At 40.5% G+C, this 72,089-nt stretch overlaps 1 protein-coding gene across 1 annotated transcript; it reads right to left on the reverse strand.

Moving 5' to 3' along the window:
* Positions 1–29,028: 29,028 nt before the first annotated feature.
* On the reverse strand, positions 29,029–54,494 carry TMEM154 (transmembrane protein 154). The gene is made up of 6 exons (XM_032771277.2): positions 53,613–54,494; positions 43,765–44,091; positions 37,545–37,572; positions 35,872–35,957; positions 34,216–34,276; positions 29,029–29,243 (listed from the first exon to the last, which is right to left on the reverse strand). Exons 1-6 carry the CDS (start codon positions 53,761–53,763, stop codon positions 29,228–29,230), a joined length of 669 nt encoding a protein of 222 aa, XP_032627168.1. The 5' UTR covers positions 53,764–54,494; the 3' UTR covers positions 29,029–29,227.
* Positions 54,495–72,089: the final 17,595 nt, after the last annotated feature.

A 72,089-nucleotide genomic window follows, 5' to 3' on the forward strand; every position in this document is an offset into this window, starting at 1 on the left:
ATTTAAGTGTAAACAAAACATTTTTTCATTGAGCCCAACAACCCAACAGAGAAAAAACTGAACACTTCCCCCCGCCCCTCCCTTTTTGGTTTAAATCAGATGTAGATGTAATTATTTCAAAGCCAGGAACCAATAGCTATTACTTGAATCCACTGCACAATCTCCATTGTACGTAGAAGGAGCCAAATGGACTTCTGTAACCTGACTGTTCTTATCAACCTCTTAGCAATGTACTTCAACGCCAGACAGATAAAGTAGCATTAGCTAGTAGATAGAGAACAGTTTAAACTCCAAAAGGCCGATTACTTTGTCTTTACAGCGGAGGCCAATCACTGCAGCACTTGTCAATACAGTAAGGTTTCTGAAAATATTAAACCATGTTACTAGAAACTGATGATAATTTTAATCACAAAATTAAGCTATGCGGAAAAGTAAGAAGTCCTGAGCAAAATAAACCCATTTGTGGTGTCAGAATCCATGTTTTCTATATCTTCCTTCAATTCTGTGGTATGCACATCTGCAAAATGACTGACGGCCTCTGGGACTGCAAAGATACAAGACCATACTGCATAGCCGAGGAAGCCTGAGCCTAACAGAGAAACAACAATTTAAAGTCTCAGCATCAATGATGATGCTACCAATATCTTAGTGCCTAAAGTCCCATCCTTGCAAGAGGAGTTAGAACTCTCTCTTGACCATGACAGCCTCACTCCTCAAGGACTGTAGAATTGAAACATCCAAGAAGTGAAGGAATTGGTCCCACAGCTGTGAAACACCCTTCCACAAGATTTTAAAAGACTAGAGATCTGATCACCTTCAGATTAAAATGTCTGACCCACTGTGACGTACCGGGGTGCAATCCCAACCTGTGTTGGACTGTGTCACTCTTGCCCTTCAATCTGGGATGCCTTGCAATGCCTTACTGTTGTAACTCCCAACCTGGACCACTGACAAATAGCCTGCCAGTACACAGGTCACTCGCAGATGTGTTTGTGCAACTGCAGTTTGCCAGTCACACTCTGCCTCTCACCAGCCTTGGTTCCACTGCAGGGTTACCCCAACACACTCCAAGTCCCAAGTTTTCCCCCAGAAATGTATATATTGTACTGCACAGCCCTCTCCTGGATAGTCCAAATGCATTAAATCCATTATTCTTTTAAGGGAATAATATACACGCACAACTCTCCACCCTAAATAGAGATACCCATACACTTTAACTTAAACATATTCGATTAGATAAAACAAGGTTATTAATTACAAAGAGACAGATTTTTATGTGAGTACGAGTAATGAGGCATGAGAGTCAGAAATGGTTACAAGAAAAATAAGGATAAAACACTTTCTAGTACCTAACTTAACAGACTATATTTGGTTTAAAGCAAAGATTTTCACCACATGCTTCCAACATCATTACTGACTAAAGTCTTCAGGTCAGGAACCTTGTCCCAGAATCCAGTGACTGTTTCTTTTGTCTTCTTGGGTGCAGAGAATGAGATGGGCAGGGAGCTTGAGAGAGAAGGTAATGGGGTGTTTGCCCCTCCTTTTTATCGTTTCAGTCCCTCAATGAAAAGCATTTCCAGCTGTGAACCACAGGATCTGGTGCAGAAAGGAGACCTTATGCTGTTTCTTTACTAAGATGCAGATTTCTTTATCCTTGCCCCCATTTCTTGCCGAAGAATGGCCACTTGATAGGTGATGGCCCATCAACTTTGTTGACACCTGGCAGTGAGTCCCACATTTGTATAATTTTGGTGGTGCCCAGAATAGGCCTGAGCAGAGTCGTCCTGTCCATAGGACAGACTGGGGCAACCACCCAATGCTTTGGGGGTCCCACGATTCAGAGGTGTGTTGGGTCCAGGGCAGCCTGGGGCTGTTAGCGGAGGGCCTGGCAGCAGCAGCAAGCAACCTGGCCCCATCCCGCCCCTGCTATGCCCCCTTTCTTTGCCCATTCCACCCCTTTCTCCATGCCCCTGCCCCGCCTATTTCCGGCTTCCCTCCCCCTCCCCCCGAGCGACGCCAGAGTCAGCGGGGTGGAGTGGAGTGGGGCGGGCTGGAGCCAGGCTCCCTGCTAACCCCCCAGTCCACTTTGGACCTGCATTCCCCTTAAGTACAGGGCCCTCCAAAGCGTGGTAAGCCCAAACATTGGTGGAGCCAGGCCCACATTCCCAAATATTGGTTGAGATGGACACTATGGACCCATATAACTCACCGCCTATGCATCTGGCTGGGGCATCAGCTTGCCCTTTGTCTCTGAGGACCAGTTTAGCTTTTCCCCAGACTTATCTTGGAAAGACTCCTAATTTCAGCTTATATTCATAACTTTACACATAATGTTGTTACATGTATCCCATCATGATATTACTGATAACAAGTTATGAGTTTTCAAATGATACCTCATAAGACATACCTTGTACAAAGATTACCACAATAGTGTGTGGGGTCTGAATACAGGGATGTGTTCCATCACACCCATCTTTTCTCAGTGCTTTATCCCTAGAATTTCCTGAGGGTGGCTTATGATACAATTAAACAAACAAACCTTTGCTCCATTTCTCAGCACATCAGATAAATGTAGAGACTATAATTTTTGGACTAGCTGTTAGTTTTTATAATCCTGGATGCATTTTAAATTCCTGCATAGGTCAAGCTTTTCTTACACTGCATTAAGATCCAATAAGTTATACAGAAAAGGGAGAGGCTGCATGTTTTGGGGAGTAGCTGAGTATGTTCTTAAGGCTAATGTAGGCACAAGCACATTTTCTGAAGGTTTCCTGGTAGACTAAATTTTTATATTCTATAGATGCTTTCTTTGTCATGCTGATGAAGATGCTTAGTTGGAAGACTCTGCTTTACATTGGTGGTTTTGTGGTGCTGCCAGGGCTGTAACATAGTGTTCTGGCATGTGTAATTTACAGGCATATTACTCCTGCTTGATAATGACAGCAAACCGCAAGGATTTCCTGAGGAGATATTTCCTCAGTCAGTGTATGCAGTATCTCATTGTTCTTTTTGCAGGGAGTGGCACTTCCTAACTCTGACAGTGACATCAACCCAAATACATTATCCATTAAAAGCATGTGTAGGGGAGAAGTATGGGGGTTAAAATAGCATAGAGTAGTTATGACCACCCTCTTTCTAACTACAGGAGTAATCCATTATTTTAGTGCCTGTGTTAGGATACTGAGTTATATGTGTCCAATGAGAGAACGGTAAGAACATCCCTAATTATATTAAATAGGATTGAAAAAAGTGATATAAAGTTTCATCTTACTGAGCATAAGCCAAAGCCAACCACTAGCTGATGAAGTTAAAGCAGAAGTTTTCACTAAGGATAGGTGGTTATTCCATAATTGTCCACTACAGGGTTCCCTGTGTGTATATATAGAGAGAGAAACAATCAAAACTCTGTATGTGGTACTATCGTACGTATATAGCTCATTAACCTGTACATGATAAATTATTTAAATTAATTAGCAGCTTGACCCTTAATTACCCATTTACTGAAGTTATGTTAAGAAAGATACTTACCTGAAGACCCAGGGAATTTTTACAAAAAATTCATACAGTTTTAGCACTGCTTCAGCTGCATGAGTATTAGCAATATTGAAAACCCTAATATAAATGGCTCTCAAACTTCAACAACTATTTTCAGCACTATGCCAATTAAATCTTCTGAGTGCCTGTCTAATTCACACAGTATTGAAAACAGCTGCTGGAGATGGAAAATTGTTTACACCAGTTCCCAACATTGCTAATACTAATGCAGTTGAACCAGTGTTACAACTGTAAGAATTTTTGTACAAATTCCCTGGGTCTTTAGGGATTCCTGCTGAATTAGGTTACTTTTGATTGCATGCTAGTTTTCCAAGCAATGCAGTGGGTACTAATTTAGAAATCTCTGTAATGCAACTAAACCAGAAGTTGGTAAAAATTCTCTCAGATAGACAACACTATAGAGAAAGTGACCTGTGGCTGACCCCAACTCAAAAAATCATCTAGCTGCTCCCAAACATCATACAGCTAAGCACCTTGTTCCTGTGAGAGTTTGAATTATAGGATATGCAAGGCCTCTATCTTTGCAAGTTACTGTGTTAATGATGCAATGTAAGAAAAGCTTGTCCTACCCAACAACTATTGCTAGATAGAGTGTAGCTAAGAAGCTGCTGGTAATTAAAAAGCCATTTATCTTTTTTTTTACTGTTGATGTAGCTTATCAAGACAATTAAAGCTGACCTACAAAGATAAGAACTTGTTCAGTTTTTTTTAATTAGGAAGTACAGTATAAAGAAGTGCTGAAAGATGTAAAATCTGCTTGGTTTCTCTTTATAAATAGGAAGACTGTCTGCTCTTCCCTGGTTTTATTAGCAGACTTGTGGGAAGTCTTAGAAATGTAGGTTTGAACATTTCACACCTTAACTGAAGAGACAGTGGTGCTGAATCTTAGAGCCATCCTTTCTTCCAAGTGCTTCTCAGTCATTTATGTTAAATAGGTTTTTACAACACAAACCAAAAATAGAGTTTTGAACAGTGGCTGATAGCCTGGCCCCACTGGAGTCAATGCCCAATAAGGCCAGGATTTACCTGCTGTGAATACAAATAATTTTCTCTCTCATTTAATCAGATTTCTCTTTCTTTGTGTTTGTGATGTCACAATTCTATTTGTCGTCCAACTGCCATAGAGTTTTCCAGGAAAGACAAAACACCACACACGTAAGGTTTTCTTTAGACATTATGAAGAAGGAGGGCGGGCACACATTCCAATTTATTTTCCTTTACAGGTCACCTTTAAGACAATTAAATCAGCATTACTAACCTACATACATCTGCTTGACATTCATGTGGCTCTTCAGGAGAGTGGTATCTAAACTGATAAATTCAGATCCATCTCTGAGCTATCTCAGAGTTTGGATCTGGGGGTTTGGTTTGCATGCTACTTTGCTTTTAAAGTTTTTATTTCATATACAGTTTTAGCTTCTTTTGGGGAAGGTCATTTAAATGAAAGAAGTGTTGAATTCTTGATTTTAGTAATTATTGTGGGATGACTTCTGACTTTTCTTTGTGTTATTTTAGGTTTAAAAAATGTTACAACAATAACAGGCAAAGGAATCAGTTTCTTCAGTCATAGCTTTTCCTTATAGGGCAGAATTAGGTATTCAATATACAAAACATCTATTGCATTACATAAGAATGCAATGAACTGGCTGCAGTATTGGTCCTATCAACTAGCTCTGGTGTAATGTCCTCATTTAGGCTGGAGGAGGGAGGATATGAATAGATTGTTATTCTAAGTTATGATTATAGTAGAAATTAATTAGTCCCTTCTTTAATAGCTTAATGCATAGTAAAAGAAGAAAGGGTTGTTTTATAAAATGAATAGCTTGGCATAAACAAATGAAAAGAAATACTACTTTGTATTCCATCAAATCAATCTGTGGAGTTCACAGCAAAAAGAGTTTGTAGAATCAAATGCTGTGGCTGGAATTTTAAAGTTACTGGATAACATCTGTATTTATGTAATTAAATCTCATGGATTACAGTATCAGCTGGAATCAGGAAGGAATTTTTTTCACTCCGTACTGCAAGGCACTATGAAATCTAGAAACATTGCAGGCAGGGCTCGATTACCCTATAGGCAGACTAAGCATGTGCAAAGCAAGGGGCACCAAAAAATATGAGATTTTTTGTTTAAATTTGATATTTGATATTTCAAAAAAAGCATCCAAGTAGTCATCATGGGAAAAATCAGAACTTTGTTAGACTTCCTTACACTCCACTACACACTCTTCCCCAGTTTTTCTGTTCTCTTTTTATTAGTTATCCCCACCTAAATCAGGGGGTCATCCCACTAACATAGATTGAAATAATGCAAGGAAATCAGAAACTGTAACTGATCATCCTACTCCTGGTGGTAAAACAGACATTGTTCTAGAAGGTGTGAATGTGTCAGAGACTGAATCTGCTCATGCTGTAAATAATAGGAGAAAAGATCCTGGTATGTGGGTTGATTTCAGTACCGATGATGAAGCTTACTGGATAGATCGTGGACCAAATGACTGTCAACACCACACAGGGCCATTTGAGAAATCACATCAGACTTTTACCAATGGCAAACAAACAAGATATTATCCACAAAAATATTTTTTGGCATGAAAGTGAATGGTGAGAAATACACTCGAGAAAGGCTACTGTATTCACCATCAACAGGGTCTGTGTACTGTTTTGTTTGCAAACTTTTTGCATATAAACCTTCAACATCCTGGTTTGCTGCAGATGGATTTAGTGACTGGCGGAATACTGTTTTAATTGAACAACATGAAAATAGCACTACTCACAGAGATTCAATGTTGACATATTTAAATCAAAGACAGGGTTTTGGATTGACACAGAAATTGGAAGAACAAATTAAAGGGGAATGTGAATACTGGCAACATATCTTGCAGCGTGTTATAGCTGTTATTCAAACATTAGCTGAACATGGTCTGCCTTTCCAGGGATCAAATGACACATTTGGATCATTGCAGAATGGAAATTTATTGGGATTGTTGGAGCTTGTGGCTCAGTTTGACCCATTTTTAGCAGGCCATATCTCAAAATATGGGAATGCTGGCAAATGTAACCCATCATACTTATCCAAGACAATGTGTGATGAACTCATTGGTCTAAAGAGTGACAAGGTTTGTTCAGCTATTGTGGATGAAATAAGTACTGCTGGGTACTTCAATTAATCTGTCGACTCTACACTCAATCTTTCACATATTGATCAATTGAGTATTGTACTAAGATATATGTCTCCCACAGATGGAAAACCAGTTGAATGATTTATAACATTCCTCAATTTGAGAAGCCACACTGGTGAAGAATGGCAAATCAGGTACTGCATTATCTGTGCCAAGTTTGCAAAATCAGTTTCTCAAAGGGCAGAGGTCAGTCTTATGACAACGCTGCCAACATGTCAGGGCATTATCAAGGAATGCAGAAGAAGCTTTTAGAACAGAACAAATATGCCATATTCATACCATGTGCTGCACACTCTCTCAATCTTGTTGGATGCAGTGCTGTTGATTGTTGTCCAGCGGCAGTAAGTTTTTTTCTCAACAGTCCAGTTACTTTATACCAGGGATAGGCAACCTATGGCATGCGTGCTGAAGGCTGCATGTGAGCTGATTTTCACTCACACTGCCTGGGTCCTGGCCACTGGTTGGGGGGGGGGGGGCTCTACATTTTAATTTAATTTTAAATGAAGCTTCTCAAATGTTTTAAAAACCTTTTTTACTTTACATACAACAATAGTTTAGTTATATATTACAGACTTATAGAAAGAAACCTTCTAAAAATGTTAAAATTTATTACTTGCACACGAAACCTTAAATTAGAGTGAATAAATTAAGACTCGGCACACCACGTCTGAAGGGTTGCCAACCCCTGCTTTATACAGTTTTCTCTGCCTCAACACACCGATGGGCATTTCTTAAAACATATTTGGGCAATGATCATGTGTTGAAATCTCTTTCTAATACTTGCTGGGAGGCACATGCAGTGGCAGCAAGTGCAATTCTGGAGTCCTACTCAAAGATTGTGGATGCATTAGAAAGTATAGCTGAAGACCAATCAGAAAAGGGAGAAACTATAAAAGAGGCAGAAAACATTGCAAACAAGATGCAGGAACTAGAGTTTGTATTCATGTTGACCATGTGGAATTACATTTTACAACATTTTTACCACACAAGTCAAGCTCTCCAAGAAAAAGAATTGAATCTGAAAACATATGCAGACCTCTGTCAATCATTAGCAGACCACTTATACACTTTGGGGAATGATTTCAAAAGATTTGAAGACATATCAAAAGATATCTTGCCTGATACTAACTACAAAGAAGCCCAGTCCCGCAAGTGAATCAGGAAAAAACAAGCAAATGATAGCAGTGCAACAGAAACAGCATTGAATCCTAGAGACAAATTTTGTGTATCTACTTACTACACTATAATTGATACAGTGGAAACTCATATGGAGAGGAGAGGTGAAGTGTACAAAGAAGTATCAATTTTCTTTTCTAAACGATATGAACTTATCTGACGAACAATATTCAAACGGTTCCCAAAAGCTAGTTGACTCATACCCTCTTGACTTGAACATGAATCTCTGTGGAGAAGTAGGGCAGTTCCACTGTTATATGCCCGCAAAATTTATTGAAACAGGAAAAATGAAATTCAGTCACATTGATCTTCATGACACAGTATTGAAAGATGGAATACAATGTATCAGAGCCCTGTTAGTCTGGATCTGTAAAAAGCAACAAAAAGTCCTGTGGCACTTTATAGACTAACAGATGTATTGGTGCATAACCCAATACATCTGTTAGTCTATAACGTGCCACAGGACTCTTTGTTGTGGAATACAATGTATATTTCCAAATGTAGAGATCACACTATGTATTTTTCTAACATTGATGATTACTAACTGCTCCGCAGAACGCTCTTTTTCTCAGCTGAAAAGAATAGAAACCCCTCAGAGAACAACGTGTCAGGACAGACTTGATTCACTTCCTCTGTTGTGTATGGAAGTGGACATGCTTCATCGAGTCAGCTTCGATGAACTTACCCAGAATTTTGCAATCAGAAAATCTAGAAAGAAGCTATTTTAATTTCAGCATACATGTAAATTTTGTGTCATTTCAAAAAATAAAAATTTATTTTACAGTATAGTATTGTTTTATTTTGAATTACATGGGGGGGGCACCATAATCTTTTCAGTGCTTAAGGCCTCTAAAGGTCATAATCCGGCCCTGATTGCAGGAGCATTTTGTCTTTGAAGCATCCAAGTATTTGTCACTGATATTGTCATTGTACTCGGCTAAGTAGACAAATTGCTTAGTATGACATGTTTTCATAATTCACTAATAAAAAAATTCTCATGACGCTCGCATTGCCCTAAAATAAATTACATCATTGTCTATCATCTTTTTTTAAAGGTAACTGCAATATGTTTAATTTAAAAATGTCTGGTAAATTGAATATTGGGGGGTATAGTGCATTAGTTTTTTACTGGTGAAGACCCAGACTGGCGCACTTGTGACAAGATGACATGAATTTCATTATTTAAATCTAGTCTGTAATAGACATAATTAATAATCTCTGTTCAAGGAAAGTCCAGCACTGCAGAATCAAGGGTTGTTGGCTTTCAAGATGTCTTTTGAAAGAAAGGAGGCTTTCCATCAGATGGGGTGGGAAAAGAAACATGAACAGCATCTGTGAGTACTGTATTTATCAAACCTCTCATTCTCAAAACACTAAGACTCATCCAAGTATGAAAACAACATGGAAACAGGGGCATTCGGACGTTGTTAAAATTAAAATTGTTGGGTTGTTTGTTTTTGTTTTTAATTGGAAGTCTGGCATACACAAAGGAAACAACCGTGGGACACAGATAACAAGAGGAAAACAAGAATGTCGGGCAACAAATGTTCTGCCTGCTATCTTTTCAGTGCTTTGGAGCAAAGGGTAGGCTTAGAATTTGAAGTAGTGTGAGGAATGGTATAATATTCAATGTTGCTATTTTCAAATGTGTTGAATTACTTTTCAAACACTTTTTGTTGCTCTTAAAAAATTGTCAGAAAGCCAGTCAATATCAGGGAATGTTAGATCAAAGCTTTTGAAAAGTGACCACTTGTTTTTGGGTGCCCAATTTCAGACATTTTTGTATTTGATTTTTAAGGGTATCAGGTACTCCTATGGATTTCACTTGGAGATGCAGCTGCCCTACCCTCCTGAAATACATAATATGTCAGACGTGTCAAGGTGTCTCAGGTTGGAGAACCCTAATCAGTGATCACTCTCAAATTTTGGTGCCTTTGTTAATTCCATGCAAATTAATAGACAGTTGTAGTAAAATATTTGCTGCAACACTAAACAACGTGAGTAAAGGTCTTTAATAAATGAGTTCCTTAAAAATAGTTACAAATGCATTAAAGAGATGACTTAAAGTCTGACTTCAACACAGCTACATTGATTTGCACCAGCCGAGTATCTGGTGTCTGCTCTTTAGCATCATCTTCTTGTCAACTTGTTCATCTTCTCATGTGACTTTACTGTTCTTAGACTCCAGTCTCATGCACATTAGTGAGTGTCATGGTAACAGAGAAATAGCTGCATGTAACAGGTTAGGAAAAAATTCCAGAACTCCTGAATGTTAGGCAATAGCCAGAAGGAATATTTCACTAAAGCAAAAAATAAAGGAGATGTTTTTAAGTGATTTGTGTGTAAGAAAAAATAAACAGTAAACAGACAGCCACCTTCAAAGCTGGAATGTATGACTCAGCATTACAGTTATAAACCCTTGTTGCGGAACAGTAACACACTCTACAAATTAGCTTGGGACCAAATTCAGGCAGTGAGGCAGATTCTTGTGTGTATGTAGAGGAGTCCTGAGGCTGTTTCTAACTTACCTCAGCTTCAGTCACCTGCAGTGCCAGCCATGGATCTGGCAGAGCACCATATGCCTCATTTCCCCACCCGCAATATGCTGTGTACACAAAATGTATGTGTGTGGTGGGGCAGAGGTGGGAGAGAAATGGGTGGTATAGAGCCAACTACATTGGCTTTGCACCATCCAAGTACTCCTGTGCCAGGAGGATCCTTCTGCTGCCCCTTAAGGGTGGTACAAAGCAGTCAGAACAGGGGCCAAGGATTGAGGCCCGTATTTGTATGGTTATTGGATTCTTTATAGAAATGCAGTTTACAGATCATGTGTGTGGGGGGGTTAAAATTAGAATTATGAGTTTTTAGCAGATTAGAGGCTTGTTGCTGGAGGGATGAGTGAGGAAAGCAGGGTTTTGAAGAGAGATATAGAAGAGGAAAGGGATAGTGGATGCTGTACAGGATCAGGGGGGAAACTTGATGACTGTGTGTGCAGAGCAGGAGCACCATTGGCGAAGGCACAGGGGCATATGTGACATGTGAGAGAGGGAACAAACCAGGAAGTAAATTGATAGAGCATGAGGTGAAACAGAAGTATTGTAGGATGGGTAACTAGAGATGCAGGCGTGAGCAGAAATGGGCAGAACCTTGAAAGTGAGGATAAGGTGTATGAAATTTATGCGGCGTGCATCCAGGTAGAGACTTGGAGAAAGTGGGTAATATGATGAAAATGAGGTTGGCAACAGTGTTTTGAATAGATTGGAGGGAAGCAAAGATGAAAAGCCAGAGAGACAGTGGTTACAGTAGTCAAGTCACAAATTACAGTGGTCCAGTTTATTAATGGAAAGTAGGGAAAACACTTTTTTTTTTTTTTTAAAGAAGACCATACATCTCCAACCAATATCTGATCTTTGTGGGCAAAGTCCTGGCCCCCTGGATGCAGATGGCTCTAAAATTGTGGAACAGACTTGGTTTCACTATGCTGGTGGATGCATCAGGCTGTGGAGAGGCTGCACAGGAAGACTGCTTGCCCTGCTGAGTGTTTCTCTCTGCAGTAATAGGGAGGGAGGTTTAGGGACAGAATGATTAGAGGTGTGAATCCACCACTGCAGGGAGCCACTGATTAAAACCTGTTGAGGAAGAGTGCAGGCACCCTTCTGCAGCTCTGAAACTATAGGAGTAGGCACGGAATGGCTCTATTAAATATTAACTTAAGTCTTGAGTGACTGATCTCACTATTCATGAAGTACAAAATTAATCTTTGTAAAGCAGAACTGTTCAGAAAGAGACTTAATTTCTTCTACAAATGGACCTGAGCTACAAGTTTTGGATAAATATCTGAACTTTCCCAACATTCAGGGTATATTCAGATAGAGTATTTTGGTTCATCCTAATATTTGCCTTTGCATTTGGCAATTTGGCTTTACATCAGAAAACACAGGAATCAATCATTTTTAGACTGGTATCTTTCACAACCTGCCAATTTTTTCTAGCTACTGCTGTAGTATGTTTTGGAATCTCCCTGTAAAACTATTAATGTTACTATAGAAATTGGGAAGAAATAGCCATGGCTATATGAAGTGTAACACTGTGTTTAATGTACATCTGATTTACTATAGTTTGTAAGTCTTTCATTTGTGTTTGAGTGTCTTCTAAAATAAAAATTTCTTATGAACAATATTTAAATATATTTATCTTTAATGCAACAGTATAAAACCTCAGCTTTATGACCATATTCTTTTAATTTTATTCCCAGCCAATTATTTTCCCTTAGCTACTCCCTTTATTGTGTTAATTATTTGTACACTATGACAGTCATAGTTCCACAGAGACAGCAGTGCCTGCTGCACATTTCCTTATAGTATTGTCACTCAAACACTGCTTGTTACTTCCGCAAAAGGATTTGCAGTTTAACGTCTCTCTCAATTTTCTTTTCCTTATATGCAGTGTGAGGAGAATATATTTAGCTCTTAGGACAATCCCTGCTATATTTGTTTATACTAGAAGTCTGATTCTGTTATAAAGCACCTATGCTTCTCAAATTAATCCACTCACAAATATGTCTCCCAATTTTTCTGTATGTGTTGGTGAAGTGCATAAAAACCACACTTCCTTACAAATGTTAACTATATTTTTTCTAATCAAAACAGCCATAGCTGTTATTAAGAAAATCTCATAGCAGTTCTGTAGATTTGGTTTTCTCATTCTTAAATAGTTTAGACTTTCCCAAAAAAATCCTTTAAAGATTTATTTTACTCATATTATGTTAATTTTGTGAAACAATTCCATATACTAATCATTGCTTTGATCATTCAGGGCCAAATCCTGCAGTCCTTATTCTGCCAACACTCCCATTTACTTCAGTGAGTGTTTTACTGGTCTATAGGTTCATGAGGTTTTCTTTGTGTGTGTTTGTTTTTTCTTCAGTGCATAGTAAAACAAAAATCTGCAGGGATTGTATGTAAGAATCTATGAAAGGTCTAGTTTGGACTGAAAACATACAAGGAAATGCACTCGAAGTGGTGGCTGGAACTCATAAAAATCACGCAAACCTCTGGTTTGGTGAGAGTCAGAGCATCTCGTTTTGCTGTGTGAAAAAAATATTAAGTCAAAAAGGGCCCTTCCCTCTTTTTCTTGAACATTTTCCTCAAGCTATGACACTTCACAACAGTTTCATCCTTGTCTACTGTTCCCTTATGATTAGTGCTGCCATTAGAGACAGGGTCTCCAGAGCATGATGAGTCATCTCAGATTTTGGCAACTGTAACAATTCCAGATGGTGAGAGTGTCACTGACCCTAATTATCCTTCTAACCAGCATTCTGAACACATTGTCCTCTGATCCATTAGGAATAGACCAGCTTGTAGTCATCCAGATCTGGTTACATTTTGTCCTAAGGTTTGTTTCCTATGGACAGAAAAGAGTGTGAAGTAATATAAATTGTAAAAAAAAACCAACCACCTCCCCCCAAAAAACAAATCACAGAGCTGGTAGTTATTATCAGCAATAGTGAGAGAACAAATGTAACCATATAGTAGGATTGTATAATACTGTTAAAAACATTTGCAGAAATACACAATGGAAAACTCAGTTTATGAAGGGAAAACATCTGTGTGACCTCTAATTTTTTGTTGTTGTTTTTGTTTTGGGTTTTTATGAATGGGAGACTTATACAGAATAAGGTGTTTCAATAAAAGGCTTAAAGCTACTTAAAACTGAATAGCTTCGCCAAGTAAAAATGGATAACACTTTTGAAAGTGGCATTCCTCATAACATTTCTAAACAGCTCTGAATATATTTCACTGATTTGAAAGCATGCATCATAAAAATAGTGTTGGGAGAAGTACTATCATCATAATGGCCATCTAGAATGCTCATTTCACAATATGCCTGTTTAAATCAACTGAGCACTCACTAAAAAGATGATACAGTGTCTTAATTCTGTGTTATGACTGAATTTAGCTGTTAAATAAATATATGTTTGGGAAAGCCAGGTAAGAGGTCTTTTTGGTAATATTCATTTTTATGTATGGCTCATTTTTTTTTGTAGGTTTCTCCTTAGGACCGTCTCATTTTTTCTGCAGTATTACACAGAGCATGCTGTATTCTGAAATAGAAGCTTAAACAAAACAAAAGTGAAGAAGATACCTAACTGTTTTAACTTGAACAGTGTGTATGCATCTTCCTTACAGAAAGAGAGTGAAAAGAGGATAAACATTAAAAAATTCAGTGTCATAATGTTTATTAACATTATCCGAAGAGCTATGCGTAAACAGAAGTTGGTCCAGTAAAAGATATTCTCTCACCCACCTCATCTTTCAATAATCTGAGGCACATAAATTATTTTCAGCAGCACATGTGCTGCCTAGCATACATTTGTTACACAAACATCACTCAACAGTGCTCAGGGGGACCAGAAAAGCCTCACAATAGTTCCATAAACTATCCAGATACATATTTACAATCAAGGAGATGTAATGCATTTTATTTAAAAAAATTTATATAGCAAAATAACACAGTGAAAACTAATGTACAAAATCAAAATGATTCTCAGTAGAATTCTTCCTGCATAGAGAATAAACTAAATGGCTCTTGTGATAAGGAACTGGAGTTAGTTTTAATGCCATGCTTTTTGGATCCTGATGACAGCAGCAAAAATATTCTTTTTGCTCCTCACATCAGATGGCATGGAACAAAAATGACTTCTTTTTATAAGTGAGGCCCAGTGTATTCCACATTCGTGGAAGCTTCCATCTATCACAGGATTGTAAGGCAGATCCTAAGCTGTCTGTCTGTCTCTCTATATATACTCACACACCCTTATGTGCAATATAAACCATATGCATGAGTCTGCAAGACAGCTTGAAATGACAGTCCTGAGATATGTGCAATGTTCTACTCTTCTTAATTGCATATTAACTCTGAAAGTGAATGATGACAGTTTAAATGCCACCTCTGCCTATTTCTGTGCTGATATCTTTAGCAGAAATAAGCAGCTAATATGCTTAACTATAAAGCTGGGCAGGAACCAGATTTTCTGTTTCACAGGAAATATCATGATTTTCAAATGTTTTCCATTCTGAAATAGAATTTCATACAAAATGAGTTTTAGAAAAAAGTTGATTTGGGGTCAATTGAAATTTTTTTTCTTGATTAAAATAAAAATATTTTCCTCTGATTTTGACCTTTTTTTCAAATTATATAAAAATGAATTTCATTTTGATATGAAAAATCAAAATTTTCAATCTGAAAATGTCAAAACAAGATGTTTAAACATTATGAAAACACTGTTTTGTGTTTTTCTAAATTACATTTTGTTAAAATCTAGCTTTTAAAAAACAGTTCAATTGACAGAAATGGCCTTTTTTTTTCATTGAAAAACCAGTTTGTCAAAGAATTTCCAACCAGCTGTACTTATCCATATTTATTGTATGCTGGGGTAATTGGTTGTTGCCAAGGGCTGGTGTAACAGGGTACAAGAGCACCCCCTTGCCCACACCCAAATGTAGGAGCCAATTAACTCTGACCTATTAGAGGGAGTAGGGAGTCGAGGCAATATAGAGGGCTACCGGGAGGGGGACAGCTGGATGTGAACTGGGGCCTGGTATCCAGGTCTGAATGTTGAGACTGTTGGTTGTAGTTGCAGTCTTTGTTTTGCTATTGCTGGTTTTGTTTTGTTTTGTTTGGACTCCTTATGAGTTCTCATAAAAGTGGCTCTGGGAAGAAGGGACCACACTGACTGAAGCTCACCTGACTTTTATTCTGTAGGCTGTGAAATCAGTACACTAACCCACAGGTGGCTAGGATAAAGAACTAGAAATTTAAGTCACCTCCCCCAACCCTCTTCCCAAATGTCATGTTACTTCCAATCCTATCAACAGGGGGAGGGAAAGAGGTATTTCATTTCCATTGCCAAAATGCTATTGGGGGCTGAGGCCTCAAGCTGCCATCTGGGTGCCCAAAGCCCCAACTGCCCCATGCCCACCTGCCAAAATCTCCCCCTTCCCTCCTGACAGTATCCAAAATACAGTTATGCATTGTCAGTACAAAAAACATGCACAGCATTGAAGAATTGGGAGCAGTGTAGAATAAGTGATATAATATCAAAATAAATGTCACAGGAGAGTATAGTGTTGTATATTATTCATGTTCTTATGTACTAAAATCCTCAGTTTCTGAACTTACCTAAATCTGCCATAACAATTCTAATTCATCCACCCTAGTGTATTCAAGAAACTAGGAGGCTTTGATGCAGAGGTTGAATGCAGTTTGCCACACAGGATAAGGCCATGTTGATGTGGCCTCAGATCCTTTAATCTCCTAAGCATTACATTTCAGATTAACTCTTAGCCTTCATTGCCAGCGGAAGATGACTTCCTAAGGAGAGGATTACATATGTAATATTAATATAATATAGGTTTTCATGTTAATAGAGTTAAAGTTTCTGGGTGGTATGTTGTCCCCTTGCAACATGTTGGGTTGAGCAAAATTCAGACTTCTGAAAACCAGGAAATGTGGACTTAAGGTTACCCAGGTTATATTTAGAACCAACAGTGAGGGAGATAGAAACACTGCTACCAGCTTCCCTTATGTCTATCTGTTGTGGTGATTTTATTGTTCTGGCAACAAACAGAAACAAACAAAAGTGAGTCTCTGCTCAAGGTTGGTACAGAGCACCCAGACATTTAAAGGGACAGAACATCACATTTCTCCACCCAGCTTTAAAATACTTTCCAAATACATTATCATTTACAGGGCTAACATAAAGCCAACCTAACAGTTGTGGGTGGACTAGCACAGACTCTCAAATTGCAAGAGATTATTCTGCTCTGGAATAAAAACTCATTAGCTAAACAAATTATAAATTCATGTACACAACTGGATTTGACATTCTTTTTGGATAATGTGGTGGTGTGACATTGTCCTGTACAACAGAAACAGTTGGTACTAGAGTTCCTACCAACAAGTTATCAAAAGTAACTGAAATAAATAGGATGAAATTCAATAAGGACAAATGCAAATTACTCCACTTAGGTAGGAACAATCAGTTGCACACATACAAAATGGGAAATGAGTGCCCAGGAAAGAGTACTGCGGAAAGGAATCTGGGGGTCATAGTGGACAACATGCTAACAATAAGTCAACAGTGTAACACTTGCAAAAAAAGCAAGCATCATCTGGGATGTATTAACAGGAGTATTGTAAGCAAGACACAAGAAGTAATTCTTCTGCTCTACTCCGCACTGATTAGGCCGCAACTGGAGTATTGTGTACAGTTCTGGGCGCCGTATTTCAGAAAAGATGTGGACAAATTGGAGAAAGTCCAGAGAAAAGGAACAAAAATTATTAAAGGTCTAGAAAACATGACCTATGATGGAAGATTGAAAAACTTGAGTTTGTTTAGTCTGGAGAAGAGAAGACTGAGAGGGGACATGATAACAGTTTTCAAGTACATAAAAGCTTGTTACAAGGAGGAGGGAGAAAAACTGTTCTTCTTCCCTCTGAGGATAGGACAAGAAGCAATGGTCTTAAATTGCAGCAAGGGCAGTTTAGGTTGGACATTAGGAAAAACTTCCTAATGGTCAGAGTGGTTAAGCACTGGAATAAATTGCCTAGGAGGGTTGTGGAATCTCCGTCATTGGGGATTTTTAAGAGCAGGTTGGACAAACACCTGTCAGAGATGGTACAGAAAATACTTAGTCTTTCCTTGAGTGCCCGGGACTGGACTAGATGACCTCTTGAGATCCCTTCCAATTCTATGATTCTATAAAATTAGGAGTTGTAACAGGAGGCAGCTTGATTGGAGAAACAGAAAATCCTACCGGAATAGCCCTAGACTCTGGTACTTGTTGAGGAGGCAACCTTTCCATATGTCATTTCAATAAACTACCATCAGAGAGTTTCACCACAAACAAAACTGGTCCTGTGCATTTTACAACTCCAGGTACCCATTTTATTCCACATCTGTAGCTGTGAGTCCATGTTAAGTCTCCTGCTCGGAAAGAACAGTGACAAGTTTCACTTTGCATAGCTTGGGATTTGGTGACACATTGGGCAACAACATGATGTAGCAGGTCCAAACAGATATGCAAAGACTGCTTCAAACAAAGACTTGCATGTGACTCCTGAGCATGTGATGTGTTCCTGTAGACAAGCAAGAAGTTGTCCAATTTCTGCTGTTGACTCAAAATAGAATAGTTTGTTCTTAAGGCATGCTTACATGTCTGTACGAAATGTTCCGCTAGTCCATTTGTGGCAGGATGCTATGGAGCAGAACGAACGTGCTGAATTGTATTTCTAACTAGGAACCTCTGAAACTCTTCTGAACAGAATTGAAGTTTATTGTCACTCACCAACTCTAATGGTAGACCAGACTAGCTAAACAAGGTATGAAGATGTCCAATGGTCTTGGCAGCTGTAGTAGAAGTCATTCTGCAAACTTCTGGCCATTTTAAATGGTGTCAACTATGACCAAAAACATGTAACCTTCTAATGGTTCAGCAAAGTCCACAGGTATACATATGTGATCCAGGGAGACCATCAATGCCAACTGAAAAAGCACACACCATAACATAACTCTCATCAGTCCTGACACACTGATTGGCCCAATTTACTGTTGTCATAATCTGTTTTTAAAAGGTATTGTGTAGGTGTCATATGCAAAATGGTATCACTTTGGTCATCAATATTATTGTATCATGTATGTACGAGCTGTGTATAAGGAATTATAGAAGTGTGATGGAAATGTGTTTGTTTGGCAGACAGTGCCTAAGCCTGCCTGTCCTAGATAAAGGAATATTGTTTCTCTGGCTTGACTGTCTCTCTAATGTAAATTAAGCAAGGTAAGACCAAAGACAATTAAAAGGACATGGGCATGAAAGGGAAACAAAGCCATTAGACAAGCAAATTGGAGAAGATGACCACTTAACAATTTCAACGGGGGGATGGAGACTGCACTCCCAGGAAGCCTTTCTGCCCCTTGAAACAGGGTCAGTAAACTTTGGAAAGATAAAGCACAAGCAAAAAGCCATTTTGGTATCTATCACTGAGGGAATGATAGAGTACAGCACCCTTCAAACCTACGGAAGTTGGGTCTCCTGGCCTGGAGGACTAGGGATGCTGATAACTTGATATAAGTAAGGAAAAGGCAAAGATTTTAACTTGCTAGAATTATGTTTTAGGCACTAGAAAGTGTGTTTTATTTGTTACTGTTCCTATCTTTCTTGCTTACTTGTAACTATTTAAAGCTATGTTCTTTGTTAAAAAGTTTATTCTTGTTTTATTACAAAACCATCTCAGTGCTATGTATTAAACTCAAGTGTGGGTTTTCAGCCAAACTAATAGGCCAGTGAGTATTCTGTCTCTTTGGAGGCAGCGAACTTGACAACTTCTGTGAGGGTCCAGTGAGAGGGACTGGACACTGCAGGTAGCATAGTTTTGGAGAGACTCAGGACGGGGATGGGCTTTTGGTGTTACCCTGCAAGGAATAAACAGGCTAATAGAGGCCAGCCTGAGGCCATTGTGCAGTGAGCAGGCTGCTGGTGTCAGGGTTCTGAGTCAAAGCATCACAGCACAAAAGCACACAAGGTTACAGAGCAGGCAGTGGCACAACCCTTTACTGATCTGGGTGAAACCTCAGGGCATCACAGTGTGCAAGGAATCTGTGGTCATGACCAAGAGTATAGGAGAGCTGGGCCAGGATCATGCTGAATTTGTTGACACTTAGTACACCACTTCGTCTTCCTCTCTATGTCTTCATTCATTCCTGGCCAACAGACATGACTCAGGGCTATAGCCTTCATTTGTACAATACTAAAATGATGTTCATGAAAAGCTACCAGACTCTGAGAATTGAGTGATTTTCTTGGAGTGATCACTCGAATTCTCCATAAGATACACTCCTGATTCACAGATAATTCAGGTTCACTAAACAGTCCAAATCAGCTTCCACTAGGGGCTTCAGAGCATAAGGCATAACTCCGGGCCTACAATATTTTGGCTGACTGTCAGACTTAACAGTGAGCTTCACTGACACGCTTCTCATCTGTCCAAGTTATTTTTTCAAAAACGCTGGTGTCTGTCCAGTATTTCTTGAGGGTTTCAAGGTGTTTTCAAGATCACTCTTGATCCACTGTACCATGAGCATTTCAAGTCAAGTGCTGCCAAATAACGATGGATAATTTCCTTCAGTGACATGAACAGATAAAACAACCATCCTTCTAGTTGAACTTTCACCTGTAGTATCCCTTTTGGGATTAACTTTTCTCTGGTGTGTCTTCAAAATCATGGAAGTTTCTTCCAGAGGAACTTGTGACAAAGTCTGATGAAAGCTAGATGCAGTAATCAGTGAGATGGCAGCTCCAGTACCAAGCTCCTTCAATCAAGAGTGTGACCCAGCTGCCATCTTTTACTCTTGCTTTGATAATACGTGCTATGCTTGATCTTGATCAGTGCCCTTGTCTTTTTTTACATTTTGCATTCCCAATTTCCATCTTTTCTTAGGTTCAGTCTCCATAGATGTCTTCTAGGATGAATGGTTACTGTGTGTTGCTGGTTGTTGAACTGTGCAACAGGTTACAACAATGTGTCCTTTCTCCTGGCACTTCCAGCAAATGACCTGGCATGCCCAACAGGCCTCCTCAGCATGCATAGTGTGCGCACAATGGCCAAATGGAAATTCCTCACATTCCCATGACCCTCTGGTTTTGCTGATTCAGGTGGTGTATTCCTCAGTTCAGACTAAATTCCAGAGCCTTCTCTGCAGTTTCCATGGGAATAGCTACCTCAACAGTTTTATTGAATGTAAGTGCTGATTCAGTAACTTTTTCCAGATCTGGTCTTGCGTAATCCAGAGACAAATTGTTCATGCAGAGCATCACTTAATGTTTTTTGGAACTAACAATTCTCTGACAAGTGACCTTAGAGCAACAACAAACTGTGCTACCAACGCACCTATTCCCTGATGTTGCTGATAGAACCAATATTGTTCTGCTATCATTAATGGCGTAGGAGAGAAATGAGAGAGTATCCTGTGAGTAATGCCACATCTACATTTCAGCTGTGCTTCCCAGCTCGTGTAGATGTATCCATGCTCCTCTTGAACTACCATGCTCAAAATAGCAGCACAGGCAGGGTAGCAAAGGGGTGGCTTGGATGAGCTGCCCTAATACAAACCTACCTGGCCACCCCATGGGTAGGTACTCTGGGAACTAGTCCAAACCGCCATCACCCATAATACTCTGGCTACACGGATATTTTTAGTGTGCTAGCTTGAACAGAGCTAGCGCAGGTACATCTGTGTGAGCCAGGAGTTACATCTCCCAGTTCAGATGTAGACAATCTTAGGGCAGTGGTTTTCAAACTTGCGTGCACAAGCTCTCGTCAGGGGGTACAAGAGAAAAATCCTGTACTGGCGGACAACGCATTTTATTTAGTAAGACTTGGCCATCTAACCATAGGTATATTATGACCCTGTATCAGATAGGAGTATGAGGTAGGCTACATTATCTGGAAAGGGGTACACAGCCTAAAAAGTTTGAAAAACACTGCCTTAGGGTTAGGAAATTGAGAAAGGCCATAAAGTGGTTCTTAAATTGTAGGTGTGATATTCTTTCTGGGGAGTTGGCTCAAGTGTGGGACTATAAGCCCAGATCTGGAAACTTCTGACTTTTTTAGTGCATACTTCACCAGCTCTTTGCACTATGTGCATACAGATGGATTGCTCCAAGAAGATGGAGGGAAGGTAGCGTAGGCACTTTTTTTTTTTTTTTTGTCCTTTAATAGTGTTAACTGGAATCCTGTGGGTAAGAGTAAATGGGTTGTAAAAGGAGGTGAAGAGCTTGTACACTTCAGCAACTGTGGGGCTGACAGAGTAAGGATGTGTGTGTTAACAGACCTTACTGGGGCATTACTGAAAGAGGGCAGAGTTAAGGTTACATGGACAAAGTTAACTTTGCATTTCCTGGTTTTCAGAAATTTGCATTTTGCTCAACTCAGTATTCCGTAAGGGGATACCATACCACCAAGCAACCTTAAATCGGCATTATTTGGGATGGCAGTGAGGGTGGGCCGGTTGTAGTTGTAGTTGATTTTTTAACAGGAAAAGAGATGTTCTTGATAGGAGTTAGTAGTCATTTAGGTAGTTGTACCTGTAATTAGCAAATCAAAGCAACTGCACTCTCCCTTCACCCCACTCACACATCAGCTGTGCCCCACCAGCCCTGTTTCAGCACATTTCTCCAGTAATGGCCCTAGCCCATTCACTGCATTCCCGCCCCCCAGCATGTCCCATCCCCAGTAATATATTCAGGCCTTCACGCATTAATCAGAGAACTCATCTCCCTGAAGTCTTTACTCCCTGATATACAAAATTTTCTATTGCCGTTACTTACCCCCTCCTATAACCCAATACATATTCAGTGCCTCCAGTGTTCTCAACCTATTTACCATTGTAGGCTGCAGTGTGTTATGTGGGCCGCATCCAATACTACCTGTATGGCCCTGAGGGTGTCACATGGGCTGTGTGCTGATTGGGGCACAAGCAGCCTACGGGATGCAGCTTGAGATGCATTGTCTGGAGCAAAGGACAACTGTGGAATGGTGTTCCAGGTTAGGGTTCAGAATGGTTGGTGGGTGAAATTTGCAGCAGGGCTGGTGAGAGAAATCAAAGACAGGGTTTCTTTTCCAAAATACCGACAGTTTTATGTGTGAGGGAAAGATCCTGTAGACCCTGTCCATTAGATGTATCTCATCTCTGAGAAACACCAAGCCTTGGTCTACGCTGGGGGGAGGAGAGAGGAATCTATCTAAGTTACGCAACTTCAGCTATGTGAATAACGTAGCTGAAGTCAACATACTTAGACTGACTTACCGTGGTGTCTTCACTGCAGTGAGTCGACTGCTGCCGCTTCCCTGTCGACTCTGCCTGCTCCTCTCGCAGCGCTGGAGTACAGGAGTCGACGGGAGAGGGCTCGGGGGTCAATTTATCGCATTTAGACTAGACGCGATAAATCGATCCCTGCTGGATGGATTGCTGCCCACTGATCTGGTGGGTAGTGTAGACATACCCTGAGATATCAGACCTTGTAATGTTTCTGTACCCTACAGCACACATTTTCGGATCAGCCAGAAAACCTCTAATGTCCCAGTTAATGTTCTGCCAAGACTTAATTTTCATGCACTGTTGGGGTGCCCTGGCAGAGCTGTGGGGTTCAAGAAGGGTGGGGTGCATTAGCAAATCTATGGGATAGCAGTCGGGCTACAGTGATGGGGCTGCAGGGTGGATCGGGTGCACTGGCAGGACTGGGGCTGCAGAAAGGTGGGCTGGCAGAGCTGTGGACAGTATGTGGGGTTGGGGTGTACTGGCAAAGATCAGGGGTAAAATGCCTCTCTCACCTGAGCCCCCAACTTCTCTCACTTTCCCTACCATCCATCCCCATATATTCCCCTTCTCATAATTTCCTTCAGCCCCAAACCCTTCTCTCCATATTCCCCCACTCCTCTGCCTTCTAATATCCCATTCTCTCCCCTTCCAGGAAGCAGTCACGTGTCTTATTTTTCTTCTCAAATACTTTGATTACAGTGCCCTCAAAATAAAATTGCCATCCAATACTGACAAATTGCAGCAACCTCCAGCCACTCCATTAAAAACTCCTTTTGTCTCAAATGTGGGCTTGTGATTAACTTATCCTTAGATAGGTTAATTGAAGAATGAGTTTTCAGCCACCAAGAAGTCTGATTCATCCAGTCATTAGTATTTCTCAGTTTAACAGTACAAGGCAACAGAAGGAAATCAGGGTTTTTTGGGTTTTGTAATTTGGGTACCCATTGGTCCCAAATTTGAATTACTAATATCACTCCACATCCCCAGGAGACATACCAGTTTTCAGAGCAATCCGATTAACTGTACAGATTTTAGAGCACTTACAGGAGTCATATTTCAAACATATAAAATGGCAGGAATTGAAATTTTCTAGCCATTTTTCTGTATTGGAGCACGCAGAGTATAAAAAAAAACTTAAATTTTCTTAAATACCTTTTTCAATTTGGGTCCCCCAAAGATTTACTGGGTGCCATGCACTACCTTGGATATCTGAAAACTCCACAGATTAGGACCATTTTGATGCACAGCTTGTCAAAAATTAGCTTTCTAGCTCTCCATAAAATCTCCCACCTAGAAGAATTTTTTTTAATGGCTAATATTTGGTTGGTCTTATATCTCCAGAACCCCACATTTAAATGACTCAGAATACAGATCACTACCCTGGCCCTGCTCCTTCATGAGGCACACCAAATCTCAAAGAAATCTGACAAAGCATTTTGATTTTAGAGGACTTAGTCTGACGTTTAAACATACATTATGACACAGCCTTAACTATAGCTGCGCTACTGCACCAGTAGGTGTGTGATACATTTCTGTTTACATGATTACTGAGGCAGGCTGGCATAAGACAGCCTCACACAGATGCTATAAGGAGAATGCTGCTTGCATATCTCTCCATCCCCTATGAGACCCGAGAAGAGAGTGCTTCCCATCCACCGTTTCCATCTCACCCTCCTCTTTCACTGATACACACACTGGAAACATGACCCAAATCCTCCACAGGATGACACAGGAAATGACCAGGCCAGCATGAGTGTGCACTCTCAAAGTGGGTAGCTAGATATTCATACACTTCTATCCATACTCCTCAGACTTGAAAGAAAAGAGCAAGCAAATGAACTAAAGGAAAACAACCTAAAAATGGATTTCAGGGGTCTCCACTCGATTCAAGGAACAGTAAGGAGCAAAGGAAATTCTTCTTCTACACAGATTTTTAGGCAGGTAAGAAGAAGAATTATTGTTCATCCATGTCCTCAGAGCTCTCATCTTGATGTCTTGAATATTAAACTTAAAAAAACTAAATGGAGAGGGAGTCAAACCTTTGGAGGATCCCAAGACCACTTCCTTCCCCTCTAGTGAACCTGTTCCTATAACAGTAATGGACAAAAGTACTGTTCTGTTTTGTTAATGTCTCTGAATCTCTAACTGGAAACTTTGCTTCTCCTTAAAAGACCTCAGCAGCTTGGTTGACCTCTGCAGTTTATCAGGTTAAAGACTCCCATTTTGGTGAGTAATAAGAATAGCTTCAGAAGTGTTTGATCATTAAAGAGATGAGCTCTCTGTTCAGATACAACAGAAAGGTAAAAAGTCAGCCAAGGAGGAATATTGTGGGTGAAATCCTGATCTCACTGAAGTCGGTGAGTATTTTGCAACTGACTTCAAGGGGATGAGAATTTCAAGTTGAGTGCGCATTATCTGGAATATCCAAATAGGACTGTAACTGGATCGACAATGAAAGAGGAGGCAGCATAAAGCAGAGTTTCACATTACAATGTAACAATTTTTGGTAAAGTCGAAGTGATGTTGAAGCATGTCAACAAGGATGAAAGGTTAGTGTATTAACCCATCATTATACTTGCTCTTCTAAATTTTGAATCCTTTATGAGATTATGCTATATATGTGCCATGAGTGACTCTGCTCCCTTCTTTTTTGTCTGAGCAATCTACATAAATAAATACTATAAACATCCAAAGAATGTCATTAGCCTGGGCGAATAAAAATGGTAGGGAAAAGATAAAAATCCTTCCCCAGTGAGAATACTTTTAAAACTCTTTTATTCAAAAGTGTTTTTTAAAAAATATGAAACTTTTATAAACAGCTTAACAAAATTATATTCCCACTTTGAAATATTTATATTAAACATTCACTTGAAATTTGCTGGCACAAACAGAGCATTTCCATATACTGAAAGTGAATGGAAAATGGATTTTTCATAGACTTTCTCAGATTCTGCATTATAAAGTATTTTTGCCTATTTTATCCAATTTGCATTGCCCTTGTATTTGTCTATAGATATTTATGGACTGCTGAAGTGCAAATGCACCGTAGCAAAAAACGCATCCTCTTAGATGCATTCAGGTAAATCAACGAGATCCCTCATTTTATAATCAAAATATCATGGTACCAATTCACTGTTATTGGTATTAGCTGTTAGTAGCTTATACTGAAGTAACCTCACAGAAGAATTATTTTTATTTGTCAGTTAATGATTCTCTGCTAATACATATGCATTTCTAATCACTTGTAGGAAAAAGGTAGTTCTTAATTACACTCTTCAATTTATAGATTTAATTTTCAATCACTACTTTTCTCTGAGTCAATAACTAACTTAATTTTCCCCATTTTACTGGACAAATAAGCAGATTATATTATCTAATTTATATTGAATTGTATTGATCAGTGCCTAGTAATGAATGGAAGACAAAATTAAAAAGGAGGCAACAATTCCAACAAGTAGGAGGAATGAAACTAGGAGACATTTTAGAATAACATTGTACTAATAATTGTTTTTAAAATATAATATTTTTTCTCAGTCTATGCTGAGGGGTAGTAATGGCACAAAATGGTAGTGAGTTAGGTCAAATCAGGTTAACAATCAGTATTATGTACAAAGAGGCCTATACTGTGTTCTGATGCCAGTGGGATTTTGATGTTTATGTAATCTAATAGCTGATGACCCCACTGATCAAGTTTTGCAAAACTTAGAGACTATTCATAAAGAAGAAAGAGAAGTCAATCATGGAGGAGCAACAAACTGGCTTAGCAAAGAAAAAGGCAGCGCTGAAAGAAAGTGGAGGAAGTCAGTTATGGTCCCTGGATTCTCTTGAGAAGTACTCAGCAGTGAGACCATCTGAGGGGGTGGAAACAGATGCAGGAAAAGCAAATTTCTGCATATCTGGATGGACAGTGCTGTGAGAGCAATGAGCAAAGGAAACTAATCTGAGGGAGAGGAATGTGATGGCCATAGAGTTGTAAAAGGTGAGAGAAATTAAGAAAGGAAGGAACTGAGTGTAGATGAGCAATACAAAAGGTTAATGGAGTGAGCAATATTAAGTAAGTGGTGAGTTTGAGAGAAGGAACTCTGAGACTAAGACATGTGAGAATGGTACTTAGGGAAAGCCAAGAAAGTAATCAAAGTGGGGCCTGATTCAAACTTTGTGAGGTCAGTGAGCAATGGATCCGGTTTTTGGTGAGTGGAGAAGTCAGTCCAAAACAGGAGGTCAAAGAGTAAAGAAAGGAAGCTGGATAAATTATCAGTATGGAGGTTGAAGTCACCTAGGTTTGAGATGAGGAATTGAGATGATAGGAAAAGAGTGAGACAGATATTGATGACAGTCATATACGGAAAGAATGGATGGCATGAGCTCAAACAGGAAGAAGGAAAAAGGGGTGAGTGACAGGCGTGTCATGGAATGGGGAAGACAGGAAATGCGGGGAGGAGAAGAAAGGGATTGATGGGAAATGAAGGTAGAGCAGTCTAGTCAATGCTTGCCCTTGGTCTAAAAATGTTAGACTGGAACTGACTGACATAGAACTCTACAGTTCTTACAAATGTCAAAATACATCTTATACCACATTCTCTTCTAGAAATCATCCTACTATTATGCTGTCTTCAGAAATACTCTTTGCAAGGAGTGAAAAATGCCAGAGTAACATCCAGGTTCTAGTTTACTAAGTTGCTAACAGAATTGAGCAAATACTACAAAAAATGTTCCTGAAAATGTAATTGCTTCTGCTTAATTTGTTGTGTTTGTTGTTTTTGACAAATATTCTACTGAACAAGTTTACTGGCAAGAGCGTTTGGGAAATGTTGGAGAATTTTAGTGAAAAACTAATTTTGAACTCAAATCTGATTCTCAAAGATAAACTCATCCAGTCAGGAAAAATGAAGTCACCACAGCTCAGTGGCTGAATACTTGCAATTAACTATTTGGGAACAATGTACAGACCAAATACTCTTTTGTAGAAATTGCTCATTTAAGCCAAGAAGAAATTCAAGAAGGCCACCTGAGAATGTAAAGAGCAAAAATTCTTCAGTGCAAGTTACTCATACTGTTCAAGTTACTTACTCCCTAAAATGCTGGGATGGTTGGTGAGGTTTAGATGATAGCCTCACTTAAAAAAAAACCCAAAAAACCTGTGCATGGAAAAATATTTTTAAAGTAGTTGTGCCCAACTTCTCAAAAATATATTGCCCAGGTACAAAATAATATATTATAGAAAGTAAATTTAGCTAGGACTTGAGGTTAATGTTTTAAATATAGGACAAAAGTCTACATTAACTAACATTCAGTTAGTTCCACACGTTTGTTACACATTAAAAAAAACCCATGGTCACGATTTTCAAAGAAGAGGCTAGTGATTTTTTGGGTTCCACAATATTTGGGTGCTCAACTTCTGGCATCTGTGAGAGGCCTGATTTTAGAAAGTATTGAGCATCCACCCTTTAGCAATCCCCCCTTGAAGGTGTCTCAAGTCGGGTAGCCAAAAATTGAGGCATCTGAATCAACTTGTTACTTCTGAAAATCTTGGGCAGGCAGTTTCTGATGCATATGTTCATAATAGGTTGGTATCCAATTGTTTGATATTCATCCTGCTTTTCACAGAAAGTACCTTAAACTGAAAATCCCTAGAGTTAATTCTTATTAGAAAATAGCCCTGAATTGAGAGAAGAGCTGAGAGAACAGCTCAGAATATCTGGAGGACTACGGTTCGACAGCTGAGAGGAAATCTTTAAATAAAACTTTCCACGTCTATAGCGCCTTTCTCCTGAGAATCTCAAAACATTTGACAAACCTTAGGTCCTCCTTTGGGGCAGCAGTTGGCTTTAAGGAGCATCCTCCATGCTGTAGCTTTCAGAAGTTTAATTTTTTAGTGGACATCAAGTCTCTTCTGGCAGTCACAGCCTTTTACTTCATCAATGGAAATCCAACACAAATTATTCCACCATTACAAAAAAAGTAAATTATGTACAAAAAACCCCGCCTCCCACAAGATTATGAATTTAGCAGTCTGATTTAAACCCACTAGGACAAGGAAATTGGGAGTTAAGGCTACAGTGATGCTTTATGGAGGAATTCTGGTACATGAGCAGTCACACATATCACAGCCACACACTGATAGAGGATAAGGTGGAACATGGAATGTTCTGAGGACCGTCAGAAATAGGACTGTTCTCGCTATATTAATGCTGAAATTTCATTACAATGCAAGTTTAAATCAGATCCTTAATCTTACTGTAATGCATTTCCTTGTTTTTATTGGTGATGCCTCCATTACGAAGAATGCATGCAACAGGAAACAACAAAAGCATTTGCTTCTCTCGCTGTTTGAGATGAATTAAGTTTACATCCAGTTCATCTAGTATCTGTGGGATAGGACTATGAGCCTTGCGCATAGCTTCCCTTTAACCAGTTCAATGCTGTTTGGACTTCATGATTCGCAGTCACTGTATATGTATTAAAGAGAGAAACAACTTGTGTCACTATAATTTTCCAATGAAGTTTAGCTCACTATAATTTTCCAATGAAGTTTACTCAGTGCTAGTGGTGGGACAGTGTATTGTAATGATGATCTTGTGAACTGAAAATAAACACAGGTTATAGATTCCATAAAATGAACGTGTTTGTGATACCAGGCAGTGTGAGCGGAGCTGATTTGATTTATCTCTTCTGTTTCCAGGCAAAACCTGACAAATCATATTTCCTCCGGACACACCCACCCCAGCTTCTGTGCTATGGAAACCATATGGAATTCGTTTTTTAAAACCATTCTTATATAAGCCAAATCGTTTCCTTCCCCCACCCCCCTTCTGTTCATGTTGTTTACACGTAAACAATTTACTCTCAGGTATTTTTTCCAATAACCTGCTTTGTTTATTGTAACACAAAAAGATCTTTCTGTTACTTAGGATATGTCTACACTGCCAGTGAAGTTGTGATTGCAGCATGGCTAGGCATACCTGTGCTAACTTGGATTCTAGCTAGCATTGGTAACAGCAGTATTGAAGGCATAGTGGTGCAGAATTCAGCATAGGCTAGCAGCTCCCGAGTGTACTGTAATCTCCTGCCTTGTGTGCTGAAATCTATAACTTAATGCTGGATTAACAGGATTTTTTAAAATGTAATAATAGCTGTTTTACTTCATTTATTTGACTTTAATAACACACTTCCTCAAATGGAGTTGTTAAAATAGTTCTATGTATTTTTCTTTCCTCTGTTTATGTGACCCAGGAGGCACTGTCAGCAAAACATGTCTGTTTGGTAAGATTCAATAATAGAGCTGGGTGGGGAATCAGATTTCCCCCCCCCCCTTTTTTTTTTTTGCAAGATTTTGATTTCTACTCTAAAATGGAACACAACCAGGGCCAACTCAGGCTTTTTTGCTGTCCGAAGCGGCGAAGGGGGAAAAAAAAAAATCCCATGATTGGCGGCACTTCGGTGGCAGTTCAACCGTGCTGCTTCATTCCTCGGCGGCAATTCGGCACTGGGTCCTTCGCTCTGAGAGGGACTGAGGGACTTGCCGCCAAAGACCTGGATGTGCCACCTCTTCCCATTGGCCGCCCCAAGCACCTGCTTCTTTCAGTGGTGCCTGGGGCCGGCCCTGAACACAACAAGAACATTTAGAAATTTCCCACAAATGAAAACTCTGAAAAAATGTAGTTTTGGGAGAATCTAAGAATTTAGTTCTGATTTTGACATTTTATATTTAAAGTGTTTTTAATATAAAAACAATGAATTTTGTTTGAAAAAATTCTTTTAAAATGAAAAATTGAAATGGTCTGTTCCAAAAATGTTGAAATAGCTTTTTTAGCATGATCAAAAATGCTTCATTTAATTTTTTTCAAAACAAAATGTAGCTGAAATCACCGCATTTTTCAAAACATTTGGACTTCGATGAAAATGGAATTTTCCGCAAATTTTTTGAAAAAAAACAACAACAAAAAACCCTGACAAAAAGGATGACCACTTCTGTTCAAGAAGGCATTGAAAAGTTGGCTAAGATTCTTTGCATTGTAGAATTATTTAGCATTAAATTTTAAAAAACAGTTACATAATTAAAAAAAAAATTCTGCCTAAATGAGCCTGTCTTCCTGAATTTGGAACTAAATTTAAAAGAATCAGTCATAACACTTTGCATTTCAACAATACCCCTCAACTGGGCATCAGGGTGTTTTACAAATATTAAAAAAAACTCAGACCATCATTAAGGAATGCTTTAATGAAAGTGCCTAACTTCCTGTTGACTTCAGTGGGATGTAAGTACATGCTTATGTGTGCTTTCCTGAATAGGGATGTTTTCCTGACTTAGGACCTAAGTCATAACAACACTGTGAAGTAGCAACATCCCCAATTTATAGATGGGGAAACTGAGGTAATGAGTGGCCCAAAGACATCTTGGCCAAAATCACAGAGGAAATCTGGGGCCTAGCCAGGAAAGAACCCAGCTCTCCTGACATGGGGTTTGTCTACACTGCCCCACAGTTTGGACTACAGGGGTGTGCATAAGAGCGCATCAAAGTGCTGTGCTGTAACTTCCCCGTGTAGATTTGTGGCAATGAACTAAAACATTCCTAGTATAGTCCTTGTCAGACAGGACTACATTAATGTGAATTAGGAATATTTTCATTTGTGCTTGCAGCATCACATGGGGGAGTTACTGTGTAGCACTGTATTCACACACTCCCCAGGCTAAACTGTGGGGCAGGGTAGACATAGCCTCAGATTCTTGTTTTTTTAGTCACAAGACCATCCTAACTAGGATATAAATGGTAATAAAATATCAAATTGGTAGGTCAAGCTGATACTTCTGAAAATGAACACTTAAGAAAATGCCAAGAGTTGTAATTCAATAGCTATGTAATTTTGGAGAATAAAATTAATACTAGGGAATGTAATACCTTAAAAATGGTTTTTGCAGCAACACTTCCAGTATTGGTATTAGCAGGTGTTTAAGAAATTCTTGGTCTTATTCTATTTGTTAATTCAAATCCGGGAAAGCAAGGACCTATGATAAATCTAACATTTAGAGAAAGGGTGTGTAGTTATCATTACAATCCAGGGCTTCTCAGTTCTGATCCCTCCTTCTTTATCTGTCATCATGATGGACTCATACACAGGAAGGAACAGAGAAACAGGAGGGCTATTACATGCTTTTTCACAGTCTGATTGCTGATGGTTGCATCTTGGACCCAGAATCTAAGCTTTCACTTTTTAAAAGAGTAATTTCTCTTGTCTTTATAGTTGTAAAGGAAACTTCTTCAAATGCAAACAGATGCAGCAGTATCTGCAGACATCCTGGAACAACAGCTTTGAGAGAAATGTGAACTGCCTGAGTCGGCTCTGAAGCTAACGATGATGTATTGTCAATACAACTATTTCACTCATCAAGGCATGAAAGAAAGAGATCAACATATCAGGAAGATCTACATTATCTACTATAAATGGCTTCTCATTTGGTGAACGGAGGGTAGGCTGCAACTCTTTTCCCCGCCCCCGTCTGATCCCTGAGTGTGACTTGCTCATGGATCTGATCCTTTCCTTCTTGTGACCCATCTCCCGCCATCTAAGCTTTTCTATTTTCTTCTCTTGAAAATATTTTTCAGAGTCCAGATCACTTCCTGTCTCTACTGTCAATTTTCATCTTTTCATGCAGGATCAGATATATGAATTGAATGTAGAAGTTGAGTGCAGCAGAAACAAAGCTTAATCCTGCAAGGTTCTATATATTATTTTAACTAAAGTTTATGGAACCCCATTAGGGATGGAGTCTTACATGAGCCTAAACAAGAATGGGTTTGAAACACAATCCTAGTGGGAGGTTTGATTGTAAATTCCTCAGCTGGGGAGGCAGGATCACACAGAAACACTGCATTGGTGTGCATTTCAAGTCATTATGTAAATATTAACCAAACCACTTCTTCCTCCCCCCATATAACACACCATTTGCTCACCAGGCATGTGACCAATACAACTTATAGCACACAAGCTTTTAAAAATGCCTTTGAGACTAGTTGCTTGCACCCACATTATGATGAAGTAACCTTATCTTAGCTCATCATCTGCCATGATAATCTCCCTGGAATAGAGCTCTGGGAAAAGAAATCTCCAGGAGAATCTCTCCCTTTCTCCATGCCCCCGCCCCCCCAGCATCTTGTTTAGAAGCATGGAATTTGCTTCCCCACCAAAGAGTTTATAAACTCCACCCCAAAAGCTGCTGGATCCCCAGGAATCTGTGGAGGCTGAGAACACCCATGAGGAGGCCTTGTGTGGCCTCATGGGCTCCAGTAGCCTTTCCACAGCTGGTTTCTTGGCAGCTCTTTTCTACTGGAACTACCCCATGGCATTTGGAACTACTGACATGGCATCTGTGCGGAACTGTTTCTGCCTGTGTCATTGTTCATCATTATATATCTTAGAGAGATTAATTACTTCACTTACCACTGAAATGCAGCCACCTCTATGGTGGGAATGCAGGAGCATGACAAGAAGAGAAGAATAGGAGCAATTGAAGCCAATAGGAGAAAATTGAAGAATAAGAGCAATTTTAGATAGGCAGAACTGAATGGCCAGTTTATTCAGGATACCAGGGTTCATGCCCTTACCTTTGTGAAAAATGCCAAGAGAATTTTATTGTCTACCAAGCCATCAGGATTTTGATTTTTAAATCTAATCTGAATGAAAGCAACACAGTGTTTCCCTCCTCCCCTTAATACCATGTAGGAGATTAACTCAGTATTGACTTTGAAGGGAGAGTCTCACCTCCTGAAGCAACAAAACCATTTTTACTGCACTTCTGGCTTTATTTTAAGGTCTGTCAAGCTATTGATCTTGCAGGCTTGACCCTGCTTGGTTTGTGAGACTGGACGAACTCAGAGCCCAGTATAGTACGCTTGCTGCAGACAAACGAGTTATGTATTATCATCTCATAATAACGGATCTTGGTAACTAAATGCAAAACATAACAATTGTTTACACAAGCCAAAAAGTGTGATAGTAATTCTCAATCAAGTAGAGCCACCTAGTGGTAAAAGATAAGACTCAATATTTTTGTCTTACACTGACTGACCTTTCTTTTTGACAGCTCACAAACAATGGATTTTTGAACATGCTCATATTAATACCTTAGGAAACGGCAATTAAAATCTGATCAACTAATGAAATTCTGTTTCCTCCATCTCTCTCACACATAGGCTTTTTACTGTAGAGTTTTCGGTGGGTGCAAAGCTACAAGTAGACACTTTTTTTTTTTAAAGATAAAAGATCATTGAGGCATTTGTCTGAAGAAAAATCAAAGTCTATAATAACTAAATAAATCAGTCAATGTTAGAAGTAGACAAACTAAAAAAAGTAGATCACATTTTCAAATTACTAATGTTGATAGTGTTTCTTTGAGTAATACAATGGTAGAATTAAAAGTACCTTGTGAAGACATTTGATTCCTTTTCTTCTTCTTTTACAGTAGGTAAACATTCACCATCAGCTAAGGAGAGAAAAGATAACCACACCATTACCTTTGGTAATTCTTTCAGACATTTCAAAATTGTGTTCACTTTCAGAGTAGTGACTGCGAACCACAAAACTCCAGGGTATAGGTATAGTTCTTTTTATCTGTAATATTTGTACATTCATATGTTTCGTTTAATATAATTCTCAGCTATTTAAAAGTGTCCTGCCCTTGTGGCTGTAGTGGAAGACCTGGTAGCCTTTATGATATTTATTTCAGTTGTTTGTGTGCAGATGTATGTATACACATAGTAAGTGCCTTACCTCGTTCGCATGCATCTTTGCCATAAATTCAGACTACAACGGCTATGTGTTAGCTATGCACAGTACAACTGTTATTTCACAAGATTAGTACAGCCAGCAGTTTGAGGCATTTTTGTATGTGGTGCTGCTGCTGAAGAAATACATGAAATGTTTGCTGACTTCTAACAAAATTGTTAACATCTTTTTACAATAAATATTTCCCCATCTATTGTATTTAAAGCCATTGACATAGTATTGTTATGATTTAATGTTTGTATTGTGGTAGTGTCTGCAGACTAACAAGATCAAACGACCATCCTGCTAAACACTGTACAAACCTACAGGAAATGACAGGTGTTTACCAAAAGAGGCTATCATCTGAAAGACAAGATATAATAAGTGGATGAAGCAAACAAACATTCTGGGGCATGGGGCAAGGGATGGGCAACAAAAAGATTAGACTATGTGCAATTCTTAGCCAATATGGAGCAGTAATCACAAGGTGCCACCTGTGTAGCTGAGATCAGGTTGCAGTTAACGCTATGCATTAAGGAAAAGGTGAGTTTTGAGAACTGACTTGAAGGCAGCTTAGGTGACATTTGAGAATTTTGACTGCGAACTCTTCTCATGAACCAGGAACAGCCTGGGAGAAAGCACAGAGGTGCTTCAGGGAGAAGTGGATCACTGAGAAATTAATGGTGGAGGCTCACAGCTTGATAAGCAGTATTTCTGACAGATAAGGTGAAGCTAAATGGTGAAGGGCCTAAAAGGCAAAAAGAAGGAGCTTGTGTTTGATGCAGTAGAGGATAAGGAGCCAGTGGAAGGATGCAAAGGGGAGTGGATGTAGTCATAGTGATGAGCCAGAAAGATGATCCTGGCAGCAGTGTAATAAGTAAATAGTGATATGGGCTATGAGTAAACAGTGATTTCTCTTAGAATGGCACAATATGCAGCACTCTAGTGCAGACACACTGAATACTGAGAGAGCCAGATCTTTTAAAGAGACAATTTTTACCCCTAAAAAGCAATTTTTATTTAAAAATATAAATACAGTACATGTTTTTAATAAAAGCTTCTACTGAAAACTGAAACCTTTATGGTATTATATCTATAGTATCCCATCATTTGATAAAAATAAGCACCTAGCCAGCTTAAAATACCCCTGATATTTGCTTGTGCAACTGTTCTAGTATTGTAGGCTTAAGATCAGGACTAAAAATGTTTTAGGAAAAGTAGCAACACAAATATAAAATAGCTCTGTGGTATTTTTTCTATTCATGGAGGCTACCTCAGACAGAGAGAGAGAAATGATTGGAGGGTTACCAGTACCATTTTTGTTCATGCTATTCATCCATTTATCGAGCTCTTCCATTTCTATTTCCATAACAGAGGGTGTGTCTTCTTCAAAAATAGGACTTGATCCAGGAAACAAAAGATGGATGGTTAGACACCATGTTTCACTCAAATAGACATGTAACATAGCAGCATCATATCAATCTTGTATAATTCTGGGCCTTAATTGTCGGACACCAATGGTGCTCTAGTGAGTTTACTTTCTGAAAATGTGTCAGCTCAACAGGTAAGAAACAAATAATCATGGCCTGCAAATGGAATAAATGGGTATCTGAACTACACACTGTAGATAGAAAATTAGAAAATAAAGGGTCTGATCCTACCCTGTTGAAATCCATGGTGAAACTCCCATTGCTTCAATGGAAGCAAGATGGAGCCCCAAGTTAGAAATGCTATTTCAACCAGGAAGTTGGTTTCAGCAATGACCGAAAAAGAAAAGGTCATAACTATACTAACTACATGTTAGTAATTTTACTCTTTCCTTTACTGATCATTTTTAGAGACAGCCTCATGGTTGAAAGACTATTGCTAACTTAATTTTGTATTTTTAGCATGAATTAAAGCAGCGGTTCAGTGTCGTGACCCTGTTTTAATGGAGTCATCAGGGCTTACACCCTGCCAACCTGGGACTGAAGCCCTGGGCCTTCTGCTTTGCCCTTCCCCACACCCCCAAGGTGGTAGGGCTTGGGCATTGGGCCCCCCGATCCAGGGCGATGGGGCTCAGGCGGATTTAGGCTTTGGTCCCCACTCCTGGGGTTGTGTAGTAATTTTTGTTGTCAGAAGGGGGTCACAGGGCAATGAAGTTTGAGAACCCCTGAATTAAAGGGAGTCTTCCCTCTCCCAATCCATTTTAATAATTTTCACCACTTACCATGAGGAAGGATCTCAGTAAAATAAATAATAAGGTAACAACTATCAAATGGTTGAGAACTATTCTGCAGCCTGCTTGTTTTTATTGGACAAGAGATATTCAGTTCACACGAGCTCCAGAGAATCTGTACATGCCATGTAATAACGAGCAAGCAAATTTGAAAAATAATTGAACATGACATAAAGCTTATTCTGGGCAGAGAGAATTTATGGACAGAGCCAGGAAGCCTGTCCCTGTTACCGAAAGTATAGTTGTATCCTGCAGCATCTACATTTAGAGTAAGAGAACCAATGGTGGCTCGTGCCAAAACAAGTGGTGGGGCTGTAGACAGCAGACTGGATCAAAGGCCTCATGGCACGTATGTCATACTCCACCTGTGTGGCTGAAATAATCCCAACAGAAGCCTCTATTCCCTGCTAGGTGCGACCTCCCTCTGCTACCTGCAGTCTATGTGCTGAAGGATCAGAAGTCCTACAGTGGCAGCCAGATGTACTATAATCACCAGAGGAGCCTGCAAATGTTAGCAGGAGGTAATACACCCTACAATACATCAACCACAAAATACAACAGTGGTTATTATTTGGTGGGTCTTGGGGTCCTTTAGCCTCCTCTAGGGTTAATTAATGAGAAAGGGTAATAGTGTTGAAAGTGCAAAATATAAATTTCTCAAGACATGCAGGACATACAATAAGTTTAAAACCACAACAAGTCCCTAAAAATTAACATGGTCTACTTTAAGAAACAAGCTAGAACAATAAGCAGTATCTATAAATGTTACCTTTTGACATTTTCACTTCCCAGTTCATCTGAAATAAAATAAGTTAAAAATGTATAGTTAACTTGTCTTTAACTATCCATTTTCTCTTAATATGATATCCCAAATAGCTGGGAAAATTCTGAAGCAGGTTTATTTTAAAGACGGAACAGTTTTCAATATATAACTGGCTATCCTTTAGATTAAAACTAAAATGCTTTATACCTTTTCTTCCATTAACCAGGTACTCTGTAGTTTACATAGGTACTGACTGCTTTTAACCAGTAATGTTTTCTAATGTACTAAAAGAAGCTGACCACCAGCAACTCTTGCTGGTTATTAATTTACATGAGATGACTGGGGGGCACCAGCTACAAGGACAGGTGATCTCCCCACGTGGCTCCTCCCTGTCCCCAGTCAAGGGCCCCTCCCCACTGCACGTTACACGGGGGGGTGGGGGAGAGACACACGCTATCCTCCTGCTCTGCCCGCTTTCCCCCTGGCATATTCATCTGCTCGCCCTGGCAGCGAGGCCCCGGAGCCACTCCCAGATGCTGCCCAGTGCAGTACAGCAGCTGCCTGGCAGAGCCTGGCTGTGGCGGCAGCGGGCTGCTCCCCGCCTGGGCTTGGCTTCCGAGCCAGCAGCTGACCAAGTCAGAGCCCCTCTCTCCTCCCCCGCATGCTCTGCACATAGCAGTAGCTGGCTATGAGCGCCTGGCTGGGGAGGGGGCAGCGGCAGTCCGCTCTAGTCTCTGCCCAGGCTCGACTTCTGGGGACAGGAGCCGACTCTGAGCATCCCAGAGGGGTGGGACGGCTGCGCTGGCTGGGCCACTGTCCCCAGAAGCTGAGCCTGGGTCGGGGCAGCCAGGGACTCTCCCAGTCAGTCACTGCGCTGCACTGGGGCACCATCCCAGGCAGCGTGCCTGGAACAGTCTGTGGCCCCATCCCCTTCTCTCCCCACCCAAGCCGGCTGCTGGAGGGACACTTGACCCAGGCCCCTCCCACGAGTCACCTCGCCCTGTTTGGCTTGAGCAGAAATCACTAGCTGAGATAAACCTAAAATACAGCTCAGTGCAGTGGGAGCTAACTTTCAGAATGTGAACAGGAGACTGCAAACCCAGAGTTCCTTGAACCTAACAAGTTCCAGGAAGGAAAGTGACATCCTGAAAAAGTAACAACCGGTATAAAAATTGGTTTATTGCAAGCTTTGAGACAGACCATGTGTAGTGTACCTATTTATGAAGATTATAGGAGCTGCTTTCCACATTGGAGGAAAAGGTAAAGAAGCTTGAATGGTAGCTGAAATCTCGGAGTGCTAAATTATAGAGCCCAAAGGGAACAGTTGTCAGGGAAACTGGATAAGATGCCACACGAGATGGAAAATGAAAGAGGACTGAGGGTAGGGTGAGATATAAAGGAGTACTAGAAACCGTGGGAAGAACAGAAGGGAAATGTGCATATACAGATAGATGTAAATACCAGAGAGAGTGAGCAAGCAAGCAAGCAGTTAGGTGGTGTGGCATATAGCAGGCCCCTATACAGAGAACTAACCTCTTCTGCACAGGCTTCAAAATGCTTTAGGCATCCCAGCATGTAATAAAAAGAATAAAGGGCTGGATGTAATATCCACATTGTACAATTATTTTATGGTTCAAATCAGCTCATTTTAAATTCAGCCCAGCCAGAAGAGACCAAATCCTCCAATCTACTCCAGCGGATCTACCTTATCTCTCAGTTTGCCATGTCAGGAGCAGTGGATAGGCTGAGTAGAATGTCTACAAGACTAAGACACCCAGTGTATTGCTTCCAAGCAAAAGGAAAAAGTGAGCAGGAACATAGACGTCAACAGAGAGGTATGTTGATGAGGCTTCCCGGGATACTGCAGAATTGTCCCACCTCCGGTCAGACAGCCCCTACACTGTTGAGGAGGAAGAAAGGCCCAGGGAAGCAGAGCAGTCAGTGGGAGCAGTGGGAAACCTTCCCATAGTTGGGACCCTCCTTCCAGATGGTGCTGGGGTTGCCTCTCACACTGAGGTTACCTCCCCGGGGGAGGGAACTCCAGTTCCTAGGAAAAGGCAGGTGTTAGTAATGGGAGATTCGATCATTAGAAACGTAGATAGCTGGGTTTGTGATGACTGTTGTTGTTTGAGGATATCAGGAAAAGGGCGACAATACTAAACAGGAGCAATTTTTTAAAGGCTTGTACACAAATCTAGAAGTTCTCTAATAAATAAGAGTGAGTGAACTGAGTGCTATGTGATAAAAAGGCTATTGAAATATTAAAAAAAAAAAAAAAAAAAAAAAAAAAAAAAAAAAAAATATAAAAAAAAAAAAAAAAAAAAACAAAAAAAAAAAAAAAAACAAAAAAAAAAAAAAAAAAAAAAAAATAAAAAAAAAAAAAAAAACAAAAAAAAAAAAAAAAAAAAAAATAAAAAAAAAAAAAAAAAAAAACAAAAAAAAAAAACAAAAAAATTAAAAAAAAAAATTAAAAAAAAATAAAAAAAAAAAAAAAAAAATATAGGCATCACAGAAACCTGGTGGCACGATGAGAATCAATGGGGACACAATACATTTCTGGGTAGAATATATCGGAGGCAGAACAGGTTGTGCAGGGGGGAGTGCACACTATGTGAAAGGAAATGTAGATTCAAATGAAGTAAAAATCTTCAGCGATCCAACATGTTCCACAGCACTACAGGGCCACTTCATGTATACACCAAAAATAAGAAACCAGTAAAGAATGAAAAAAGCCACTGTGGCTTAACCATGTCAAGAGAAGCAGGTGGAAGATAAAAGCTCCTTTAAAAAGTGGAAGTCAATCCTAGTGGAGGCAAATAGAAAGACAATAAACACTGAATTAAGGCAGAGGTAATGAAGAAAGGCCAAAGAGATTTTGGTAAGCAACGGCTACCCAACTTCCATAGGTGGTAATAAAATAGTTTTTTAAGTACTCAGAGCAGAATGCCTGCTAAACAACCAGTGGGGCCTTGACGATCGAAATACCAAAAGAGCGCTTAAGACGATAAGTATTGTGGAAAAACTCCAATGGATTCTTTGCTTCCAGTCGTACAGCTAAGGATGTTAGGGCGGATTCAAACCTGGAGCTGGCCTTTGTAGGTACAAATTGAGGAACTGTCCAGATTGAAATTAGTCACTAGAGAAGGTTTTGGAAAGTTAATTGATATACTCACAATTAAAGGTCACGGGACTCGATGGCATTCAGCCCAAGAGTTCTGGAAAAGACTCGAATGTGAAGTTGCGGAACTATTAGCTTAAGGTTTGTAAACCTTGTCCTTTAAAATCAGCTTCTGTACCCAATGACTGAATTAGCTAATGTAACGCCAATATTATAAAAAGGGCTCTAGAGTTGATCCAGCAATTACAGACGGTAAGTCTAACGTCCGGTACCAGGCAAATTAGTCAAACAAAGTTTAAGAATAACAATGTCAGACCATAGAAAAAACTGTTGAGCATAGTCAACATGTTTCTGTAAAGGGAATCTGTCTGTGACTAATCTATTAGGTTCTTTGAGGGGCAACAACGTGGACACAGGAGGAGCAGGTGGAATTGTTGTACTTTAGATTTCAGAAATGTCTTTGAAAGGTCCCTATCACAAAGGCTCTTCGTAAAGTAAGTTCCTGGGATAAAGGGAGGTCCTTTCATGGGATTGAGAAATGTTAAAGACACGGACACAAGGGTAGGAATTAACGGTAAATTCTCGAAATGGGAGGGATAATTTGTGGTGTTTCCTCAGGGTCAGTCCTAGGCACCAATCCTATTCATTTATTCATAAATGATCTGCAGAAAGGGGTAAACAGTGAGGTGCAAAGTTTGCAGATGATACTAAACTACTCAGATTGTGAAGAACTTCATAAAGATCTACAAAACTAAGTGATTAGGCAACAAAATGGCCAAAGGAATTTAATGTGGATAATGTAGTAATTGCACATTGGGAAATAACCCAACTATACATACAATATGATGGGGCTAATTAGCTACAACGAGTCAGGAAAAGATCTTGGAGTCATCGTGGATATTCTCTGAAGATGTCCACTCAGTGGCAGAGGCGGTCAAAAAAGCAAACAGGGTGTTAGGATCATTAAAACGGGATAGAAAATAAGACTGAGAATATATTATTGCCCTATATAAATCCATGGTACGCCCACTTGAATACTTGTACAGATGTGGTTCCCTCACCTTCAAAAAGATATCTAGCACTAGAAAGTTCAGAAAAGGGCACGCTAGATATGGAGTAGGTGGGTTTGGAGAGGGTCCTCATATGAGGAAAGATTAAAGAGGCTAAGACTCTTCAGCTGGAAGAGGAGACTAAGGGGATGATATCACTAAGAGCGTTATGTAAACACAACCTCCGTAGTGATTTGAGAAAGTGGATAAGGAAGGAGTTATTTCTACTATTCCCATTATCATACCAAGAAACTAAGGGGCTCACCAAATGCAAATTAGCATAGGACGCCGAGGTTTTAAACAAATAAGGAAGTTCTTCATCAGCAATCACAACCTGGGAACTCTTGCCTGAGGAGGTTGTGAAGGTAGTATAGCGCACTATAACGAGTTTAAAAGAAAACTGGATAATTTCATGTGGTTTAAGTCCATAAATGGCTGTTAGCCAGGCTGGGTAAGGATGTGTCCCTATGCCTCTGGTTCGTAAGAGGGAGATGCTGGCAGGAGAGAGATCACTTGATCATTGCCTGTTAGGTTCACTCCCTCTGGGGCACCTGGCATTGGCCACTGTCAGTAGACAGATACTGGGCTAGATGGACCTTTGGTCTGACCCGGTACGGCCGTTCTTATGTTCTTACTTTCTATGGCGCTGGTGGGTGCCCGTGCCCCACCCCCTTTCCCGGCTATGACTCCACTGCATCCCTGCCCCTGAACCTGCCCCCATTCCAACCCCATCCCCAAAGTCCCTGCCATAACTCCACCCTCTCCCTGCCCCTATTGGATCCCTTCCCCAAATCCTGGCCCCACCTCTTCCCCCAGCATGCCTTGTTCCCTCCTTCCTGCCCTGTGAATCAGCTGTTTTGTGGCACAAGTGCTGGGAGGGAGGGGGGAGAAGCAGGGGACAGCAGTGCAGAGATAGTGGTGAGCTGGAGCAGGGGGGCGAGGCAGGGCCACAGGGAGCTGCCGGTGGGTGCTGAGCACTCACCAATTTTTTTCCATAGGTGCTCCAGCCTTGGAGCACCCACGAAGTCAGCGCCTATGAGCAGGAACCCAGAATTGTGCGCTAGCAATCTTTAAGATCAGATTTCCAGTGGGCCTCTGAAAATGGACCCATATATTTACATGAACAGCTCCCACACATATGAACAACCAGGCAGAAGCTTCGTTACCCATTTGGTGTATGTCAGTGATGTACCCAATACTAATGAAGGGGCATTTTCAGAGGCACACTGAAAGGTTGGCCCTAAGGTTTGATTTATGGTTTAATATTTGTAGGCTGACATACTTTTAACAGCACAAAATATTCCAAAATATATCAGTACACCTCCTTCAAAAGTTCCTACATCACTCTATATCTTTAAGGCCCTTCCTCTGTTCAGTTCCTGTTGTTTCACACAGCGGAGTTATGGAGGTAGGGTGTATGTACCTTCCTGAAATTGCATCTTATTGCAGAATACAGTTATCCTGATCACATTATTCTTAAGCAGTTTAGGCTGATCTGAACAAGTGGTTTCATAACAGCCATCGCACTACAAGGTCTCTGTGAAATCTTCCCTTGAAGTGCTAAGATAAATTCACTCTTATCAAGATTTTGCTTTTATTTTCAGGTAGTTTCTCCCTGTCAGTAATGAAAGAAGTAAATGTTCATTAGAGAAGTACCCTCAACAGTGAATTAGTAAGCATAAGAACAGAACAAGAAAAAAACATGCATGGTCAAATAGTTCTCTCTTTTCCCTTAAATTTTACCAGAGGGTTAAGATGACAGAGGATCTTATTATAGCCCATAGTTGTTATGGATGTGAGAGATAAGCAGAGGGTGCTAAGAAGCAGAACTATACCAATTTACATGGGATACACTGTACATACTGTGCTAAGATTTAATGAGGAAAACAAAACTCTAGGGTTTCATAACACATTGCATTTCTGCATATGAAAATTCAAGTATCATTAGACAGAGAAATACATCATAAACGTTGCATTCCATTTCCTGAAATCCTTTCCTGTTGATGTTCAATATTTTCTATAAAGATCCTTCTAAAATTTGAGAAGTCCTAAAATTTACCTTGCTTAGACTTTTTCCTTTTATGACGTATCACAAAGAAAACGATCAGCAGAATTAGTAGGACTAGTATCACCACAGGAATGCCAAACATTAAGGCAGGCTGTACAGCTGCTGTTTCTGGGGTTTTGTCATTATTCATACTATTTAACTCAGTACTTGCATTATTTCCTGTTTCAACATCTATCTCAATCTCTGTTGGTTTGATGGCAGGTTTCAGATCACGGTCACCTGCAGTTGTAAAATATACTGCAGATGTCTCTGGTGTAGGTGTTACTGCGACATTCAATGGGGGTGAACCATCTCCTGAAGCTTCTTCATTTGCAGTGCCTGCCAAATACATGTAAACATCTTAACGTTTTCACTTTTTAATTGGATAACCAAAATAGATAGAGTGTCAAAGGATATGGTTTTAAAATTTCCTCTCCATTTCTCCTGTACCCCTCCTGTTTTGTTTTTTTTAAACCACACTTGAATGTCTGCAGACTGACTGACCACAGTGATGGACACGTTATACATAACCACATCACCCTTGCCAATTTGTCAAGAAAATGTATGATCTGGACAAAATTCTGCTAGCTTGCTCTTCTTATAAACAGCAACACGTGTAACCTCATTCCCAGACAACCACACCAACCCACTTGCTCTTGCAGAATATACATTTTCTCACACACCACGCAACCACACCACACTGGCAGCCAGAATGGGGCGGGAATAGGTCTGGCTCAGGAGAAGGCAAAGCTCATAGAAACTGCTGACTTTCACTCATCCTCCCCGTGGACTCTGCACTGGAGGAGCCAAGCATATGGAGAATTTAGTAGACAACTGCTGTTCCTCCACCTCCAATGAGGCAGTGAGTAGAGCTCCTCCTACAGCCAGGCAGTATAGCACAAATAGCAGCTAAAGAGTTGGCTACCCTCATTTCAAATCTAATAGGGGTGGAGTCTTTGTTTGTTGAAGCAATGGGGCTACAGTTGATAACACTGATCACTGTGATGTGGGAAAACTTTCTACCTGCATGGGGTGAGCAGGATTATTCAAGGCTTCCTCAGATTTTATTAACCGTTGTGGTGTTTATCACTCAAACAACTTGAACAAGTTGTGGGCCCTATTGTGAGGCAAAACCTCCTGTTGATGTCAATGGAAGCTTTTGCCTGAGTGAAAGGTGCAGGAATGAGTCCTTTGTACATTTCCATGTATCAAGTCTTAAATAACTCTCAGCCTAAAATGAGCTGAAGTTGTGACTGCTCAGTGTTGTCTGCTATTTTAGACAGTGCCCTGTGTTCTGTGGCTTTCATTGTACTGAATCTATGTCTGGCTGTTTTAACAACATATTGGATTCGATTCTGTGATGTGCTAAACATCTTCCTGCAAGGTGCTGATCCTCCTCAGTTTCCATTTAAATGAGAACTAAAGATTCTCAGCCCCATGCTGGAAGCACTTAGGACCTTCACTGGACTGGGACCAACAGTATTTTACACGTTAATTGCTTTGTAAGCACATAAATCCTCATCACAACCCTGTGAGAGGAGCAATTATATCAATTCTACAAATGAGGAAATAAAGGGAAATAAGTGAAGTTGCTTGCCCAGGGGGGACACAGTGAGTCAGTGAAAAAAACGGAATTAGAACTCGAGATCCCTATCTCATGCTTAAGCCACTGGACCACAATTTCTTTTCCTTACTGCTAGATCTTTGGAAGGAGATAAGTGTGTCTTGAGGCTGTATCCTAGGGAACAAGATTTTAAATTATTAAAATAATTTGAGTTTATTGCATTAAGTTATTGTAGCGATGATTTATCTAGGTATTTATGCTGTACTCATCATCTGAGCGCCTGTCATTTTATCCTTTACTAAAAATCATCACCACAACATGTTTAATATTAAAAATAAGTTATCAGACTACTTCAAAACATAGCAACAACTTTTAACTGATCTCCTTTAAAGCACTTTACAAAACATTAATTAGTAAAATGTAACTTTATTTACTATTTCCAATCTTCATTCAACAGCAAAACAGAATCTCTGCCTCTTTGGTTGGTAATAGCCTACATGTGACCTCTTACATGCATCTTCTTATTTTTGCATGCATTGATAATCCATGCAAAAATGGGTTCTGCTTAAATCCTATCAAGAGGAGCCACTGGCACAGGAGTTACTCTACTGCACTTCTATTCCTTGCAACTTGGTTCTTCCTGATTCTTCTTCCCAGAAATTGTTTCTAGTCACCATCAGTGTTTGCAGCAATTCTATTTGACAGTTATCATCATCTAGTCATGATGGGCCAACGCACCAGTATAGACATGTGTGTTGCAGACGCCTGCATGGCTAACCATAATACTGACATAACAGATAAACCAACTCAGTGTCACAGAACCATTTATCCACATTTGCTTAATTATCCCTCCTCTGATCATTCTTCTCTTGAAATCTGTCAGCTTCCTCTCCTTAACATACTGATAGCAACAAGCCCACTGCTAAAAATAGTACAAATGGGGAAAGCGGGGGCGGGGAGAGGATAGTTTAGGTTTGTTATTTCAGGAGCAAAGAATTTATAAAAGCTTTTCAAATGTCTGAAGCATGATGTACACTTGAAAGCAAGAACAAATAGTAACATCTCATTAACCACAATCCTAAACTTTCAGCTGGAATATAGTTTGCATATGATGTCCCAGAGAGACTGTTCCAATGTCTCTTCTGTTCTTTGCCATGTTCAAGCTATAAAGCAGATTTCAGATAACTTGTCTCTCTATTAAATAAAAATTCTCCTTTCCAGTCTCCAGCCAAAGATAATTTCAGATAACAGAGAGTGACCTTGTTAACGTATATTTGTTCACTTCCCATAATTCTAGAGACAAAACAGCATCTATCCTCACTTTCTTTTTCCTAAGTGATTCAATTTGGGAGAATTAAATACATCCTTCAGCAGTCCAGTAGCCAGTTATACAGTGCTACTTCCAGCATATTGTTGTTACCTCCTGTGTTTTAACTGCTGCATTTAGAAATTATGTTTTAACTGCTGCCAAAATTTAAAGCATGACTGAGGTCCAGAGCTGACGAGAGTAGGGGGAAGCCGGTACAAATTACTGGGGCATAGCGGTCCGGAAGGGGGCCCGGAGCCCGGCTTCCCCGGCCCTGTTTAGCCAGTCCGTCCTTGCTGAGGGGCCTGAAAAAATATTTTCACTGGGGCCTGAACCGGCTCTCGCCAACCCTGCTGAGGTTTCAAGTGATAGATGTTGACCAGTGAGGTCATCACAGTCGTCATCATACAGTCACTGCATAGTGTAACATAGCTCCACCGAGTGGGAGGAGGAGTTACAGATCAGAGTTGAAATGTGCTGGTGGCACTAAGCATGGGAGCTATCACAGAACATGCCTTCATTTTTTGGGACTCAAATTAATGCTATTAGTCCTTTTCTTTGGGCCAGATTCTGACATCCTGACTCACAGTGAAGAGCACCTTAATCCACAAATAGCAATGTGACTCCTCATAGAATACAATATTACAGAGCATGAGTAATAGTATCAGGATTGGGCCCTTTATAATCGATTAAGATTTAGCAGCTGCTCAAAAGTTGCTTTAAATTTCACAATAGGGCTTTTATCGCAACTGGTTGTGCTAGCGAATGAAGTTGTTCATTCAAATTTTGAAAAGGAGAAGCAGTATCGTTTGCAGATATGTACACTACAGCATGCAGTCTTGCTTGGCATCTTCTCCTCTTTAAAGCTGCTGGTGAGAAACTGGTGAATCTTGCTTGACTCTCTCTCATCACTGGCCGTACAGACTAGATCACATTTCTCTACACAACAAAAGCAAGAATGATATTTTTGTTGCAACATCTGAACAGAATGCTTGCTGCATTTCCTGCTCTGAGTGGTTGGCCTTCTTGATGAAGTAGGCAGGTAAACAAGACTTCTTTTTAATTTGAAGGGGATAACAAAGCAAAAGCATGTAATCAGCTTCCTCTTTCTAAAGAATATAAATACATCCTATTATAAAATTGCCAGAGCAGACCTAGATTTTTTTGATAAAACAAGTCCCTGGAGGGGAATGTTTTAAAATTACAGCTTTGTATCTAAGCACAAAATAAAAGGGAAAAAAAAGATTTCAATTGATGGAATAATCAGTTTTTCTTTTAAAGGGAATTTTGGTTTCTCCAAACTTTGCTATAAAATACAAATAGTCCATGTGAAAAAACCCTCAATTTAGGGCTGAAAAAACCCAGAGTTAAAATACTATATATCCTGAAAAAAACATTTATGTAAACTGGAGTGCCCCATAACTGTGTTTGTTAATATCCCCTGTGACAAAGTTCCTCCTCTACCTTGGTGGGTCCTGCGCTTATTGGCAGATTTTCTCACCTCAGTGATCTTCCCCACAGTCTGGATCAACTCCTCCTGTGTCTGATCAGGAGTTGGGAGGTTTGGGGGGAACCCGGGCCCACCCTCTACTCTGGGTTCCAGCCCAGGGCCCTGTGGACTGCAACTGTCTATAGCGCCTCTTGTAACAGCTGCATGACAGCTGCAACTCCCTGGGCTACTTCCCCATGGCCTCCTCCAAACACCTTCTTTTTCCTCACCACAGGACCTTCCTCCGAGTGTCTGATAATGCTTGTACTCCTTAGTCCTCCAGCAGCACATCCTCTTACTTTCAGCTACTTGTGCCTCTTGCTCCTAACTCCTCTCACACACTTCCTCTCCTCTGGCTCCTCCCCCACCTGACTGGAGTGAGCTTCTTTTTAAACCCAAGTGCCGTGATTAGCCTGCCTTGATTGGCTGCAGGTGTTCTAATCAGCCTGTCTGCCTTAATTGGTTCTAGCAGGTTCCTGATTACTCTAGTGCAGCCCCTGCTCTGGTCACTCAGGGAACAGAAAACTACTCATCCAGTGACCAGTATATTTGCCCTCTACCAGACTCCTGCACCCTACTAGCCTGGGTCTGTCACCCCTATACTCATAACATCCTTTTAAAAATTTCTCCAGGTGGCATTATTTATGGAGCACAGGCAGGATTTTTGTTTTCCATTGGACTTTTTAACTAGCAAACACTGTTGGGGGAAGAGGGGGGCAGTTTGCCTCGGTGTTTCTTTCTACCTAATAACTTTTCTCTACATCATGTCAACTCTCTTTTATCTGATTACATTTAACTGTTGATCTAGGGAGTGTTGCTCCTTGAAATGGGCAAGGCTTGCCCAGGTAACATGTTGAAACATGCCTCAAATATGATATGTAGGAATCCGTAAAACAACTGAAGACCAGCTTGATTAATAGATATGCTGTCCTGAAGGGGTAAAACAGCCACATGTTTGTGAGGGTAAATCAATAGAAAAGATCCTGTAGAAAATGGGTGCTTACAAAAAGTCTTGTCCAGATAGATGTGAATCAGGAGGGAAATATACTTAAGTTTATTTCTAGATGATGGAACAACTTCATCCCTGGTATAGACAGTTTAACTCACATTTCTACTGCCAGTCCTGCAAATTCAGACCAGCATCTAGGAGTCAAGCTGGGATCATTCATCATCAACAGTAATCAAGGTTCTTCAGACCAAATTATGCATTTAGTTACATCTGTTTAACCTTACTGTCTCAGTTTTGCCTTCTGTGACATCTTGTGCAATTCCATTGCATTCACAAATTTGTGATGTGAATCTTCTCACCTTAAGGTATCACTCAAGACGACCTCTGTGTTTAAGACCAAATAAGCTGAAGCCTTTATCACCAGCAATCATAAGATACCTTCACGAACACGGCACACGGGTCACTGACTGGAATTTGATGTATAATTTAACTGATGTGTAAGAAGGATTCTCTTTCTCTGTAAAAGCAGCAGAGAATCCTGTGGCACCTTATAGACTAACAGACGTTTTGGAGCATGAGCTTTCGTGAGTGAAATACCCACTTTGTCGATCATGTAGTGGAAATTCTAGGGGCAGGTATATAATATGCTAGCAGCAAGCTAGAGATAACGAGAGTTAGTTCAATCAGGGAGGATGAGGCCCTGTTCTGCAGCTGAGGTGTGAAAACCAGAGAGGAGGAAAATGGTTCTGTAGTTGCCAAAGCTCATTCACAGTCTTTGTTCATTCCTGAGCTGATGGTCAAATGCAGATGAACTGGAGTCCTCAGCAGTTTCTCTTTGAGGTTGGTCCGAAAGTTTTTTTCTGCAGGATGGCACCTTAGGTCTGCTATAGTGTTGGCCGGGAGGTTGAAAGTGCTCTCCTACAGGTTTATTTGTATATTGCCTTTCCTAATGTTGATTTTGTGTCCATTTATCCTTTTCCGTAGAGACTGTCCAGTTTGGCCGATGTACATAGCAGAGGGGCATTTGCTGGCATATGATGGGGCGTATATTAAATTGGTGGACGTGCAGGTCGAATGAACCATTGATTGGTGGGCTGATCTGGTTAGGTCCTGTGATGGTGTCGCTGGTGTAGCTATGTGGCAGAGTTGGCATCGAGGTTTGTTGCATGAGATTGGTTCCTGAGGTAGAGTTACTATTGTGTTGGTGTGCAGTTGCTGGTTGAGAATACGTTTCAGGTGGCAAAGGTATGTCTGTGGGCGAGGATTTGGTCTGCCACTCAAGGCTGTGAAAAGTGGGGATCATTGTCCGGAGGGTTGTAGATCCCTGATAATGCATTGGAGGGGTTTGCTGTGGGGCTGTATGTGATGGCCAGTGAGTCCTGTTGGTTTCTTCTTGGTTTGTCTTCAGTAGGAGGCTTCTGGTACACGTCTGTGCTCTGTTGATCTGTTTCCTTATTTCCTCTGCGGGTATTGTAGTTTTGAGATGCTTGGTGGAAGATTTTGTAGGTGTAGGTCTCTGTCTGAGGGGTTAGAGCAGGATGCGGTTGTACCTCAGTGCATTGGCTGTAACAAATGGAGCGTGTGATCTGCCCGGGACGGGAAGCTGAGGCATGAAGGTAGCATAGCGGTCGGTAGGTTTCGATTATAGGGTGGTGTTATATGTTCCATTCCACTTATTGCACCATGTGTCTAGAAAGTGGACCTCCCGTGTAGATTTGGTCAAGGCTGAGGTTGATGGTGGGGTGGAAGCTGTTTGATCGTGGTGGAATTTTTTCTAAGAGTCTCCTTTTCATGGGTTCCCAAGATGATGAAGATGTCATCAATGTAGCGTAGGTAGAGAAGGGGCATGAGTGGACGAGAGCTGAGGAAGCGTTGTTCAGTTCAGCCATATAAAAGTATTGCATATTGTGGGGCCATTGTGCCCATAGCAGTGCCTGAATCTGAGATATTATATTGTCATCAAATTTGAAATAGTTGTGTGTGCAGTATAAAGCACAGAGCTCAGCAGCCAGGGTTGGCTGTGGGCATCATCCAGGTAACTGTTTCCTCACAGCTTATTCCATCTTGTGTATGGGATGTTTTGTGTAGAGAGCCTCATCATGGTGCGCTAGGCATGGTGTTTTCTGGGGAGGTCACCACTCTGCATTTGGTAGTTTCCTCAAGGAAATCAAGTGGTATATGTCACGGAGATAAGCTGGGAGTGCTCGAGTGCATAGGGTCATGAGTAGAAGTCCATACCAGACAGCCCTTCAGTGAGAGTGCCAATGCCCGAGATGATGGGGCATCCAGGATTTCCGGGTTTGTGGATCTTGGGTAGTAGATAGAATAAGCCTGGTCGGGGCTCTGAGGGTATGTTGATTTGTTCCGGTGTTAGTCTCTTTCTCTGAGATGCCTCTCTAGTGCAGGAGTAAACAGCAGTAACAACTTGTTTGTGAATCAAATGGGAATATCTGGCTGAATACACACACAGAGTTAATCTGTTGCATAAAAAGGTACTATTTTTACATGGCCACTTTTCAGAGAGTCGCACTTTGATGCATCTTTAAAAAGAGATGATGCAGCAATGTAGCAGTTGCTGCACCAGGCCAGACAGAAGGATCCTAGAAAACCCTCATCTCTTGCTTTATCAGTTTGCTAGAAAATTAACATGCACATTTTTGGTCTCATGAGAGGAAGACAACTTCATAGTGACGAAAAGGAAATCTGATTTTACTTCCATTTTCAGCAATTATACTAAGCTTCTTCCTAGATTGTAAACAAAAACTTTTTCCATTTTAAAATTCATTAATTTAAAGAAAAGAGATCAAGAACAAGAATCCCTCAGTGGTCCTAGCTAAGACCTAAGAGGTCTTTTCAGCAAACTATAGGGTGTCTGTAAATGCTGTTTGTACAATCTACAGCACATTTGGCTCTTGAACTGAGAAGTCCTCTTGAATTATGGCTAAAGGTGATAATAGCATGGGCGTACACAGCACAAATTCTATCACCTCTTAGCTCTTGACATTCTCTGCATGAAGCACTATTGAATACTATTATCTCTATGGCTGAACAAGGTTCTTGTGGCAAAGCTCCGTAAATGAGGAAGCCTTTTCTGTAACTTCCAAAATGTTCATTCAACATAGTACAAAGGGACATGGAACATTCCAGGGAATACCAGCACAGCTTTTACAACTTTTATCTGCATTATAAAGCTGGCTGTGGTGAGATGGTTGGTTACAATACAGTTTTCCTCAGAGATTGTTACAGCTTTGTCTTCTTTTAGCTGTAATTCAACTTGTGGGATTTTGACTTTGCAAGACTCTAATATACTTTGGAAATGTTATTTATAACATAATCCTATCCACACTGGAAGACCTAATTGTGCTTTCACCATCTTTAAGGCATACTGTGTTCTAAATAGTCCCCAAACACATAGGTGAGACCTTAGAGAGACTGCCTGAGAGCTCTGGTCCTTCATTATTACTAGACCAAATTTAGAAAGATTTCTTCTGCATAGTTTCCCTGATAATTATGGTCAGGGACTTTTTTCTAATAACTTGGGTTATAACCATCCTTAGCATGATTGTAACACAATTTTATTCCATCTACACAGACAAGACCGAGCCATGTTATAATTCAGTCATAGCACTTGTGTATATAGACATTACCCTTAACCACGGTAAGGTTTGTAGTATAGACAGGGACTATTGCCCAGACTTACAGCATGGCTATAATTCTTTTTTTTTTAAATCCATTTTCACCATGGTCATTAAAACCATAATAAAAGTGCAGTAGCAATAACAGAGTGACTATCCTTTCTCCCCATTTTGTGCAGAACTGTTACGTGATACAGCAATTTGAGAGCAGCTAATAATACCACTGTATATTAAAGGATTTCAACAGTGGTTTGTTTCACACCCAAAGGCACATAAGTAAAAACAATTTGTAAGTTTTCTTTAAAACAGCTACCAACATTGTTCAGTTACTGCCTCTGTGTCTTATGCAAAATACAAATGAAACAATTGTACATGTAATAGTTTAATGATTTTTTGTTCATAATTTAACTATTCAAGCCTGCAATACATAATATTTTTAAACAGTATGAATCATCCCTAGATTATTATTTTGCTTAACAAAAGTTGTTCATTATGGCTGTTGGAAATATTCAACTGAAAACTTTAAATGTACTGTAATCAGAGTAAATTTTTTTCTCCATTAAATGCTGTTAAGGACATGACTTTTACAGACAAACTACACCAAATGGTGGAAATCATAACAGAAAATAATGATGGATGTTAACCAAATCCCTGTATCTAAAAACACCTGAGATTTAAGGATGTTTGGATCCAAATGTTGCAGGTGAAGCTGATCTCTATTAAACAACACACACACACACACACACAAAAGTAGCAAAGTTAAATAAAGCTAAAACAAACAGTGCAAGTTTTCATAAACCTCCTACAGAGAGATCAGGTTTTAAGGGTGTTACCCTCTAACAGAGTTCTGTCGCTGTAGGCATAAAACATGTCTGCATAGTTCTACTTCAGAATGTGAGAGACACTTTATTACTTACCATATCTGGCAGATCCTGCCGCGAGAAACAGGACAAAAAACAGCATGAAGTTTTGTTTCTGTATGATACATTTTTTGTGATTAGGCATGATTCTCAATTTTAGTTTCTCCCTGTTTTGCAGGAACAAGTACGTTTCCTGTTTCCTGCTCATGTGTATGTGAGTTAAATTTCTTAAGAAGATGTGCTGTATTTGATTGCTTTTAGGAAGTGATGTAATTCAGTTTGGGCCTGTCAGACAAGCAAGGATTGCAAAAGAGAAGAAAAAAATTGCTCTCCAAGCTCTGATTTAACTGAATCACCTATGTAATTGGCCACTCTTAGCCCTTGTCTACACTGCGATTTTAGGTCGAATTTAGCAGCGTTACATCGATTTAACCCTGCACCCGTCCACATGACAAAGCCATTTTTTTCGACTTAAATGGCTCTTAAAATTGATTTCTGTACTCTTCCCCTGACAAGGGGATTAGTGGTGAAATCGACCTTGCTGGGTCGAATTTGGGTAGAGTGGAGTAGTGTGGTTGCAATTCGACGGTATTGGCCTCCAGGAGCTATCCCAGAGTGCTCCATTGTGACTGCTCTGGACAGCACTCTCAACTCAGATGCACTGACCAGGTAGACAGGAAAATGCCCGCAGACTTTTGAATCTCATTTCCTGTTTGGCCAGCGTGGAAATCTGCAGGTGAGTTCAGATCTCATCAGCAAAGGTGACCATGATGGAGTCCCAGAATCGCAAAAGACCTTCAGCATGGACTGAACGGGAAGTATGGGATCTGATTGTTGTATGGGGAGACGAATCCATGCTATCAGAACTCTGTTCCAAAAGATGAAATGCCCAAACATTTGAAAAAATCTCCAAGGGCATGAAGGACAGAGGCTATAACAGGAACCCACAGCAGTGCCGTGTGAAACTTAAGGAAGCTGAGGCCAGCCTACCAAAAAACCAGAGAGGCAAACAGCCACTCCAGGTCAGAGCCCCAGACATGTTGCTTCTGTGATGAGCTGCACGCCATTCTAGGTGGTGCAGCCACCACTACCCCACCCTTGTGCTTTGACTCCGTCAATGGAGAAGCACACAACAGGAGTACGGGTTTTGGGGATGAGGAAGGTTGAAGATACCTCACAGCAAGCAAGCGGAGAAACCGTTTTCCCCGACAGCCAGGAACTGTTTCTCACCCTGGACCTGGAGTCAGTAACCCCCAAACCCACCCAAGGCTGCCTCCCAGACCTGCTAGGTGGAGAAGGGACCTCCGGTGAGTGCACCTTTGTAAATATTATACATGGTTTAAAAGCAAGTGCATTTAATGATTAATGTGCCCTGGCATTCACGGCCAGTACAGCTACTGGAAAAATCTGTTAACGTGTCTGGGGATGGAGCGGAAATCCTCCAGGGACATCTCCATAAAGCTCTCCTGGATGTACTCCCAAAGCTTTTGCAAAAGGTTTCTGGGGATGGCAGCCTTATTCCATCCCCCATGGTAGGACACTTTACCACGCCAGGCCAGTAGCACATAGTCTGGAATCATTGCATAACACAACATGTGGTCCCGGTGTTTGCTGGCATTCAAACAACATCCGTTCTTTATCTCTGTGTTATCCGCAGGAGACTGATATAATTCCTGGTCACCTGGTTGAAATAGGGTGATTTTATTAAGGGGACATTCAGAGGTGCCCATTCCTGCTGGGCTGTTTGCCTGTGGCTGAACAGAAATGTTCCTCGTTGATAGCCATGTCGTGGGGGGAGGGGTGAAGCGATCATCCCAGAAAATTGGGTGTGTGGGGGGGTTAGTTGGGTTTGTGCTGCACGTTAACCCGAGAACCACAGCCTCTCCTTTTAAATTACCAACCCATTTGAAATGGCCACCCAACGGCTGCTTGGCATGGAAAATGAGGGCACTGCTGTTTGAAACCATTCCCACATGTTATGAAGGTTAAAGAAGCCAAAAGACTGTGTTACCCTGGCTGCCTGCAAGCCGAATTCTGTTACCCGGCCCTGCGTGAGTGATCTCTCACACCAAACCGGCATACCCTAAACACGGGGCAAAATGCGACCTTGTACCGACAGCACATGTGCTATGTAATGTTAACAGCAAGGTTTACTGTGAAAGAGTCTACCCATTGTTTTCTAAAATGTGTCTAACTACTACTCTCCCATTTTTTTCCTCCACCAGCTGCAAATGTTTCAACTCTCACATTAACTTCTCCTTCCCAGAGGCTAGCAAAGATTAGAAAGCGAAAAAAAACGCACTCGATGAAATATTCTCTGAGCTCAAGCAGTCCTCCTGCACTGAAAGAGCCCAGCAGAATGCGTAGAGGCAGACAACGTCAGAGTCCAGGAAAGCACAATATGAACATGGGCTGAAGATAAGTGGTGGGCTGAAGATGAAAGGTGGCATCATCTTGGTGACAGAAGGCAAGAGGCAATGCTGAAGCTACTAGAGGAACAAACTGATATGCTCCGGCATATGGTTGAGGTTCAGGAAAGGCAGCATGAGCACAGACCACTGCTACAGCTCCTGTGTAACCAACCGCCCTCCTCCCCAAGTTCCATAGCCTCCTCACCCAGACGCCCAAGAACACGGTGGGGGGCCTCCAGGCACCCAACCACTCCACCCCAGAGGACTGCCTAAGCAACAGAAATCTGGCATTCAATAAGTTTTAAAGTGCAGTGTGGCCTTGTCCTTCCCTCCTCCCCTACCCCTCCTGGGCTACCTTGGCAGTTATTCCCCTATTTGTGTGATGAATTAATAAAGAATGCATGAATGTGAAGCAACAATGACTTTGTTGCCTCTGTAAGCAGTGATCGAAGGGGGGAGGGGAGGGTGGTTAGCTTACAGGGAAGTAGAGTGAACCGAGGGGGGGAGGGGGCAGGGTTCATCAAGGAGAAACAAACAGAACTTTCACACTGTAACCTGGCCAGTCATTAAACTGTTTTTTAAAGCGTCTCTGATGCTCACCATGCTCTCCTATACTCTGCTAACAGCCCTGGTGTCTGGCTACACGTAATCAGCTACCAGGTGATTTGCCTCAACCTCCCACTGCACCATAAACATCTCCCCCTTACTCTCACAGATATTGTGGAGCGCACAGCAAGCAGTAATAACAATGGGAATATTGGTTTCGCTGAGGTCTGTCCGAGTCAGTAAACTGCGCCAGCGTGCTCTTAAACATCCAAAGGCACATTCTACCACCATTCTGCACTTGCTCAGCCTGTAGTTGAACAACTCCTGACTACTGTCCAGGCTGCCTGTGTACGGCTTCATGAGCCATGGCATTAAGGGTAGGCTGGGTCCCCAAAGATAACTATAGGCACTTCAACATCACCAGCGGTTATTTTCTCATCCAGGAAGGAAGTCCCTTGCTGCAGCTTTTGAAACAGACCAGAGTTCCTGAATATGCGAGCATCATGTACCTTTCCCAGCCATCCCACATTGATGTTGGTGAAATGTGTCTTGTGATCCACCAGTGCTTGCAGCACCATTGAAAAGTACCCCTTTCAGTTTATGTACTCGCTGCCTTGGTGCTCTGGTGCCAAGATAGGGATATGGGTTCCGCCTATCGCCCCACGACAGTTAGGGAATCCCGTTGCAGCAAAGTGATCCACTATGATCTACACATTTCCCAGAGTCATTACCCTTGATATCAGCAGCTCTTTGATTGTGTTGGCTACTTGGATCACAGCAGCCCCCACAGTAGATTTGCCCACTCCAAATTGATGCCTGACTGACCGGTAGCTGTCTGGCGTTGCAAGCTTCCAGAGGGCTATTGCCACTCGCTTCTCAACTGTGAGGGCTGCTCTCATCTTCATATCCTGGCGCGTCAGGGCAGGGGAAAGCAAGTCACAAAGTTCCATGAAAGTGCCATTACGCATGCGAAAGTTTTGTAGCTGCTGGGAATCGTCCCAGACATTCAACACTATGCGGTCCCACCAGTCCGTGCTTGTTTCCTGGGCCCAGAATCGGCGTTCCACGGCATGAACCTTCCCCATTAACACTATGATGTCCACATTGCCAGGGCCCGTACTTTGAGAGAAGTCTGTGTCCATGTCCTCATCATTCTCGTTACCACACTGCCGTTGTCTCCTTGCCTGGTTTTGCTTTTGCATATACTGCAGGATAATATGCATGGTGTTTACAGTGCTCATAATTGCTGCAGTGATCTGAGCAGGCTCCATACTTGCCATGGTATGGCGTCTGTGCTGAGAAAGAGGCGCAAAATGATTGGCTGCCATTGCTCTGACAGAGGGAGAGGCAACTTGGCTTACAGGGAATTAAAATCAACAAAGGGGGTGGGTTTGCATCAAGGAGAAACACACACAATTGTCATACAGAATGGCCCTCTCAAGGATTGAACTCAAAACCCTGGGTTTAGCAGGCCAATGCTCAAACCACTGAGCTATCTCTTCCCCTACTATTCATGGGGAGGGGGGAGCAAATGAATACAAAACAAATCTGGTCTCTTTCTTGTTTTGATCCACTCCATCTCTCTTATACATCTTAAGCTGTCGTCTCCTGGGTGCTCGCCAAAAGACAGTGCAGTATGACTGCAGGCAGGACTGACTCTCCATGAAACAAAACTTAAAAAGAGAATGACCTGGAGTCATTCCTATTTATGTCCAGGCACCCCTGACAGACCTCACTGAGGTCTCACCTTGGGGCAGCATGGCGCTCTGAGAGGGTGGGGTTTCGGGCAGCATGGCACTTGGGGAGCGAGGTTTTGGCAGCGCGGTGCTTGGGCGGGGAGTTTGTGGTGGGTCAGCGCTCTTGTTTTTTGCTTGGGGCGGCAAAAAAGTTAGAGCCGGCCCTGAGCACAGGGTTAGATGACATGATGTTAAACCCTGAGTCCTGTCTAAACCACAGCCTCCACTGGAAATGAATTTCACACCCAATTTTTCCAAATGCAGGGAGGACCACTTGTTAGGGCAGGTATTCTGTTGTTAGATTTACAGATAATACTGTCTAAGGCCTGAAAAGCCTTAGCTGATCTGGTCTGACACATTGAATTTTGCAGGACAATTCCCTACATTTTCAATCATGTCTTGTCTTATCTGCTTTACATAGCTCCAGGGAAAGGGCTTTGAGCACTTGCAGTCTATTCTAATGACTAATTACTCTAAGAATGCTTTTATTTTTGTCCAGTCTAAACTTTTTAGTTTTCAGCAATTGTTTGTCATAACTTCTGATATCACTGTCCTCTTTCTTCAATTATATTATTTCCTTGACGACATTTAGCTATTCTCCCCCTCACCCCCAATTCTCATTTCTTTACCCCCTTCCCAGCTCATTGTTTTCTACATCCCTAGACCTGTATGGGTAGTGGAGCATTTCCACTTGTTATCTCTTCCTCTGTGTGCGCCTTTTGCCCCATTGTAGACCCAAACCAGTTACTCATCTCTAACTAACCTATGCACATTTGCTATTTCTGATCCTTATAGTTGTCCTTAGTTCATTATTTATGAATATATTTTTGATATACAGTGCAATCTCTCTTCTTTTTCCCATTCCCAATCCTCCTTTTATATATACTATAGCCTCTCACTAGAATTCCAGTTATCTATTTTAAACCATTTTAGACAAATATTCAGCTAGTGACCCACTTCCCATTTAAAGCAAAACCACCACCAATTGTTGTGTGTCCAGTTAATGGATTTGTATGGCAAATTAAAGTTCAGGAAATTTGACCTGGTACTACACAACAGTTCGATTTCAGGAACTAGAATAATATAAAAATCAACATGGCACATGTGAAATGGATTAAAAACTGGCTGACTGACAGGTTTCAATGTAATTGTACAAGGGTGGGGTAGGGGAGTAAATCATCACAGAGTGGGTGTGTTTCTAGTGGGGTTCCACAGAGATTAGTTCTTGTCCCTACAATATTTAACATTTTTATCAGTGACCTGGAGGAGACTATAAAATCATAACAGATACAGTTTGCAGATGACACAAAGATTAGAGGGGATGGCAAATAATGAAGAGGACAGGTCACTGATACAGAATGATCTGGATTGCGTGAGAATCTTGGGGCAAGCAAACACTGCAAGTTTTAGTATGACTAAATGTATGCATACACATATAGGAACACAGAATTCAGGCCATTCTTACCAGATGGAGGCTATCTTGAGAAGCACTGATTCCGAAAAAGACTTGGGGGTCATAGTGGATAATAAGTTCATCCTCATGAGAGCTATGATTTAACCTCTTCCAAAACACTTCCAGTATGTTCCATCTACTGTATCAAAATACACTTAATCCAAATTCTTCAATCTTCCTCTTCAGCTTTGTTCTTGTCAGCTTGCACTATAATGAAGAAAATAAAACAGGTACTAGCACTCTAACAACTAACCTGTACAAAGAGTTTGAGAGCTGAGGTAGGAACAGTCACAAATCATAATTACAACAGCAGCAGACTATATATAGCCTCCAAAACCTTGGTATAGTCAATGGCACCAGTAGTACCTCTTCGGAAGAAAAAAAGATCTTATCACAGGTTTACAATGAGAAAAATAAAAGTTCCTTGTTTATCTTGTGTGTATGTGTTCAGCTAAATCTGTCTGATCCGGCACTGTCTGCCACCTGGATTTTAAGGCCATAGGGGACCATACTATGATCCCCTAGTTAGACTTACTGACTAATATAACTTTTTATTCAGACATTTTATTTTATCACCAAGTCTACAGGATACTGTCAGAGTGACATTTCCAGAAATATAAACTAATGTGTCAGCACTTTGCTGAACAGGGGCTCCAGTTTTTTTTAAATCTTTACCAAGGTCTCCAATAGAGAGAGCATACAGACTCCTCCATGGGAGGGTGCATTTGAACAGAACTGCTTCTGAAGCTTGGGGGTGGAGGAAGACAATGGGGGAAATTCTATTCTTCAAGTCAAGGTGCAATAGACAAATCAAGTTATAGGAAATGCAACTTATATACAATCACAATAGAATGTAAAGGACAAGCTAGAACATAAGAATTACTTCTTAAACTGAAAAGTTGAGAAAGGATATACTGAATACCAGGGTTATACAGCAGAACCATCATCTGTCTTTACCATTTTTAATGCCAAACTTTGTATCCATCACAACCATTGTAGCTTAGATGGAACAAAACCTTATTAATATGGGATCTGATTCTGCAACTCTTAGAGCCTGTCTTCACTTCGAAGTTAACTGAAGTCATAACTTGAGTTAAGGGGTTTTGTGTGTGTGTGGGACTCATGTTGTTAGGTGCTACACTCAAGTTTAGTGGCACTTCTAAATAAAGTTGGCTAGCCCATAAGGAAGTATAGGTTAAAGCTTGAGTTAACACAATTGATCAGTGGCTAACATGACCACTCTGTAGTGTGGACTCAGGCTAGATCCATTTGAGTGCTGCTAATCCTCCAGTGCCTTCCTATAGTTCCCTGCATGTGCCCAAAGGACAAACAAGTTATCTCACAATTCACTGGGAAAGAATTCATAGTATAGCTAAGCATACTGCAGTGCAAAGAACCATGGGATGTGCCCCCAGAAATCTTAGTGCCACGTATGAATAACTGCAGTGTCGGTATGGACACAGTAGCTTGAATGTTATTTCTCAGCGTGGCTGCTCTCACTCCAGCTAGCTAACTTGAGAAGAATAGCTTGAATGTAGATAACTGAAGTTAACTCTGCATTTAGGACATACCCCTATAATCAATATTATTTATTTAGGCAATCAGTCCCTTTGAAGTTCATGGAATACTAATGTAAGTAAATGCTATTCAAGATAAGTAGGTGTTGCAGAATCAAGACTATAATCTGATTTCTTGTAGAGAAGCTTTACCGCTTTGACTTCAATGAAAGTTTTGCCAGAGTAAGATGTACATGACTAGCTCTTTGCAGGATAAATTGAATCTATTCTGATAGTGTGAAACTGAAAGATTCTCAAGGAACTAGATTTATATTGTCTCTCAAGCTAAAGTCATCAATAAAAAAATAGCACAGCATGAAGCACAATGGGGCCCTGATCCTGATCAGGGCCGTTGAGTGAAGTTAAAATATTGATATTAAATAACCAAACTCAAAGTAGACGACAAAGCCCGGCACCATTAAGAAGAATCTGCACAACTGGCCCTATAAATTCCTGAGCCTTTGCTTTTTGTTGTACATCAGACAAAAATGATTGCAAAACCATGGCTGAAATATCTTGGATGCTAGAATATAAGAACAGCCTTACTGGATCGGACCAAAGGTCCATCTAGCTCAGAATTCTGTCTTCCGACAGAGGCCAATACCAGGTGCCCTATCATCAAGTGATCCATCCCGTCGCCTATTCCTAGCTTCTAACCGTAACAGAATGAAAACCCAAAATTTCAGCTGAAAAAGTCTTGATGTTTTCACTTTTGTGCCTGCTCAACAAAATGAAAAATCATTAAAAAAAAAAAAAAAAGACTTCTGAAGCACAAACCCAGCTGAACCTAAAAATAAAGAACCACAAATTGTATAGTTTACTAATGGAGAAATAATAAACATCTTGTTGTCAGGCAGAGAGAAGAATCAGTCAGACAGATGATACATAAAGCCCTTTTAAAATGGTCAAGTTAGGCTGTCTAGTTTCATTGTGAGAAACATTAAAATACACTACAGTGCAACTTGTGTTACTTTTGCAGTTAATATTAACCCATTGAGGATAAACACACAAAACATGCTGATCTCCCAAAACTGTTCACAACTAAGTAAAAAATATGAGTTGCAACAAAACTCAAGATGCAATCTAAATTTAAAGACAGCGAAGCTTAGAAAGTTAAAATTAAAAAGACTGGGTGAGGCAGTTTATATCCTCCTTGCTCTTTTTAATTAACAGCACTTTACCTTCTATTTTATTTACTCTTTTCTTCAACCTCCCTTCCCCAGTTTGATGTGCCATTCCTTATGGAGTAGCTTTTGTCTGACAAGCAGGATAAAGGTTGTTGAGGACTTTCTGATAACACAGAAGGAGAAAACTATTATGTGGCACACTCACTACACTTTACAATCACAAGTCCTAAGGCAAATACCTACCTCACCCTTCACAAGGCAACTGGACACAAAGTGAATGGCAAAGGTCACAGAGACTTAAGTGGCACACAATTGGTTAACACCAAGCAATAGTATATGTTGAAGTCCACATCCATAACAGAACTTTGAATCAAGCAGCTGGAAGACATGTTATTGGAGAGAGACCGTGACCACACTGTGTTTTTGTTTGAAACCATTTTCACACACTAGTATAAACTAATACAATTCTAACAATATGGCTAGTGCCCACATTTATCATTATTACAAAGTGTTCCAACTATTTTCAGAAACTACAGTCTACCCAGCATGGTTGTTAAAAAGAAACTTATGACAGACAGGAAAATGTGACATAACTCTACTGGCAACAAATGGGTTGGAAACAGTTGTCAAGGATGTTTCTGGTATACTTTAAAGGTCTGCCAGCAGTACAAATATATAGGTCTCTACCAAATTCATGGTCCATTTTAGTCAATTTCATGATCGTAGGATTTTAAAAATCCTAGATTTCATGATTTCAGCTATTTAAATAAGAAATTTCACAGTGCTGTAATTGTAGGGGTCCTGACCCAAAAAGGAGTTGGGGGGATTGCAAGGTTATTGTAGGAGGCTACTGCTACTCTTACTTCTGCATGGCTGCTGGTGGCAGCACTTCCTTCAGAGCTGGGCAGCTGGAGAGTGGCAGCTGCTGGCTGGGAGCCCAGCTCTGAGGATAGAGCTGCCACCAGCAGCAGCACAGAAGAAAGAATGGCACGGTATGGTGTTGCCACCCTTACTTCTGTGCTTTTGCTGGTGGGGCGCTGCCTGCAGAGCTGAGTGCCTGGCCAACAGCTGCCACTCTCCAGGCCCAGCTCTGATAGTAGCAGCGCACAAGTAAGGGTGGCAATATTGTGACCCCCCCCTGCAACTCCCTTTTGGGTCAGGACCCCTAATTTGAGAAATGCTGGCCTCTCCCATGAAATCTGTATAGTATAGGAAAGACCCTACCAAATTCACAGCCACAAAAACTGCATCATGACCATGAAATCTGGCTTCCCCTTGTGAAATCTCATCTTGTGTGTGCTTTTACTCTTTAGTAAGCATTTTTTCATGGGCATGAATTTGGTAGCACCCTACAAATATTCAGTGAACCTTGTTACATATAGAGAAAGTAGGATCTTAACTTTATTCTGAAATGGGGTAAAAACCTTGGACATCTTCAAAAGTAGTACGGGGTTTGTGGTAAACGTTTGTCTCAAACCTGGACTTAGAGTTCAACATCTGAGTGTTTACTGTGAACCTCCCCCAAGTTTATACCCAGCTTGGATCTTCTCGCTGCCACCAGACAGCTATACAGCACCTGCCTCGCTCTGGTCCCCCCAGACTTTCCCTGGAGAAACCCCCCCACAGACCCAGACCCCTGGTCTTCCTATCTCACCCCCAGCTCCCTCCCTTTTCCCTGGGGTGAGCCTGGGCGATGCTATACTTAAACTTCTTGAATGCAAAACCAGAGAGCTATTTACCTCCCCGAGGCTAGGCATTCAAAGCTAGTCCCAGCTAACACCACCAGGAGATTCACCCCTCCCTGGTCTATAGCAGTAACTAGAGAAAAACCTCAAACACTAGAGAAACAGAGTTGATTCTCTCTCTCTTTCCCCAGAGCCTGTTCCTGCCCTGAACAATAGGAAGTCACCACAGAATGTAATGCTTCCCCCCCCTCTGTCTTCCGTGAGGGAGACAGATACCTGGTACAGAAATTTCTATCCCTTTGCCTCACTAGGAAAAGAAACTCCCACAAGTTTCAAAAGAAACTTTATATATATAAAAAGAAAATACAAAAGAATAATACTGCATTAAGAGATCAATACAGGCTCTTGCTTATAAGAAATATGAATAAACAGTCTGATTTAAAAGATAGCCCAATTAACCAGTCCAGCAAATCAACACCCTGTTAAATACAAATCAAAGCACATCACAGCGATTACTTTGTTTCCTTTTGTACTCACAGATGTTAGGAGGAGATTTGAAAAGAAGATGGAGTTAGAAGAAAAGCTTGTTTACTCACAGCCGAGGAAAACAAAAAAGACCCAGAAACAAAGCCAAAAACCTCCAGAGGTTCCCACCCTTACTTTTGAAAATCCGGTTTCCTGATTGGTCCTCTGGTCAGGTGTTTGGTTCCCTTTGTAACCCCTTTACAGTAAAAGAAAATTAACCCTTACCTTACCTATCTACTTATGACAGGGTTGCAATTAGAAGAAATGTTTATGGGAGGGCCCTAGGGAGGAGGAAGGAGCTGGGGAATATTGAAGTGTCTCAGGTAATAAGATGAAGTTAGAAACTTACCAGAGACCATAGCAGGTATGTCTACAGAGCTATTATTAACCTGCAGCTGGCCCAGACAGCTGACTTTGGCTAAGAGGCTCTGGCTGGGGGCTGTTTAATTGTGATGTAGGTGTTCAGGATTGGGCTGCAACCCAAGCTCTAGGACCCTCCCACCTCACAGGGTTCTAGAGCTGAGCTACAGCCTGAGCCCGAATGTCTACACCACAATTAAACAGCCTCTGAGCCCAGTTCCAATGAGCCAGAGTCAGCTGGCATGGGCCAGCCATGGGGTTGAATTGCAGCATAGACATACTGTAAGCATGCACACTCACCCCTTCTGGAATTTAGCTCAATTTCCCACCCAGAGCACCCTCTGCAGGCTGGTGATCCACTACCGCTTGGCCCTCCATGTTCCTCTCTGGACCAGGTGCCCCTTTATCTGGGATGCTGCCCCTGGCAGTGACCCCTTTCTCTCAGGGTTTCCCTTCCCTAGGAAACCCCCATCCACTATCCCCACCTCACCTCAGTATAAGGTTACTACCAGTCATCATCTAACCACCACACCCTGGAGCAAACTGCAGTATCAGCCTACTTATCACTGGCAAGGTTGGGTTTGGGCCTACTGCCTTAACCTACCCCTGGGCTACCCTCTGCAACCCCCAATACTTGTTGGCCTTGTGCTAGGCTACAGCCTGGGGCTTTCCAGGCTGAAGCTCCCCAGCACCTCTGCCTTTGCCCAACTCAGGTACCCTGTTTCTAGTACCCTGCATCCAGGCCCATCTCTCTCTACAGGCAGAGGGAAACTGGTGAGTGCCTGGCTCCCAGCCTTTTCATACAGGCCAGCTGTGGCCTGATTGGGGTGTGGCCCAGCTGTGGCTGCTTCCCCAATCAGCCTAGCTTTAAGAGCTGCAGCCCTTTCCAGGGCTGCTTTTAAACGCCTCAGGGCAGGAGCGGGTAACCACCCTGCTACACATACCTAGATGCCCAGAAACCCAATAGATACACATACCCAGATGCCCAGAAACCCAATAGATACATATACCCAGATGGGGGTGGGATCTGTTAGCAATGGGTGGGTTTCCGCCCACCCAGTTCCCAGAAACCCAATAGGTACACATACCCAGAGAGGAAGAAAGGAATGGAATCAATATTAGAAATAAGAAGAAGGTGGATCCTTATTTAATTTAATCTAAATGGTCTGGGTTCAGATCAGGGTATGTAATATGATTTAGGGCTCTTGTTTTTTTTCTAACCAATTTGCCCAACCTGATTCTCAATCCCCAGGAGATATTCACAGAGTAGAAGCCTCTAGCAATGTAACAGTAACACTCTAGGTTACAAGTACCATCTCTGCATATCTTAGTGTTACTTGTCCTTGAATTTTAGCTTGGTGTATGCTGCATCCTTGAGGATAAATTTTCTGTTTGGATTTGGAATGTCATTAGAACCATATTGTAATGAATCTATGGCCTCCTAGGAAATCATAATTATCATTATGCTGCACATCATGGCCACTTGGTACTTTACCATAACAAGTGGTTTATAACTCAGATCTTCCTGCTAAAATGCACTGGGGTCCATCTGATTTGAATGAAACTAGAGGCTACTTTTGTTGTTGACAGTATTGATGCTAATGACACACAGTTAATCCATGTTAGTTCCATCCAGTAGAGGCCAATGGTATATACACATTAGCCCAGTCATTCTCAGGGGTTTGGCCCTGAACTTTTTCTAATGTTCTGGAGAATGAAGGATTCAGAGCCCAAACAGTGGCTACTAGAATGTAAGTTGTCTGACTCATTCTCTTAGAAAGAGGTTAGCAGAATAAAAAATTCCACAATTCCACAAACCAATTCATTGTGATATTATTCTGAGTACTAACAGCTGAATCTGTGACAAGCTTCAGAACTGTGGCAGACATGTTTGCAATTATACATGAAAAGCCTTTGGCTAATGTGGAGGAATGGATCCCTCTTCATTTTCAATAAAATTGCATTGCACTGACTGGCTCCTTAAGAGGATTCTGTACTCTTGCACACCATTGATTTAGTATAACTAGGGCCCTACCAAATTCATGGCCATGAAAAATGCATCATGGACTGTGAAATCTAATATCTGCTGTGAAATCTGGTCTTTTGTGTACTTTACTCCTATACTATACAGATTTCACAGTGGAGACCAGTGTTACTGTTACTCATACTGGGGGTCCTGGTGGGGGGGATTGCAAGGTTATTGTAGGGGGGGTCATGATATTGCCACCTTTACTTCTGTGCTATCTTCAGAACTCGGTGGCCACAAAATGGCAGCTGCTGGCCAGCAGCAGCACAGAAGGAAGGGTGGCAATACCATACCATGCCATCCTTACTTCTGCACTGCTGGTGCTGCTGCCCTTAACCAATGTTTTGTATTGTGATGTTCCTTGGTGGCCCATCTGATTTTCATAGTCCTTCTGGATGGATGGGGCGATGATCCCTGTGCCTAGGTTCACAAGTTCAGAGCAAACATTTTCAAAGTTATAAAGCAAAACACATATTTTGTCATGTCACTATTCCATGCTATAAGTGATATTAATGCATTCAGCAACGTACAAGCATCCCATAGAGTCCAAACACTAAATATTCTTGTAAGACTAATACCTATTATGAGCAAAACTAGCATGAACTGGTCTGGTCTCCAGCTATGGGTTTGTTAGTTCTTAGCTAATGCCTATAACCTGGGCGAGAGCAGGCACCATGTCTGTCAGCGTCACATTTTGATACTTTACAAAATCTTTAAACAGACAGAGATAAACTGTTTCCATGTTGTATTATAGCACCAATGTTGTTCTGACATATATTCTCTTCTGGAGGCTCATTTAGCTGAGCTAAAATCTCACACTATTAAATTACCTTTTTTTTTTAAAGTGCTCTCCAATGTGTAAAAGGCCAACATTGGCTAAAGACAGATTTCTAAAACAATGAAGAGTTTTCATTTGAGCGTAGAGCCTTGTCATTATTTGTTCACTTTGGAAACATATCCTTATTTATTATGTGACAGACAATAGTTACAAACAATACCTTGTTCTGAACCAGTGTGTTTTTAGTACACAAAAGTATCCCACTCATCTGTGACCTTCCAGGACTACTAGTACTGAAATCTACATGAGCTTAGGTCCATCTTTACATGAGAAGAACACTGGGCTAAGATTTTATGTGGTGCAAACAACTCCAAGTACAATTTCAGGTGGTGTTTTTCAGGAAAGCCTGTAGTTTCAGATAAAGCCGGAAGCTTCAGAGTCTTTCCAGCTTTTAGGTGGCAGAGAGAGACTTTTACATTTGAATTTTATAACTACATAAAGCACATTCGTTAATTTACAACCAACCTAAGATTTTTATAATGCAATTTGGAAATCAAATTTCAGCTGTTTCTGATCATTTTTATTATACTACTACCTTGAAGGCTAATGACAAAGATTGAAATAGAATGAGTCCATCTTAGAGTAGCTGGGTCCGATTCCTTATCTGTAATATGTCAGAAATAATGTTCACCCCTTAGCAGAGTTGTACTGAGGATCCTCAGGTTAAATGCTTGTTTGTCTCTCTGAAAATCATTGTGGAAGTGCTACATAATACTATTAAGTTCATGTCTTAGTGACTGAAGTATGTGCTTAAAGCACACATTTAGATGCTTTACTGAAAAGGAATGCTTTCCTAAGTGAGGAATTTAAGTTATGAAATCAAGCATTTGAAAGTTTGGAAATGCCAGATTGAAAGTTATCTGTGCCATTTTAATTCAACTTCTATGTGCATTATGATACCGTCTTTAATTACATGATCACACAGTACTTTTTCCAAAAGACTTCTGCCTCAGTTAATCCTGTGGGACTACTTGAATGCTTAAATTTATTGAAATACAATTAAGTCGTTGCAGGATTGGGGCCTTACTTCACAGGCATTCTGTATGATTTCAAAGGGATTACTCAGGGATAAAATACCGCTCAGTTTAAGTAATAGTAGAAGAATTAGGCCATAGAACCAGATTTTTAGGTGTCTAAATACCTTTAAAAATCTGACCCTTAATATCTAATTTATTTATAGTTGTAACCCTGTTTGCCTATAGTGCACTACCTAATATGGAATTGGCTATAGGCAAAGGGAAAAACGTTGAGCTGTTTTGAATTCAGGATTCTATATGGGAGGATCAAGTGAGAAATACCATGATCTAAAAAAGAATCAAGAAACGTTTAAGCAATATTATTTTGGGACATCTAAGTTTATCTTCAGCTACTTAAGGTGTGGCTGGAAAACCATACTGCTCACATAACAGTTTGGACAGGATATTGTTTTTTTGCAGGACAGCTAGGATTCCTGAGAGAATGTGATTGTAAAAGATTTTACTACTTGAGAAAATTAGACCTTTATAAGATCGATGACACTAAAGGTGAAAAACAGAGATAACGTATTTAAAACAAAAACCTGCATTTCCTTATATGTGCAATTGACAGCATCAAGCTCACTAGAAGTGGAGTTTGAAAAATCTAATTTAGTTTCCATAGACACCACATATATTGTTTCTTTACTTTGTTCATTTGAGGGTACATGTCATTTAAATCACTAGTCAGGAAGTCTTCATTTAATCATGGATTTCTACATAAAAGTGCATTCTTGTTGGTTGTTATAACCTTAATACATATTCTTCACAACTCAGAGATAGGTGTAGGTTTCATTTTTAGAAGATACACACTATACATTTTTTAAGTGATTTACTTTGAAAACTTTTCAGATTAATTTTACCACTATATCAGAATTTGAATGATAGTTTAGTTATTTCATTTACCAAAGGTAATTGAAGCAGATATTTATGAAGTCATTAGGAGGTGAGGTATGTCCAATTCAACAGGTTAATCGTTAATATTTGGAGGATTTTGTTGCCATGCTGTATTAGGACGAGAACATCACCAGACAGACATTTAAATTGTTTTATTTAACTAAAACAACAATGTTATGTATTCTAGATTTTTTCTTCAAAAGCAAACATAATATTTTAACAAAACAAGCATACGAATTTTTAAATTTAGTTAAACATTTAAGTTTCTTAAAATCAGGTTTGTTTTTGTTAAAAATGTCTAACTAAAATAGTTAAATGAAATATTAAAAAAAAACAAACAAAAAAACCCCAAACAACTAAATCAACTATATCAGCCAAGTCCACATGAGAAACTTAAAATATTGGCTTCTGTAGCTAACTCAGTCGTCTTCACCTTCATTTTTCTGTTTGTTCATAATCTGGAAAAGAAAAACAACTTTCCTGCTTTTTCAGGTCCCAAACCATTTCTCAATTTGGAATGAATTAGTCCAAAGGAAGAAAATATTCTTTCTACACTGGCAAAAGCAGCTACTGCTGTTAAAAGTGAGATTATCACTTCAACAGTCTCTAAAGCCAAATCCTTAAGTGACTTCCACCAGTTCACTGGTGTGACTTTCTTTAAAACATCATCAGCAAACATATTTCTTGAATGGTTCACCCTTAGCTCTGAAGTTTATTATAGTTGGCATTACAGAGGGATAATTGCTGGATGTCCATATCATAGCCAACTCCTCTTCTTCAGCAGTTAAGGTTTGACCCTGGTACCGAGTATTGAGAATATTATCAAGAAAATGAGCTGGAGATAGTGTTTGTCCCATTCAGTTTTTTTTTAAGCTTGTATTTTAACTCTGTCATTGCATATTTCTCTTTTTAAGATCTCACTCAGTTCCTTCCAAATTTCAACAGCGTCAGCAGTAAAACAGCTATTTCCCTGCATTTTGTTCCAGGCTACAGAAATCGGCTTCAGGGTACTCAGCGCGTGTTCAACATTTCCCTTAAGCCCAATGTTGAGAACTTTGGCTGTGACAGTGCCATCTATTTTTTCACGATTTTGTTCACAAACTATCATCAGATTAGGCCAGTTCTTGATATAGTGCTCAAAAGAGTCCACTACTGAGTTCCATCGCACATCTTGTGGGAGTTAGCTCGATTTCTTTGGCTAGGAGATGCATCAAATGAGCACTGCAACTGTATTATTAGCTTGAGACTCTCTTCACTTTCTTCTAAATAATTTCTTCTCGTCTTGGATACATTTGCAGCATTGTCTGTGACAAAGCTGCATACTAGACATTTGAATTGTTTTTCACAGTTTGTTATAGCTTTTACTGCTATTTCTTGTAAGTATTCTGCTGTGTGTGCATTTCCTGATATATCGTTTCTGTAAGAAAGACAATCCCTTCTTCTGTTGTCACACAAGCACATACAACAGGATCATTGTGGACATTGCTCCACCCATCAAGACTCAGGTTAACAATTTTACCCTCTAGATCTTTTGCACACTACTCAATTTCTCTTGCATACACTTTATCCAGCAATTTGCCTGCAACATCTGCTCTGTTTGGTGGATTATATCCTGGTCTTAATGATTGAATCATGTGGGTTCTCAATCATACAGAAAGGAGAGTTTGTTGCATAAACAAACCGGGCAATTTATTCATCAATTACCTCTTTTTGTAAGCTGTTGGTTCTTATCACAAACTTACTATGGCTGTTTCTGGATGATGGAGAATTTTTCTTCTTTTTGCTACAGGTGATATGGTGTGGCTATATGACATACATGATGGGACTGAAACACTATCATTGGCAGATAATTTTCTATAGTTTCAGAATTATGGTGATCTTGAAGGGAGATAGTCTTCAGAATCCTATATGTTGAGGATGGATTCTCTTAAACAAAATAAGACAATGCAGTTATTATTACCACCATACTGCTCATTTAGAATTACTCATTGCATTCCCTGACACTAAGTACTACTTTAAAGGTGAAATTGTAAAAGGAAGATCTGCCTATTTCAGCTATTTATTTTTTATCACAACTGCATCTAAAATGATAGTACCATAGAGTAACAACTATAATTTTTGCTCATGCATGAGAATTCAAGAATAGTCCAGAAGGAAGACAGGCAGCCTTTAAGAAAGAAGTATGAAATGAAAAAGGTAATCAACCTGAAAATCCTGCACGTGCAGACATGTTCCTTCCATCATCTTCAATGCAGTTTCCTCCTGAGAAGGAACACTTCTCACGATGCTGTTTCATTCAGGCAACCAGGCCTTGCATTTCTGTGTTTGCATTTTGCACGCATGCCTATCTTACCCACAGGT

Source organism: Chelonoidis abingdonii, chromosome 5 (genome assembly GCF_003597395.2).
Source record: "Chelonoidis abingdonii isolate Lonesome George chromosome 5, CheloAbing_2.0, whole genome shotgun sequence".
Classification (NCBI taxonomy): Eukaryota; Metazoa; Chordata; order Testudines; family Testudinidae; genus Chelonoidis; species Chelonoidis abingdonii.

Excerpts from the sequence above, each read along its gene's own strand:
- TMEM154 (XM_032771277.2), bottom strand. The coding sequence starts at position 53,763 with ATGAGCAGGAAACAGGAAACGTACTTGTTCCTGCAAAACAGGGAGAAA. Across the intron at positions 37,573-43,764 it reads AAGGAAAAAGTCTAAGCAAG|ATGAACTGGGAAGTGAAAAT; the intron begins GTAAATTTTAGG and ends ATTTTATTTCAG. Across the intron at positions 34,277-35,871 it reads GAATAGCATGAACAAAAATG|CTGATGGTGAATGTTTACCT; the intron begins GTACTGGTAACC and ends TTCTCTCCTTAG.